We start from the raw sequence: 72089 nt of genomic DNA, 5'->3' as shown, positions 1-72089 counted from the left end.
ATTGCCACTCTTGGCCACCTGGGCACACTGCTGACTCATGTTCAGCTACTATCTACCAGTAGCCCCTGGTCCCCTTCTTCCTGGCTGCTCTCCAGCCACTCTGTCCTCAGCTTGTTCTGTATATAGGAATTTTATTTATAAAAAGAGACAGGTAGCAGATGATTAAGCTTTGAAGCAAGAAGTCTGGGGTTTCTTTGTATGTTACATAACTGTAGAGTTTATTATTAATAAAATACTATCTATCACAAAAATCCAGTCTTTGAGATGTATTTGGATTTTCATACATTTAGCAGCAGAGTAATGAATGAGAATATGCATTCGTCACAAGAATGAAACATCAAGAGTCAAAAGACATCTGTTTTAGAGTGCTCATAAACAATGGTAGAAGGGTAAGAAACAAGCAAAGAGAATTGGGAAAAAAAAACCCTAACAAACAAACAAACAAAAGAGATGGTGCTAAATAATGGTGGCTGTGATCTTGTGTATGTAACTGAAGCCTGGTGAGAAGACTCATGTAACTGGATGTCAATAGAGATTATGCAATCTATATGAAAGAAAAGTGGAAAGGTCTAATTATGGAGTATATAAAAAATATTTACAATCTCAGCAAACTACAGACTGGGAGTGATGAGTGCCAAGGTAAGTTTTATGAACTGGCATACAACAGCTGGAAGGGAAAAGAAGTGTCACTGTGTGATTGATTATAAAGATTATAAAGTTAGGAAGAAAAAGAAAACAAGGTCAGTTCCAACTATCTTCTGTGCTGAGAAACTCAACATATTTTTGACACTATAAAACAAACCTAAATGCAGATTTATCGGGAAATAAATACAGAAACCCATGAATGAAATATACTCATTTGTTCAAATGTCCATTTCCTGGAAATGCCTTTTTTTTCCCTTTTTTCCCTGGTGACTCATCTTTTCCAAATTCGATGGAAGACAGTGGACTTTATGCAATCTTAAACTTTATTTCAGTAGGAAGATAAAGCATTCCTAAACCACAGTTGTGATGGTTTGGGTGTTACCCACCCATCACTTAAGAAATCACCCAGACCAAACTCATCTGAGATGGAAATTAAAGAATGAAGCTTTATATTTACAGCTTAGCACAATATACAAGCAGCTATTTACAATAGATACAGCTATAGACAGAAATAGACAAGTTAAAAAGGTAATACAGAATCACAACAGCCCTCCCAGAAACCAGAGTCCCCAGGAGGAGCTCCCAACCACCCTTCCACCTCCTTTCCATCCCTCTACCTTATCCCAGAATTTGCCTTACATTCAAGGTGAGTTTGGAGAATTGGCCAGGGGGATTAGGAAGCAGAAGGATTATTTACACAGACAGCAGGTTAGGAGAGAAGGAAGGCAGCCAGAGCCAGTGTGCAACTCTGTTATCTGTGTTTGCATTCTTGCTTTTATACATCTCAGCAAGCCTATGAGTGCAGTAGCCTGTAATCTAATTCCTCTCACTATAATATCCCAGCTAGGCTCAAACTAACACAACAACCCTATCCTTTGATAAATGGCTAAATATTTTTCTTCATGGTCTTGTAACAGAAAAAAAAAAAAAAAGCAAATTTTGCAATTATTGTATGCTCTATCTTTCATAGAATCACAGAATCATAGAATCAACCTGAGTGCCTGAGCCAGTCTTTTCTTGAACACCCCCAGGGACAGCAACTCCACCACCTCCCTTTATGAAAGCTCATACCAGCTGTCATACTCTGAACAATTGTGACCTTGTATTGTATGGTCATTAAAACGCTGTAACTTTGATGAAATAATTTAGATAACATACATAATAATGTCTCACAAAAATAGATTATGATTGAAACAGAAAAGCAGTAAGAAAGTGTTTCAGTATACACAGTGAATAATGATACTACAAACAAAAAGATTTGAGTAAAAATCTTTTTAAAAAAATCAGGTATGCTGATGTTGTCTAAAGCTTTGCAAGTAAAGTGTGCTAGTTTGAGCCTAGCTGGGATATTATAGTGAGAGTAATTAGGTGATAGGCTGTGAAAAGGAGACAATGGTGATGTCTGCTGCACTCATAGGCTTGCTGAGATGTATAAAAGCAAGAGCATAAATATAGATAACAGAGTTGCTCTCTGGCTCTGGCTGCCTCCCTTCTCTCCTTAACCTGCTGTCTGTGTGACTAATCCTTCTGCTTCCTAATCCCCCTGGCCAATTCTCCAAGCTCATCTTGAATGTAAGGCAAAGTCTGGGATAAGGTAGAGGGGTGGAAAGGAGGTAGAAAGGTGGCTGGGAGCCCCTCCTGGGGACTCTGGTTTCTGGGAGGGCTGTTGTGATTCTGTATTACCTTTTTAACTTATCTATTCCTGTCTATAGCTGTATCTATTGTAAATAGCTGCTTGTATATTGTGCTAAGCTGTAAATATAAAGCTTCATTCTTTAATTTCCATCTCAGATGAGTTTGGTCTGGGTCATTTCCTAAGTGGGGGAGGGGGGGGGGGGGAGGGGGCAGATAACACCCAATCCATTACATAATGTAAGGCTCATTTCTTTAAGATAAAGGAGTAGGTTGGTTGTTGTTGTTTTTTTTTTTTTTCCCCTACAGCACATTTCAAAACAAAGCAAAATAGCAGTTTCCATACAACTTCTGTCATGCCTAGAATTGTGCACACAATTGCCACATCTGAAACACTAATCTGTTTCAGAACTCCTTTGAATGTCATTTCAAGCAAAGTAATGGGTTTTGACAATGTAGTTCAAGTAAGTATTTTTATGGCAAAGAAGTAATAATGAAAAAAAAACAAACAAACCTCTTAGAACAGTCTAAGAAATCTTGCTGTATTTAATTGACAATATTTTGTAAGAAGAAAATAAAAAACCTATATAAACAATTTTAAATCATTAAGATGCTACTAATACAATGCACAATGGAAGATTATGGCAGCATTCAGCAGTTAAGCTTTCCATAAGCATTAAAAAAATTCACCTAATCTTAGAATCATAGAATCAACCAGGTTGGAAGAGACCTCCAAGATCACCCAGTCCAACCCAACACCCAGCACTGGCCAATCACCTAGACCATGGCTCTAAGTGCCTCATCTAGTATTTTTTTGAACACCTTCAGAGACAGCAAGTTCACCACCTCCCTGGGCAGCCCATTCCAATGCCAACCACTCTCTCTGCAGAGAACTCCTTCTTAACATCCAGCCTACACCTCCCCTGACACAGCTTGAGACTGTGTCCCCTTGTTTTATCGGCGATTGTCTGGCAGAAGAGACCAACCTCCACCTGGCTACAGCCTCCCTTCAGATAGTTGCAGACAGCAATGAGGTCACCCCTGAGCCTCCTCTTCTCCAGACTAAACACCCCCAGCTCCCTCAGCTTCTCCTCACAGGGCTGTGTTCCAGGCCTCTCATCAGCTTTGTCATCCTTCTATGGACACATTCCAGTATCTCAACATCTCTCTTGAATTGAGGAGTCCAGAACTGGACACAGCACTCAAAGTGTTGCCTGACCAGTGCTGAGTACAGGGGAAGAATAACCTCTCTTGTCCTACTGGCCACACTGTTCCTGATCCAGGCCAGGATGCCATTGGCTCTCTTGGCCACCTGGGCACACTGCTGGCTCATGTTCAGCTACGATCTACCAGTACCCCCAGGCCCCTTTCTTCCTGGTTGTTTTCCAGCCACTCTGTCCCCAGTCTTTAAACAATTTGTTGCTAGGCATGGTTGACTTTTCCAGGTTAAAATCTTGTGAAAGCAGTAGATCATAGGCTGTGCTTGATGATCTCAAAGGTCTTTTTCCAGTCTCAATTATTCTGTGATTCTGTAATTATTCTTTGAATACTCTTGTGTTTTTTCCAATTGATGAATCTGTCATCCAGTTGTCCACTAACTTAATTTGTAATTTTTTTTCTTACTATCTTTCATTCTATCTCCAGTCCAGTCATAAATTACAAACAAAAATGAAACCCTTCTTTTTCACTTTCTACACAATAGATAACTATATACTGTGTGTTTTTTGACCTGCATACTCTTTATCTTTTTTTCCTCCTAACATTTTGCAAATAATTGGGATAAGGGAGACAAATTATTTATTTAAGAATTAGTATATCTGAATAATTTATTGTTTTCAGTGGTGAGAATGAAAAAGATTTCTTCTTGGTATAAGGACAAGGGACTTCTGAATTGAACCCAGAACCAAGCTTGAAACAATTGACTGTACCTATTTCAAGCCAATTTACCAATTGCTAAGTGGGGACAGAACTAGGAGGAATGGAACAAAGCTGGAGTGGGAGATTCAGACTGGATGCAAGGAGGAAGTTGTTCAGCATGAGAGTGGTGAAAACCTGGAATGGGTTGCCCAGAGAGGAGGTTGAGGCCCCATCCCTGGAGGTGTTTAAGGCCAGGATAGATGAGGCTGTGGCCAGCCTGATCTAGGGTAAGGTGTCGCTACCCGTGGCAGAGGGGTTGGAACTCGATGAGTCTTGTGGTCCCTTCCAACCCCGACTGATTCTGTGATTCTGTGACTCTATGATTCGGTTCTACCAATCAGACTATACCTTGACTGATGCAAAAACACTAACATAAAAATTTTGTAGATGTGAGGACCACAAAAGCAATCATTTAAATCTTCTACTCTATTCCTATTTAGCCAGATTATTTGTCCTTTTATGCATGGTGATTCTCTGATAGGCTAGAAGTACCATATAGTTGAAGTTACAAACCACAGAGGCTCTGCACTCAGTTTTGTACTTACATCCTTTTCTTGTCTTTAGCTATCACATAAAACATGTTCCCTTTTCCTTTCCTAAATATTTGCAATAATATGGCTCCATTTTTCTGACTTCTGTTAGTCATCAGTTACCCTGTTAATATTTCTGCCAAGAATTTCCTTTCAAAACAGACCTTTAAGAAACATTAATTTCCTCTACTAAAGCAATCCTCACTTGTCACTTTAGACTCTGGCTGCCCACAATGGCTCCCTGCCATCTGTTTGCAGTGAGAGAGACAGAATTTAATAATTCAGAGGATGGACAACAAACACTCTGATAATTTTCCCCTGGTTGTAGTCAACTTCAGAAACTATTTTGTGTCCATAGAAATGATGTGATCATTCAATGAGTAAGAAAGTTTCACTTGTCACTCAAATAATCTAACAGCAATAAAATGAACTGAACAGCAGCTTTTCCAGATTTATTTTAATATCAAAAGCCCTATTAATTCTGTCAGGATATCGCTAATCAAACATAATCAAACTTCACATAACTCACAAGAGGCCCAATGATATGTTGTGGTTGTGGTCAAACATACAAAGATTTCAAATGGTGAAGGTTTTCAGAAAATGAGGGGAAAATATGATTCATAGAGAATCATAGAATCAGTCAGGGTTGGAAGGGACCACAAGGATCACCTAGTTCCAACGTCCCTGCCATGGCCAGGGGCACCCTACCCTAGATCAGTCTGGCCACAGCCTCATCCAGCCTGGCCTTAAATACATCCAGAAACGGGGCTTCAACCATCTCCCTGGGCAACCCATTCCCGGCTCATGATGAACAACTTCCTCCGATGTTGGAAAACACGTTCGGTGGAGCGCTATGGGAAGATGACTCTTTGTTCACCAATATGGTTAGATGGTCAAATCCACTTTATTTCCGTGATACAATGACCTATATGCATTCCAGCAAGAGGCGTGCTCCACCAAGATTGGTTACAGTCAGAGGGTCCAGAGTTACATGTAAGGCATCAATAGGTCAGCATACCATAACAATCTGAGGGTCAGCCTCTGGGGCTGGCTAAACTCTGCCCATGCAGCTGCACTCCACCCCCTGCAGCTGCATGTGGGGGGAAGCTACCCTGTGCCTGCTATCTAAACTCCCAAGATGGAGTCAAGGACATTCCCAGCACGGGTTGCTCATTGTTTATCAATTGTGTGCTCTGCTAACAAGAATTTCTCCAACACTCCTCACGTCCAGTCTGAATCTCCCCACCTCCAGCCTTGCTCCATTCCCCCTAGTCCTGTCACTCCCTCGTAGCCTAAATAGTCTCTCCCCAGCTTTTTTGTAGGCCTCCCTCAGATACTGGAATGCCACAATGAGGTCACCTCAAAGCCTCCTCTTCTGCAGATTGAACAGCCCCAACTCTTTCAGTCTGTCCTCACAGCAGAGCTGCTCCAGCCCTCTGAGCATCCTCGTGGCCCTTTGCTGGACACACGCCAGCAAGTCCACATCCCTCTTGTAAAGAAGGCTCCAGAATCGGATGCAGCGTTCCAGGTGGGGTCTGACCAGAGCAGAGTAGAGGGGGAGAATTACCTCCCTTGACCTGCTGGACACATTTCTCCTGATGCAGCCCAGGCTCTCATTGATCCTCCGGACTGCAAATGCACACTGCTGGGTCATGTCAAGCCTCACTTCAAACAGTTGCCCAAAGATGTTCAAAAGTCTAGTCACTGATTCAAAGGTCCTTTTGATCTGTTAGGGTGAGTAGCACATTTAACATGCATTTAAAATTTATCTTGCAGTTACATTTCCTCCAAAAAGAATCCAATTCATATTTACCAAAACTTATCCATAAATAAAACATGAAAGTGGGGTTTATTACAAAACTGGAACTAAACATTCAAACATACCCCTGAGCTTCTGCTAAAATCATAATCTATAACTCTTCTTGCATGACTCTATTTCCCCCTGCTGCATCCAGAGTGACTATGCAGAGTGTGGCTGTTTAAGCTAGATTTCTAGCTCAGACATAGGGGAGAGGTGAACATTCTAGGGATAGGCCATAGAATGGCAACAATGGATAAGTTAATATAATTTCACTGGAGCATCAAGAGCTTCATGTCTGGAAGCACATCTTGGACCTTCCTCTTGCTGCTTCCGCCACTTCAGCTGCACCCGCTGCTGTCTTCCCCCGCTGCTCTTTTGACTGCTGCTGCTTTCACTGCTTTGTTGCACTTGACCCCTTCCCTATCTTTACTTTTCTCTAGTAGTTTATTTCTCTGTATACCGTTATATTTAAATTATTAGAAATATGATTTAATTTTCCCCTGACTTTCAAAAAAAAATCTATGTTGGAATGAGTTTATTCTACCGGGGGAGAGTTCCACCCTAACCCAGGACATCAGAGATATCATACCTAATACCCTCCTTAGTTCTTACAACTCCTGTCTTCTGTCTCAGCAACTCTCTTCTGTCTCATCTCCTTCACTATGAAATTTCAACTGTAGATGGTAGTGATTAAATTGCAACTTACAATGTTCTGTTATGGTTTATGATATCATTAGAACTCCTCAGCAGACCTGATTGATTACTTAGCATTGCTAACTATTTTTTTCATGGTGATACCTCTGAAAATAAATCAAGTCCATTTCGATAGTTGCTACAGGATAGAGACTTACATTGCATTTTATGAGTTAATGCATGCCTCATTGTGCTAGTTTAAGTCTACCGGGGATATTTTAGTGAGAGGAATTAGATTATAGGCTATGTAAAGGAAACAATGGTGATGTCCTCTGCACTCATAGGCTTGCTGAGATGTATAAATATAGATAACAGAGTTGCTCTCTGGCTCTTTTTGCATGCCCTTCTCTCCCTAACCTGCTGTCTGTGTGACTAATCCTTATGCTTCCTAACCCCCCTGGCCGATTCTCCAAACTCACCTTGAACGTAAGGCAAAGTCTGGGATAAGGTAGAGGGGTAGAAGGTAAGTGGAAGGGTAGTTGGGAGCCCCTCCTGGGGACTCTGGTTTCTGGGAGGGCTGTTGTGTTTCAGTATTACCTTTTTAACTTGTCTATTCCTGTCTATAGCTGTATCTATTGTAAATAGCTGCTTGTATATTGTGCTAAGCTGCAAATATAAAGCTCCATTCTCTAATTTCCATCTTGGTTGAGTCTAGTCTGGGTGGGGTGATTTCCTTAAGTGTGTGTGGGATGGGTAACACCCAAACCACCACACTTATCATGCCTTCATTTTATTGCATGAATTATTTTAGTTCACATTTCTTTTCTGTTAAAGAATAAATTGCAATAATTGAGCTCAGGGTTGCCTGAGCTACAAATCTTTCTGAAATTAGTAAAATTAAATTTAAAAAAAGGAGAATTCATCATGCTGCTAATTAATAAAGATAGATTTATCTTAAAGTTAATTAATTGTCTGAATGATCTTAAAAATAAGATTATCCTAAATTAATCTGACATACCTGAGTTTAGAATCTGTTATATGAATTTAAAGTGAAAATATATTTATCAGTTAGTTTCAGAATGCAAGATGCGAGAAAAACATTTTACCAGTGTTCTCCTAAGTACTCTATTCATTTTAGCTGAAGTACCCTTGGAGTGTGAAAAGTGATGACCTGGAATGTAAGTATTTGAGTTATGTAGAGTAAGTATATATAAGACTGAACTGAACTGAACTGAACTGAAGCCTCTTCATGTTAATTCTCTCTGTTGCTATAAACCAAGAGAGATGTTGAGATACTGAAACGTGTCCAGAGAAGGGCAATGAAGCTGGTGAGAGTCCTGGAACACAGCCCTCTGAGGAGAGTCTGAGGGAGCTGAGGGTGTGCAGCCTGGAGAAGAGGAGGCTCAGGAGTGATCTTATTGCTGTCTACAACTATCTGAAAGGAGGCTGTAGCCAGGTGTGAGTTGGTCTCTTCTGACAGGCAATCAGGAACAGAACAAGAGGACACAGTCTCAAGTTGTGGTGTGGGAGGTGTAGGCTGGATGTTAGGAGGGAGTTCTCTGCAGAGAGAGTGATTGGCATTTGTGATGGTTTGGGGGTTACCCCGCCCCTCCCACACTTTGTATTTGCCCCAGCTAACTCAGACGGCCTCTGGGAATATAGATGAAGCAATTTATTTACAGCTAGCAGAATTTACAAGCAGCTATTTACAATATATACAGTTATATACAATTATATACAGAAATATACAAAGGATAAACAATACAGAAGCACAACTCCCCTCCCAGAAACCTGAGTCCCCAGGAGGGGCTCTCAAACCACCCCAACACCTCCCCCGGCCCCTCTCAACCTTACCCCAGTTCTCAGGAAGAATAGAGGTGCAGCCAAGAGGTTAGGGAGCAGGGTTAGTAGGAGCAGGGTTAATGAGATGTGACCAGGTCTAAGGCAAAAGCAAGAGTGAGAAACAAAATGGAGAAAAAGTCTTTCTTCTTCCCAGAGTTCTCAGTGTGACTGTGAGAGAAGTAGACACAATTGTTTTTCATTTCACTGCCCGTTATCTAGTTCTGTTACCAAAACATTCTAGCTTGCTTCAAACTAGCACAATCCACCCCTTGTCTACTTCGCTCAGAGTATCGCTGAGAATTATCCAATCTAATCTAAACCAATATTTACACTAAAACAATATATACAATTCAGTTCACACTTCAATCAGATGTAGGTGATTCAAAAGCTCAGAACAGGGACTCCCAGGTGATGTTGGGTTCGTGCTCACATACTGTAGATTCTATCGTAGATTCTCTCAGTGTTGGGCGCCGATGTTACCTAGAACAGAAAACTCCTAACAGCTTGAATTTAAACTCTCTCAGCTAAAGTTAGATTTCTCTGTGGAATACACTGGATTTCACCATTCTCCTGCATTACCCAGTATGTATGACCAGGACCTTCAGCAGAAACCACCCCTCGGACAGGTTTCCCTTCGCCCGAAGGAGAAAATACCCAAACAGTTTTCCCTAACAGATTCTTTTCACGTACAACAGGAACTTTATCACCGTCTACTGTTTGGACCAAATCTGATTGTGCAGGTCCTGCTCTGTTTACTGAACCTCTACTATTTACCAACCAGGTAGCTTCTGCTAAATGTTTGTCCCAGTTTTTTAGAGTTCCACCCCCCATGGCTTTTAGGGTGGTTTTCAGCAAACCATTGTAGCGCTCAATCTTCCCTGAAGCTGGTGCATAGTAGGGTATGTGATAGATCCATTCAATACCATGCTCTTTGGCCCAGTTTTTCACTAGATTGTTCTTGAAATGAGTACCATTGTCTGACTCAATTCTCTCTGGAGTTCCATGTCTCCACAAGATTTGTCTCTCCAAACCAACAATGGTGTTACGTGCAGTAGCATGTGGAACTGGATAGGTTTCCAACCATCCAGTGCTGGCTTCTACCATCGTCAGCACATACTGCTTGCCAGAACGTGATCTAGGTAAAGTGATGTAGTCAATCTGCCAGGCTTCACCATACTTGTACTTTGACCATCTCTCACCATACCATAAGGGCTTGATTCGCTTAGCCTGCTTAATAGCAGCACAAATGTCACAGTCATAGATGACTTGGGTGATAGCGTCCATGGACAAGTCAATTGACCTATCACGAGCCCATCGGTATGTTCCATCTCTGCCTTGATGTCCAGATGAGTCATGGGCCCACCGAGCTAAGAACAGCTCACCTCGGTGTTTCCAATCAAGGTCAATGTCAAGTTCAGAGTTGGTATCAACTTGAGCAATCTTAGCAGCTTGGTCTGCCTTCTGGTTATGTTGATGTTCCTCAGTTGCTCTGCTCTTAGGCATGTGTGCATCTACGTGCCGCACCTTCACTGGAGTTTTCTCCAGCCGTGCATCAATGTCCTGCCATAGATCAGCACACCAAATAGGCTTTCCTTTCCTCTGCCAACCATGCTTCTTCCAGTCCTTTAGCCAACCCCATAGAGCATTGGCTACCATCCACGAGTCGGTGTAGAGGTAAAGGATAGGCCAATTCTCACGTTCAGCCACATCAAGAGCAAGTTGAACAGCTTTTACCTCAGCGAACTGACTGGATTCTCCTTCTCCATCTTTCGTTTCGGTAACTCTCCTGGTTGGACTCCAAACTGCTGACTTCCATATTCGCTTGTTCCCAACAAGACGACAGGAACCATCTGTGAACAAAGCATAGTTCTTTTCCTGATCAGAGAGATCACCATAGGGAGGAGCTTCCTCAGCACGAGTTATTTTCTCCTCTGGAGGTTTGGAACAGTCTGTGCCTTCTGGCCAGTTGGTGATCACCTCCACCAGACCAGGTCGGTCAAGATTACCCATTCGTGCTCGTTGGGTTATCAAAGCCATCCATTTAGACCAGGTTGCATCTGTGGCATGATGTGGTGATGAACCTTTGCCCTTGAACATCCAGTTAAGAACTGGCAGTCTAGGAGCTAAAAGCAATTGGGACTCAGTTCCAATCACTTCAGAAGCTGCTTTCACTCCCTCATAGGCTGCTAGTATCTCTTTCTCTGTTGCAGTATAATTTGTCTCTGAACCTCTGTAGCAACGTCCCCAGAAACCAAGTGGACGACCACGTGTCTCATTTGGAGCTCTCTGCCAAAGACTCCAAGTTGGACCATCGTCACTGGCAGCCGTGTACAGAATGTTTTTAATGTCCGGACCAGATCTCACAGGTCCTAAGCCCACTGCATGGACTACTTCTCGCTTGATCTGATCAAAGGCTGCTTGTTGTTCAGGTCCCCACTCGAAATTGTTTTTCTTACGAGTCACATCATGCAGAGGTTTGACAATCTGACTGAAACCAGGAATGTGTAGTCTCCAAAATCCCACCACACCAAGAAAAGAAAGTGTGTCCTTCTTACTGGTGGGAACAGCCATGGTAGAGACTTTGTTGATCACATCCTGAGGAATGTAACGGCGACCATCCTGCCACCGCACTCCCAGAAACTGAATTTCTCTGGCAGGTCCTTTGACCTTGTCTCTCTTAATGGCAAAACCTGCTTGCAACAGAATGTCAATGATTTTGTTACCTTTCTCGAAGACTTCCTCAGCAGTTTGGCCCCACACAATGATGTCGTCGATGTACTGGATGTGCTCTGGAGCTTTACCTTTCTCCAGTGCATTGTGGATGACTGAGTGACAGATGGTTGAGCTGTGTTTCCACCCCTGAGGCAAACGGTTGAACTGGTACTGGATTCCTCTCCAGGTGAATGCAAACTGAGGCCTGCACTCCTTTGCTATGAGAATAGAGAAGAAAGCATTAGCAATGTCTATGGTTGCATACCATTTAGCCTCCTTCGATTCCAGCTCGTACTGGAGTTCCAGCATGTCCGGCACAGCTGCACTCATGGGTGGCGTCACCTCGTTGAGGGCACGAAAGTCAACTGTCAGTCTCCAGTCGCCCGTAGGTTTGCGCACAGGCCAGATGGGACTGTTGAAAGGTGAATGAGCTTTCTCGATGACAGCCTGACTCTCCAATTGACGAATCAGCTGATGAATGGGCAACAAAGAGTCACGGTTAGTTCTGTACTGCCTATGATGAACAGTTTGGGTTGCAATTGGCACTTCCAGGTCCTCTATGTCATGATGTCCCACAACTGCAGATTCATCAGAAAGTTCAGGTCTAATGGACAATTTCAATTTATCATCCTCAATCTCTACAGATGCTATTCCAAAAGCCCATTTGTGACCCTTAGGATCTTTGAAACAACCTTGTCTCAAAAAGTCAATTCCCAAAATGCAAGGCGCATCAGGACCAGTTACAATAGTATGTGTCTTCCACTCTTTACCAGTTAAACTGATCTCAGCTTGTACCTTAGTTAACTCTTGAGATCCACCAGTGATTCCAAAGATAGATATGGACTCTGTCCCTTTACAATTAGATGGCAATAAAGTACACTGAGCACCTGTGTCAACTAAAGCCCTGTATTTCCGAACTCTTGAACTGCCAGGCCACCTAATGAATACATTCCAATAGATTCGGTTCTCTCCACTATCCCTTTCCTCCTCCTGGCTGGAGGCAGGGCACCCCTAATGCTGAACATGGCATGTAGGGTGTACACAATGATTGGTGGTGTTGCGAGAGGAATTGCAACTGTTGGAGCAATTGCAGTTGCTCTCAGGAGCTGAAGAAGTGACAGCTTGCTTCAAACTAGCACAGCATTGGAATGGGCTGCCCACGGAGGTGGTGGAGTAACTGTCCCTGGAGGTGTTCAAGCAAAGCCTGGCTGAGGCACTTAGTGCCATGGTCTAGTTGATTGGCCAGGGCTGGGTGCTAGGTTGGACTGGATGTCATGGAGGTCTCTTCCAACCTGGTTGATTCTATGATTCTAAGTGGCATACTTTGAAATACTTATTTGCTGTGAGTTTATATTTTAAGACTTTTATTCTAACTTCTTACATTGACATCCTTACATTGTAAAATGTATATTAAAGAAGCCCCTGTCAGGGCCTAGAGTGCACTCCTTTTACTCTGGGCTCACTCTCAATGGCAGCTCAGCCCCATGCAGCAACTTGCTCACTCCACTACAGTGGAGTTGAGAAGAAGAGGAAGGGCAAGTGCAATAAATCCCATGGGCTGAAACAAAGAAAATTTGATAGGTAAAGCAAAAGCCACACAGACAAGTAAAGCAAAATAAGTTTTCGACCAGCAGGCAAGTGTTTGCCATTTCCAGGAAAACAGGGCTCCATCATTTAGAACAGTTACTCAGGCAGACAAACTTTGTAACTCTGAACATCCTCTTTTCCTCCTTATTTCTCCTTGTTTTATTGCTGAGTATGACTTCATATGGCGTGGAGTAATCTTTTGGTTAGTTGGGATCAACTGTCCCAGCTGTGCCCCTTCCCAGCTTCTTGCATACTTCTAGCTTGCTCACTGATGGGACAATCTCAGGAGCAGAAAAGGCCTTGACACTGTGTAAGCACTCCTCAGCAATATCTAAAGCACAGAGGTCAACTCCATCACAGCCTGTCACAGCACAACTGACCAGCCTCAAGGCCACCTTACTGAAAAGCTGGTTTAAGTAGCTTAGACGGCTTTGTGAAGAAAAAAAATTGAAAGAAACCTGAAGAAGGCCCTGAGCTGTTCTGATAGAATGCCTCTGCAAGAGTTCTCTGTTCTTTCACGTGGAAGCTGCATTTAAGCAGAGGCTGTCATGTTTGATACTAATGTGAACCGCATTGCAATGATGCTGCTGTTATAACTATGCCTGACCATGTTCCTGGCCTGGAACAGCAAACTGAATAACAGATTGACCAGCCTGACCTCAGACATACTTATCAGGTTACAGCTGGACTATCTGATCCAGATGGGTCCATGACTCATTTTGAGTTGATCTCTTCAAGCAGGTGGCCTGGCAGTTGGATCATCTCCCTTTAGACTGGTATACCATTTAAAAACATTTCCATGGGCTAAGTGTCTTTGATGAGTGTATATTTTGTGTATCCTTGAGCATTTTCCCTGCATGTTTCATTCCATCTTTCCAGAAAGAACATTCCTTAAAGATTAAGGTTAAAGTCTTACTGGTTGTCTAGTAGCAATTTAATTCTCTTGGCAGGAGTACAGAGTAATTTTGATTACAATAAATCCACTTTTGGGTGTCACTGCTGCTGTTTGTATTGTGGGTGTCTCTGTGACATGGCTCCATTCTCCTGGCCTGAGTGCTGTGAGATGGTGCACTTTTCCTGCTGGTCATGCTACCATCCTCAGCTTCCCTGCCTTTCCTGCTCCCTGACACTCCCATACTGACAGCAAATGATGAATGTGGCAGTCAGCAGACAGCTGAACGTACCAAAGCTCTGAAAAACTTGCTGTCAAGAGGTGACAGATAATATACATAACAGAATAATTGTTGTAAAATATTAGGTGAACATTTGGAGAATGAAAAATAATTTTGCAGAATGAAAGAGGTGTGTGTGAGGGGGGCAGATGGACAGACAGATCAATTGCTGTGCTAGTGTGAGCCTATCTGGGATATTTTGGTGAGAAGAGTTAGATTAGAGGCTGGGAAAAGAAAACAATGGTGATGTTCTACTTCCTCATAGGCTTGCTGAGATGTGCAAGAACAAGAACACAAACATAGATAAGGGAGTCTCCCTCTGGGCTTTGGGCTGCACTTTTCTCTCTAACTTGCTGCTTGACTAATCCTTCTGCTTCCTAACCCCCCCTTGCTGACCCTCCAAACTCACCTTGAACATAAGGCAAAGTATGGACTAATGTAGAAGAGTGGAAAGAAGGTGAAAGGGTGGTTTGGAGTCTCTCCTGGGGACTTTGGTTTCTGGGTGGGCTGTTGTGTTTCTGTATTACCTTTTAAACTTGTCTATTTCTATATGTATTGTAAATACCTGCTTGTATATTCTGCTGAGCTGTAAATATAGCTTCATTCTTCCAATTCTCGGACCAACTGAGTCTAGTCTGGGTGATTTTCTTAAGTGTGTGGAGGAGTGGCTAAACCTAGAATACATATGCATGACATATCCTGAACACCTACCTGAATACCCCCCCCCCCCGCCACACACACACTTCTTCTTGGGTGGAAGAAGCACAGGAGAGTAGACAAAAGCCTTGGCACCTCTCAGTCTATGAAAGACTCCATATCTGGCCTTGTTTTGCAGCCTGATTTGGTAAACACAGGTCATGGATGCTGGGCATGTGCATCTCCTTGCTTTGTTGAAATAATGCAGGGTAGGCTCTAGGAGTGTTTTTGTCTGTTGCTATTGGTCAAAGATGCTTGTCAAAATGCTTAAAACCTAGCAAACTTTCTTGATTGGTGTTGCTACTTTTGTTTTGTTAGCTACCCATTTGCCTTGCATGCATTGTGTGCCACAACACTGCACTGGGTGTAGCTGGGGACTTGTCTCCTTTACAACCAGCAGCCCTGACCCTGCCTGGCTCCCGCACTAAGCCGTGGGACTGAAACAGTTCGCCTCACGCAGGGATACAGCTCTCCACCTGAGCTCAGCTGAACCCAAGTCCATTTGACTCTGGCTGAGTCTAGGCAACAATATAGCAAAGGCCTAGCAGTGAGTTGCAGCATCAGGACCTGCCAGCCCGAGAGCTGGAGCAGCTCTGCTATGAGGACAGACTGAAAGAGTTGGGGCTGTTCAGTCTGCAGAAGAGGAGGCTCCCAGGTGACCTTCTTGTGGCCTTCCAGGGGGCCCACAAAAAAGCTGAGGAGGGACTTCTCAGGATATCAGGAAGTGACAGGACTAGGGGGAATGGAGCAAAACTGGAGGTGGGGAGAGTCAGAGTGGAGGTGAGGAGGAAGTTGTTCATCAGGAGAGTGGTGAGAGGCTGGATTGGGTTGCCCAGGGAGGTGGTTGAGGCCCCATGGCTGGAGGTGTTTAAGGCCAGGCTGGATGAGGCTGTGTCCAGGCTGCTCTAGGGTAGGGTGTCCCTGGCCATGGCAGGGAGGTTGGAACTAGATGATTGTTATGTCCCTTCCAAACCTGACTGATTCTGTGATTCTAACCCGATGCCATCAAGCTGCCATTAAGCTGCGGCTGAGTTTGAGCCATTCAGGCTCTGCTAAGCTCAATGGGCAGATGCTTCCTGAAGCAGGGCAAGCAGTTCCAGACCCTCAGCTCAGTTTGGGAGATGGGCAGTTTCAGTGTCCTCTGTTTGTGGGAAAGAGGCAGGTTCTCAGCTACACATGGTGTAAAAGCATGCAAATCAGGGGCAGGTAACGAGCAAAACCCCAAGCAAATGATCAAAAAAGGGAAAAGGCAAGCTAACTTAAGAATTTTTGTCAAGAGAGTGTTTATCCAATAGCAATAGATAAAATGCCCCAAGTAGCCAATCCTGGGTCATTCATGCCAAAAACAGAAGATGCATGTGTTCAATATCTGTGTTCACAGGCAAAAACGTGAATTGTGTTTATCATAACACAAAGCAGTCTCCAAAACAAGTCCAAACATGGTGTTGCCATTCAGACTCACTGGATCCATGGCTTTTGTATTCTTTCCTGCCTTGTCCCAGCCCAGGAAAGAAGGAGAGAGGAGGGGGTAAGGTGGGTACATGTGTGTGTTTGGAACGTGTCCTGGATGTGTGTTTTGAGTGCAATTTTGGACCTTCACCACACATGGTCCTAGGTACAGGGCTTTAGAATGTCCCTGCCTGAGCAGGCAGTTGGACAAGATGACTTTTAGAGATCCCTTCCAAAATCAACCATTCTGCAACTCTGTTATCAAGAGTGTTTTAAAAATTGAAAAGTAGGCCAAGATTCATATTCAGACTTGTTCACTGTCCTAGAACAGTTTTCCAGTGGCTGGAGTCTTGTTAGCTCAAACATACTATTTATTTAGCATTTGGAATGGGAGGGGATTGGGTGTTAGTGGTTAATTAAAACATAACCTAGTGTAACATAAATAAAATTGGCATTTGAAGCAGGTCAACTTTTTGGGTCTCCTATAGAAGGTTAAACAGTCACTTATTGACCTTTAGGTTTTTTTCACAATTATGTGTAAGTTGAAAAAGGTAATCACTTTAACAATGGGAACAAGAATTCAGGGTTTCCTAACTGTTTCCATTTCATTCAGCTGTTGACATTTTCCATGGTCACATCAGAATCTCTGGATTATGCTTGAGAAAGGCCTCTTTCCCTCCCCTGCCCCTTCTCAATACAATAGCACATAACCAGAAACAGCTAGAAAATGTTTTTGCACAGGGTTCATGAACTACTACTTTCAGCAAATGACCTTGGAATCTGAAAACATCATCCAGCCAAGCAAGCAATATTGGATTTATGTCAGAAGAGTAAAATGTTTAAAGACAAATAATATAGGATCACAGGCAATTCCAGCGTAGTATGTGGGGACAGTTTGGCAGCTCTTAGATTTACAGCACCAGTGTTCTATCTGCATGGGCATAAACCAGTCATGTTGTTCTGCTGCAGGTGTCATAATGATTTTACAGGGCATTTAAAAAGGAATATGCAACGAGGACACATTTCCCCTAAGGAAAGCCATAAAAAAAGAACAAAGCATTTTTTTGGAAGAAAAAATAAAGGGCATTTAGACTGTCAGAACACATTTCATTTCTCTCTATTTCATTTTCTTTATTGTACTATATAATCACTGTTTGTTGAAGGATTCTGGCCTTTTTCTTTGAATACTCTTGCCAAATGCAATGTTATATACACTTATTATTTTTCAGAAGCTAAACTGCTTCTTAATGTCTGCATCATATGAATTTGTTTTGACTTGTGTATTCTAGTTTATAGTGTTATCAGTCAGGTAGATTTGAAGTCGTATCATTTCTTGGTGCAGTTTAAACTGTGTGATCATTAGACTGACATTAACTCTCATACTCATGTGGGCACAAAATAAACTAAACAAGCAACTTTTCAGTGGCCTATTCATAGTATAAATAGCAAATGTATAAATGGTAGCATTTAAACATTGAAAAAGAGGATAGTGCAAATCTAAGGTGTTAAAAGAAAACAGGTCACATACATTTGGCCTAGTTTCATATTGACCAACGGCATAGTAGATGGATGACCTAAAAGAAACTAATTCTGAAGTACTTAGATGTATTAGGATTGCATATAGGTAACACTGATAGTAATAGAGAGACAAGAAATTATATTGAAAGCATAACCTGCTGTACTGGGGAAGACAAAACCAGAAGCTCTTTGGGATTGCTGTCTTTTCCTTTCACTGAGATTCTGCCATGTCAGAAATAAAAGTCACTGTCCCTGGAGGTGTTCAAGAAAAGACTGGATGAGGCATTTAGTGCCATGGTCTAGTTGACTGGATAGGGCTGGGTGATAGGTTGGACTGGATGACCTTGGAGGTCTCTTCCAACCTAGTTGATTCTATGATCCTATGATAAACACAGAAAAGGGAACTCTGTTACTAATGTAGTTTAAATAATCCAAAACTTTACTTATTCACTTAGAAATACTTTTATTTTTTAAAGGCTCTTTTCTACCATCTACTTAATTTCCATTCATATCTGACCCACATCTTTTGGGTAGTTTATGCTTCTTTTTTTTTTCTGTAGTGTGTAGAGTCACAATATAGCTGAATGTTTCAAAGTACTTTGGATTTAAGTTACAGGTCTGGATTGAAATTTCTCATAGGAAGGTCATGGATTGAGTGGAACCTGCTGCTGTTATTCATACCATGCTGCAGTCATACCCACCTCAAAGAGTGGAAGAGCTAACTGGCGAAAGTGTTATTGGACTTGAAGTTCAGATTACAACATGGGAGGCTTCCTGTTCCTGGAGAAGATGCTCCAGGGAGACCATACTGCAAGCTTTATGTTCTTAAACAAGACCTGTAAGAAGGATGGGAATAATATTTTTAGCAGGACTTGTAACAACAGGACAAGGAGTAATGGTTTTAAACTAAAAGAGGAGAGATTTGGACTAGAGAGAAGGAAGAGATTTTTACTATGAGCGTGGTGAAACACTGGCACAGTTTGCCCAGATTGGTGGTAGAAGCTCCATTCCTGGAAACATTCAAGGTTAGCTTGGATAGGGCTCTGAGCAACCTAATCTAATTGCAGTTGCCCCTACTTACTGCAGGGAAGTTGGACTAGATGACCTTTAAAGGTCTATTCCAACCCATAAGTCTATGACTCTATTACTCTATGATTATTAGAGTAATTAGATTATAGGGTAAGGTAATAACACATTGTGCTTGCAATATCTTTTGTTATATAAAACTCTCAACATCTTTGTCTCAATCCTGAGTTGTGTGTGTTACTCTCCCTCACTTTCATGTTGGGGGAGCAGGCAGGTTAGCCTATGCACTAAACCATTAGAAGGAATGCTTGACTTACTACCAAAAAAGAAAATGCATACTGTTCCGAACCAGAATCCAAAAAGGTATACCACATAATTAATAAGGAGATATTGATATTAGCCTACTGTCGAAAACACAGAAATCAAATGTACTACTCTCCCCACCTCTTTTTTTTTTTTGAGGGGGGCATTTTACTCAGACAAAGAAACATACCTGAATGTTCTTTTTTTTTGGAGGTACTGGGATTTTTTGCTTGATTATTTTTTCCCATTTAAACTTCTTAATGACAAATTCAGAATTAGAGCAGGTCCCATTTTTATGCATGGTGTTGAAGAAGTACATGCACAGAAGAGTTTCTGAGAATGTATCAGGTTAGGCTATAGCATAGCATTAAACAAATTTAAAGCTATAAGCAAATGACCAGAATTAGCCTGCACAGTGTCACGAAGGTCCAACCAAGTATGCACCAGGCAATTCGTCTTGCTATTACTTACACCTGAGGTGCAAATGTGAATGCTCTTGATGATTCAGCAGCCCTTAATAGAAGTCCTGTGTATTGTGTCACTCTCAAGGGAACTAACTGCACAATCAATGGAAGAGAAAAATGGAAAAGAACTGGGTCATTTGACTGTTAAAAACAAGCTAATGGACTTTTGCTTAGCACACCTAAAGTTGTTATTAGGCAAGTTTATCACACGCAGTGGAAAACAACAGAGGACTTGTCAGTAGACACCATTGTGCTCACTTGGTGTTGGAATATGCATATACATTCACTTATAGTCTTTTCTGCTCCAGAGAAGAATCTCATTTTCTGGAGGCTTATCAAGAAAATACACTAACTGTGCTTTTCAGATCCACATCCAACTCAAAGCAAATGAGTGCAAGCTGATAACTGAGTGTCCCAGTCCAGAGGGGTCCTGGGTATGGGGGGCTCTGATTCTCGGGTACAGAATTAAGACACAAACATTGTCAAACACATAAGCTGGTTTTATTGCACACACACACAAAGTTAGGGAGGGATGAGGAGAGGGAAAGAGAAAGAGAGATGGGGGAGGAAAGAGACAGAAAAGAAAGCAATACCCTCACGCAGAGAGAAGAAAGGTCACCCCGGAGTCTTTTGGCATCCCAAAAGCCCATTTGCATAGAGTGGGTGGGGAGTGCTCCATCTGCAGGTTGGAGCTTCTCTCCTTTCCCCTGCCTGCTTCATTGAATATGCATTTTTTTCTGAGAATCACTTAGAATTTTCCAGGTGTGATTTGCTTAGCCAGGCCCTCTGTCCTGTTGTGTTGGGTATGCTGGGTGTAGTAGGGGGTTTCCAGAATTGAGCCTCCCTTGTCCAGATGGTTTCTCCAAAATGATTGCTGCTGTTGATAAATCAGGAGCTGCTAGATTATGGTCAGCTCAGAATCAGCATCACCTGTCTCAACAGGAAGCCTTCACCTTCTATGTGTGTTAGGTGACAGGAGCTCAGTTCCAGGTGTGGTGGTCCAGAGTGGTGGTATTTCAGTCCGTGCAAACTAAGCAGACAGGTAGGTGGTCCCATGTTAGCATGCACAAGCTCACTCTGCATTTCTTGGCTGGTTTCTTGTCCAGTTGTTGCATATTGGGGAGCTCCTGGGGCTGTGAGCTCATGCAAGAGGGGATTTTCAGGACAGTGAGTAGAAACAGGATGCTCACTTAGCACTTCTCAGATACTTAGCTCAAAACAATTTTTTCTAAGATGTTGGGACATGTTGCAACTTCTGCAATCTCTTCTCAAATACTTTTAGAATTACTTGTTTCAATGAAGTCAAGTCATAAAACCTGAAATAAGATGTCTAAGCATCAGTCTGAGAAAGAAAATTATGCTGATGGAAGTTCTCAGTGTTCCTCAATTGCCTTTATAAAATAAGTGAGACAAATCTGGGAAAATAGGCAGCTGAATTGAATATGAAATGAATAAATGCATTATAGACTTGTTTTTTCCTTTAAATTTCCTGTCTGATATTGTTTATTTTTGTTTTGGTGTTTGTTTTTTTTTTTAATGAACTTAATTTTATTCATTATTTTAATAGAATATTTAGAAATTGAAAGATTCCTGGTATCTGAATATCTCTTTGCTGATATGTTTTCCTGTTTGGTGCTAGAAGAGATATTAGTAGAACAAGCACACAACAGCATGGTGGGATAAATTTATACATATTGGAAAATACTGCCTTTCAGCATCTACATCAGAAAGAAGTATCAAACAAAATAAGCAGATTTTGTTTGGTTGAACTGGAGTTAATTCTCCTTAAGTCATCTTTCTAGTGCTGTGTTTTGTAGTGCTGAGGCTGATAAGACAATAGTGTTTTGGCTTAACGCTGAACAAACATCCAGGCTGTGCTTTTCCAACATATCTATACCCCAAGAGGGCACTGACTGATGGGCAAGATTTCAGGATGGGACACAGTGGAGCCAGCTGACCCAAACTGGCCAAAGGCATATTCCATGCCAGGTGACATCATCTCAGATATAAGAACTAAGTGAAAGAGGAAGGAGGGGTATTGGTCAATGGCATCTGTCCTTCAGAGTAACCATTACACATAGAGCTTTGCTTCTGAAGACTCACTGTTGTCTGATGAGAAGTAGAGAATAACACCTCTCTTTGCCTTTGCTTTCCGTGCACAACTTTTGCTTGTTGTTGTTGTTCTAATTATTCTATCTTATTCCTGGCTTCTATCTTATTCCTGGCTTTTGTTATACTTTTCTCTCTCTCCTGTCCACATAGGAAGGCCAGTAATAAAGTGTCTTTGGTGGGCATTTGGACTCCAGACAGGGCCAAACCACCACAATAAAATATGACAGAATGTAAGATTGCCTTATAAATTTTCTCGTATCTCTGTCTGAAATTGAAACTGAAGGAATCTCACATTTATATTGGGGTTTAGAAACTATTTCTTTGCACTGTTTCCTCCTAGAATGCACTAGAGAGGAATCTAACATAATTCATTTTGGAGTGATAACAAAAAAACCAAAACCCAAACATGAAACCTGGTGTAACATGAAACAACTAATGTATTTTTGCATTTGATGCCTGCTTACAGGTCAGATATGCAATGTTTACAAGAGATGAAGCAAAGAAAATAAGAAAGCATTTCTGTGACATTCCACATTTTGCTGATACTCAATTAATATGAAGTAGTTTGATATGCTACAGTTAAAAATTTGAATTCTGAAACCCATTCTAAGCTATTTCATTAAGAAAGTTTGCACTTCACATAAGATGGAAATGAAAACAGATATTTATCAGCAATGTGGTGGGTTAGGAACTTCCCCTCCCAGCACTATTGAAATTTGCCAGACTAGCTCAGATGTTTTGGGAGTAAGAAGAAGCTATATTTATAGCCAGGCAAAATTTACAAGCATCTATACACAATATATTTACAAGTATTTACAATTATATACAAATTAGAAATAATACAGAAATCCAAACTCCCTCCTGGACAAAGAAAACTGCCCAGAAAGGCTTAAAGCTGCCCTTTCTTTCTCCCTCTACTTTCCCAGACAGACAAACAAAGCAACCAGCAAAAATCTTATGTTGTTATGGGTTAGACAAGATTAGTGGGAGATATTAAGAGCAGAGTGAGAGGGAAGCAAATAGATCTGGCATTGCAGATCAAAGTGGGACAATTGTTTACTTTTTGGCTTTTTATCCCTCTCATCAAACCAATGAATAATACAGACTTCATCATTATTTTCTTTTTGTAACTAATGATCTAATTTCTCTCTTAAAATATTCTGATTAGCCTCAAACTAGCACAAGCAAGTTTGTAGCTGACACCAAGCTGAATGATGCTGTTAGTATGCCATCCAGAGATGTTGATGGGTCATCCAGGAGGATCTGGACAAGCTGGAGAGGTGAGTCCAGATGAATCTCATGATGTTCAACAAGACTAAGTGCAGTGTCCTGCCAGAGCGCAAATAGCTTTCTGAGCTGTATCAAAAGAAAAGCAATCAGCAGATCAAGAGAAGCGATTCTGCTGCTCTACTCCTCTCTGGTAAGACCTCACCTGGAGTACTGCATCCAGATCTGGAGGCCTCAACAAAGGAAGGACACAGGTCCAGTGAAGGGGCACAAAAATGGTCAGTGGACTGGAGCACCCCTCCTATGAGGACAGGCTGAGGGAGATAGAGTTGTTTAGCCTGGAGAAAAGAAGGCTGCTTCCAGTGCCTGAATGGGGTCTATGACAAGACTGTAGAGGGGCTGTTTACAAAAGCCTGTAGTGACAGGACAAGGGGCAATGGTTTGAAACTAGAGAAGAGTAGATTTAGATTGGATGTTAGGAACAAGTTCTTTATCATGAGGGTGGTGAAACATTGGAACAGGTTTCTCAGGGATGTAGTTGAGTGCCCATCTCTGGAAATATTCAAAGTCAAGCTTGACAATGCTCTGAACAACCTGATCTAATGGAGGATGTCTCTGCTCACTGCAAGGGGATTGGATAAAAAGTGCCTTCCAGACCAAACCATTCTGTGATTCTGTGATTCTATGATTTAAATCTAAGGTATAATCTTTTAATCTCTGTAGGTTTACCTTTATAAGTTTTTACATATTGATACCACAGGACCTAAACATCTGAAATACAATTACTCAGCATGCTCAGAAATTGAGTGTTCAGATGAGAGTCACTGGATCAACATTATTAAAGTGTTCATGTATTCAAAATACTGCCCAAATAATTTTAATGTTGAAGTCATCATAAACCAGAAAACTTCTAAATACGAATGTAAACTTATACAGAGGTATATCTATTGCTAAGATCCTAAGGTTTCCTTTCCAAAGAATTTATTTTCATTTTCAAAACTTATGTTGTCTCAAACATCCAAATAGAAATAAGATTAATACATGAAAAAATATACAAACGTGGTTTTCAAAAGTAACTAGGAATGAAGAAGACTCATCTCGAAAGAATGAAAATGATCCTTATGAAAAAGGCTGAACATCTCTCCCCATGTGAATAACATTCCTTGAGGAGCTCTCAGATGAAGCAACACATGAAGAGCATAGGGATCTAGTTATGTTATGCAAAGAGAATATCAGAAAGGCAAAAGTCCAGCTAGAACTCGATCTGGCCACTGTTATAAGAGGTAATAAAATGGATTTTTGCTAATACATTAGCAACAAAAAGAACCAAGGAGAATCTCCACCCTCTACTGGGTGCAGGTGATGGGAATGACAAAGGGACATCAATCAAAACCTAGCAGTCAATACCTACTAAACCAGATATTGCCTTTATTAACAATGCTGAATGTGAAAGGGTAGCCCTCCCAGTTCACATAAGCAAAGCTGACCTCCATATGCTTTATAAGCACTTACAGTAATACATATTCATTAAACTTCTGGGAAATTGTTTACATATGCATGAAATAATTTAAATAGATAAAGTCTTTTTACTTGTTCTCTGCTGTCGCTTTCTGACCTTCCAAGAATATTACAGTCTCTTGTTGATGTTCTGGCCAACTTCTCAGTATGTGAATCTTTACGGCTTTAGCCCCTTTGTTCTCTCAGCTGTGTCTTATTTTCTTCACTTTAGCCAGCAAAAGGCCTCACCATTATTTATGTCTAGAAGTCCAGAGGCTAATCTCTCTTAACTACTGGGAAAATTTCTAACTGTAAGAAAAACAATTAGTAAGTGTCCCTGTTTCGGGGAGAATATTGCCACCAGGGATGAGGAGAAAGCTGAGGTACTTAATGCCTTCTTTGCCTCAGTCTCTAATAATCAGAACGTTTATCATCAGGGTATTAAGCCCCGCTGAGCTAGAAGAAAGAAAACAGAATAAACTTCAGCAAGGCCTTTGACACTGTCCCCCACAGCAAACTGCTGGCTAAGCTGTCAGCCCGCGGCTTGGATGGTAACACTCTGTGCTGGATTAGGAACTGGCTGGAGGGCCGGACCCAGAGAGTGGTGGTGAATGGTGCCACATCCAGCTGGCGGCCAGTCACTAGTGGTGTCCCTCAGGGATCAGTGCTGGGCCCCATCCTCTTTAACATCTTCATAGATGATCTGGATGAGGGCATCGAGTCAGTCATCAGCAAGTTTGCAGATGACACTAAGCTGGGGGCAGATGTGACTGAGCTGGAGGGCAGAAGGGCTCTGCAGCGGGACCTTGACCGCCTGGACAGATGGGCAGAGGCCAATGGGATGGGGTTCAATAGCTCAAAGTGCAGAGTGCTGCACTTTGGCCACAACAACCCCATGCAGAGATACAGGCTGGGGTCGGAGTGGCTGGAGAGCAGCCAGACAGAGAGGGATCTGGGGGTACTGATTGATACCCGCCTGAACATGAGCCAGCAGTGTGCCCAGGTGGCCAAGAGAGCCAGTGGCATCCTGGCCTGCATCAGGAATGGTGTGGTCAGCAGGAGCAGGGAGGTCATTCTGCCCCTGTACTCTGCACTGGTCAGACCACACCTCGAGTACTGCGTTCAGTTCTGGGCCCCCCCAGTTTAGGAAGGACACTGAGATGCTTGAGCGTGTCCAGAGAAGGGCGACGAGGCTGGTGAGAGGCCTCGAGCACAAGCCCTACGAGGAGAGGCTTAGGGAGCTGGGGTTGTTTAGCCTGGAGAAGAGGAGGCTCAGGGGAGACCTTATTGCTGTCTACAACTACCTGAAGGGTGGTTGTGGCCAGGAGGAGGTTGCTCTCTTCTCTCAGGTGGCCAGCTCCAGAACAAGAGGACACAGCCTCAGGCTGCGCCAGGGGAAATTTCGGCTCGAGGTGAGGAGAAAGTTCTTCACTGAGAGAGTCATTGGGCACTGGAATGGGCTGCCCGGGGAGGTGGTGGAGTCGTCGTCCCTGGGGCAGTTCAAGGCAAGGTTGGATGTGGCACTTGGTGCCATGGTCTAGCCTTGGGCACTGTGGTAAAGGGTTGGACTTGATGATCTGTGAGGTCTCTTCCAACCTTGGTGATACTGTGATACTGTGATACTGTGAAAAAGCAGTTAACAACATGCTATGTCATCTGGACATTCACAAGTCTATGGGGCCAGATAGGATCCACCCAAGAGTGCTGAAGAAGTTGGCAGAGGAGCTTGCCAAAACACTCTTCATCACCTATGAGCAGTTCTGACTTACAGGGTAGGTCACAGACAACTGGAGGCTGGTTAGTGTGATCCTCATCTACAAGAAGTATTGGAAGGAGGATCCAGGTAACTACAGGCTTGTAAGCCTGACTTCACTACCAAGAAAGATTATAGAGTGGTTCATCCCAAGTACACTCGCAGAATGTGATGGACAACCAGGGGATCAGGCCCAGCCAGCATGGATTCACCAAAGGCAGGTCCTGCCTGACCAAGCTGATGACCTGACGACCTGCCTAGTGGATGAGGGAAAGGCTGTGGACATTATCTACCTAGACTTCAGTAAAGTCTTTGATGCTGTCTCCCACAGCACTCTGCTACAGAAGCTAGTGGCTTATGATTTAGACATATGTAGTCTTCAGTGGGTTAAAAACTGGCTAGATGGCTGAGCCCAGAGAGCTGTGGTGAATGGAGTTGAATCTATGCGGTGGCCAGTCACAAGCACTAATCCTCAGGGTTCAGTTTTGAGGCCAGTCTTGTTTAATATATTTATCTATGATCTGGGTAAGGGGATCGCATGCGCCCTCAGTATGACTGTAGATAACCTTAAACTGAGCAGTAATGTTGATCTGCTTGAGGGTAGGAAGGTTCTGCAGAAGGATCTAGACAGACTGGATCAACGGTCTGAAACCATCTATATGAGGTTTAACAAGGCCAAATGACATTGTCTGTATGCAACACTATGGGTTTGGGGCAGAGTGACCGGGTGAGTCATCAACCCTGTATGTGTTTAATAGTCTTTTGGATGTGGTGCTTAGGGATGTGGTTTTGGGTGAACTTTGTAGGGTTATTGGTTGGACTTGGTGATCCGGAGGGTCTTTTCCAACTTGAATATTTCTGTGATTCTGTGAAAGAGTCAACAAGGCTGATGAAGCTTTACTCACAGCTGGTGAGTGGGTAAACTAGAAAAGGTGCCCCACTGGACCCGTTTGTAAACAGAGATAGCTGATATGATGGTTGGAGGTCACCTTGGGCACAGTGACCATGAAATGATGGGCTTTTAGATTCTTGAGAAAGTACAGAACAGAGGTCAGCAAACCTACTACCTTGGACTTGTAGACAGCAAATTTTGGCCTATTGAGGAGCCTGACTGACAGAATTCCTTGAAGGACAATGCAGTAGAGGAAGGCTGGACACTCTTCAGGAAGGGAATCCTAGAGAGAAAGGAGCGAGCTGTCCTTACATGTCGAAAAATGACTTGGTGAGGAATAATAACTGTCCAGGCTAAGCAGAGAAGTTTGTCTGCAACTCAGGAGTAAAAGGTGAGTCTTTGGAAGAAGGGGTAGGAAGCTCAGGAGGGCCGCAGCAATGTTTTGAGGTTACACAGAGAGATAATTAGAAGGACCTAAACCCAACTACAATGCTGAAATCCTGCTACTGCCATGAAAGACAGTAAAAACTGTTTCTGTAAATGCATTAGCAGCAAAAGAAGGACTAAGGAGAATATCCATTCTTTATTGGATGCAGAGGATGGTAATCCAATAGTAACAAAGGTTAAGGAAAAGTCCGAAGCATTTACCACCTGCTTTGCCTCAATCTGTAATAATCAAACTAGTTGTTCTCTAGGTATTCAACCCCTTGAGGTACAAGACAAGGACAGAGAGCTGAATGAAGCCCGCATGGTACAAAGTGAAATGGTTAGTGACCTACTACACCATTTAGGCACACACATCTATGGAGCTGGATGGGACCTACATAAATGTACTGAGGGAATTGGAGAAAATAATAATAAAAAAAAAAAAAAGTTAAGATGACCAGACTCAAAGGTGTGGTCCACAGAGATATAGCCAGTTGGCAGCCAATCACAAGTGGTCTTTGCCAGGGCTCAGTACTGGGTCTAGTTCAATCACCTGAATGAGGGGATTGAGTGCACCCTCAGTAAGTCTGACAATGACAGTGAAATGAGGAGGATGTTGATCTGCTTAAGAGTAGGGAAGCTTTACACAGGGCTTTGGGCAGGCTAAGTTGATGGGCTGAATCCAACAGAATGAAGGTCCATAAGACAAAATGCCAGGTCCTGTGTTTGAATCATAACAATATCATGCAGTTCTACAACTTTAGGAAAGAGTGGCTGGAAAGATGCCTGGCAGAAAAGGAACTGAAACGCTGATTGACAGCCAGATGAATATGAGCCAGCAGCATTCTCAGCAGGTAGCCAAGAAGGAAAATAGGAACCTGGCTTGTAACAGCAATAATGTGTTCAGCAAGATTAGGGAAGTGAGGCTGCACCTCCAATACTGTGTTAATTTTTGGACCACTCACTGCAAGAAGGACATTGATGTTCTAGAATTGGTCCAGAGAAGGACACTGCAGCTGTAGGAAGGTCTAGAACAAAAGTCTTCCAAGAAGTGGCTAAGAGAAGAGAGGTTCTTCGGCCTGGCGAAAAGGAGGTTCAGGTGAGACCTTATTGCTCTCTACAACTATCTAAAAGGAGTTGATCTGTTCTGCCAAGTAAACAGCAAAAATGGACAAGAGGAAATGAAGGCAAGTTGTACCAGGGGAGGATTGTTGGATATTAGGAAAAAAAATCATCATCAGAAGGGTTGTAAAGCATTGGAACAGGATGCCCAGGGAAGTGGTGGAGTTACCATCCCTGCAGGTATTTGAAAGATGCATAGATGTGGTACTGAGGGATGTGGATTAGTAGTGAGTTGGTGGCAGTAGGTTGGACTCGATAGTTACAAAGGTATTTTTCCAACCAAAATTATTCTGCAAATCTATGGTTCTATTAATGTCTCTTCTATTAGTGATTTGCTTCTTTTTATGCAGAGAACATCTTTATAATTATGAAATAAATTAATCCAAATAATGATTCTGTGACCTTCTCACACAAACTGTTATTTCAAATGATCATTTTTCATTTGTTCCAAGAGGCAATAATTGTGTTAATATTTCTGTGAGATTTCCGTTTTGCATGCTTCTATGGAAGGAAGCAGCAGAGAACAGCTGTTTGAGTGCATGTTTCTGTGGAAGGAGACAGTGTGGAACAGCTGTTCATGTAAAACCTCAAATCTTGTTTTGCTTGATTAAGGCAGCATCATATCAGTGATATTAATAGTTCAAAGAGTAAGAAACTAATGACCGTGACAACCTGCTGTAGTAGCTGAATTTCTTATGGCAGATTTGTATGTGATTTTTCATTGTAATAATGTTCTTGGATTTCTGAAACATGGAGGTACTTTAATAAGAGAAACACTACCAAGAATTCCTTCATTTTATGCAGGAAATATATATTGTATCCCTGACACCTCCCACAAGAAACTAAATTAATCATAGAATCATAGAATCAACCACGTTGGAAGAGACCTCCAAGATCATCCAGTCCAACCCAGCATCCAGCCCTGGCCAATCAACTAGACCATGGCACTAAGTGCCTCAGCCAGTCTTTTCTTGAACATCTCCAGGGACAGTGATTCCACCACCTCCCTGGGCAGCCCATTCCAATGCCAATCACTCTCTCTGTGGAGAACACCCTCCTAACACCCAGCCTGCACCTCCCACACCACAACTTGAGACTGTGTCCCCTTGTTCTGTTGCTGGTTGCCTGGCTGATGACACCAACCCCACCTGGCTACAGCCTCCCTTCAGGTAGTTGCAGACAGCAATGAGGTCTCCCCTGAGCCTCCTCTTCTCCAGGCTAAACACCCCCAGCTCCCTCAGCCTCTCCTCACAGGGTTTGTGTTCCAGGCCTCTCACCAGCTTGATCACCTTTCTCTGGACATGCTCCAGCACCTCAACATCTTTCTTGAATTGAGGGGCCCAGAACTGGACACAGTACTCAAGGTGTGGCCTGACCAGTGCTGAGTACAGGGGCAGAATAACCTCCCTCATCCTACTGGCCACACTGTTCCTGATGCAGGCCAGGATGCTATTGGCTCTCTTGGCCACCTGGGCACACTGCTGGCTCATCTTCAGCCTACTATCTACCTGTACCCCCAGGACTCTTTCTGCCTGGCTGCTCTCCAGCTACTCTGTCCCCAGTCTGTAGCACTGCTTGGGGTTGTTGTGGCCAAAGTGCAGAACCCCACACTTAGCCTTGTTCAATCTCTTCCCATTGGCCTCTGCCCACCCATCCAGCCTGCCTAGGTCCCTCTACAGGGCTCTCCTACCTTCCAACATATCCACACCTGCTCCTAGCTTGGTGTCATCTGCAAACTTGCTGATGCAGGACTCAATCTCCTAGTCCAGATCATCAATAAAGATGTTCAACAGGACAAAGGCATTAAAAAAAAATATTTCAGTAGGTTACAAAATATATGATCCCAAAATAGTGCTGTACTGCTGCTAGTTGGCCCTGATCTTCAGACTCATAACCATGAGCAAGTGGCGAAACACAACTTTATCAGACTTACAGAACAAAACATTTATTACATAAAAGGACAATATAGAGAAGTAAGTACTGGTTTCTTCTCCTAAGTAATTAGTGACAAAACAAGAAGGAAAGGCCTCAAGTTGCACCAGGGTAGGTTTAGGGTAGACTTTAGGAAAAAAAATTTCACTGAAAGAGTAGTCAAGCATTGCAACAGGCTGTACAGTGAGGTGGTGGAGTCATTATCCTTGGATGTGTTTAAAGGTTGTTTAGATGTGGCGCTTAGTGTGAACTTGGTAGATAATGGTTGGACCTCAAGAGAGGCTGTATCTCAGGAGAGATGTTGAGATACTGGAACGTGTCCAGAGAAGGGCAATAAAGCTGGCAAGGGGCTTGGAACACAGCCCTGTTAGTAGAGGCTGAGGGAGCTGGGATTGTTTAGCCTGGAGAAGAGGAGGCTCAGGGGTGGCCTCATTGCTGTCTACAACTACCTGAAGGGAGGCTGTAGCCAGGTGGGGCTGGTCTCTTCTCCCAGACAACCAGCATCAGAACAAGGGGACACAGTCTGAAGTTCTGCCAGGGCAGGTCCAGTCTGGATGTTATGAGGAAGTTGTTGCCAGAGAGAGTGATTGGCACTGGAATGGGCTGCCCAGGGAGGTGGTGGAGTTGCCATCCCTGGTTGCTACCACTATAAAGTTATTAGAATTCCTGGTGCAACTGTACAATATGCTTATCCAGCTGTTTTAAGCAATGTGATTGTTAGCAGATCACACCACTTGTCTGTCCTTCAAAGTGGGGCAGAAGCAAAGTGCAATCAATAAACTATTAGGCATAGCTGGATACAGCAAATCTCTATTATGACATCTGGAAGGATGAAGTATAAAAGAAAGAGAACACAAGATATTTTTTCATAGATGCTTCTGCCCTTAATATGGCTATTTCTCTACAAATTTAGAAGTTTTAAAATGTTATACTAAATCCATAAGTGCAGTGAAAACACATAAAACTATATAATTCTGTACTGAATTCTTTTTTTTTTCTTTTCAAACAAGCAAACAAAAAAATTACAATGACTTTCAAGTATTCTAAGATTTAATATTATTGGAGAAATAAAGGTCTCTTCTGCCAGGCAACCAGCCACAGAACAAGGGGACACAGTCTCAAGTTGTGCAATCAGGGGAGGTCTAGGCTGGGTGTTAGGAGGGAGTTCTTCCCAGAGAGAATGATTGGCATTGGAATGGGCTGCCCACGGAGGTGGTGGAGTCGCCATCCCTGAAGGTGTTTGAGAAACGACTGGTTGGTCCACTTAGTGCCATGGTCTAGTTGATTGGCCAGGGATGGGTGCTAGGTTGGACTGGATGATCATGGAGGTCTCTTCCAACCTGGCTGATTCTATGATTCTTTTAATTAGTATTTTGCTTCATTGTTTAGATTGTTCCAATTCCCATGTGGAGTCACCGTCCCTGGAGATGTTCAAGAAAAGACTGGATGGGACATTTAGTGCCATGGTCTAGTTGATTGGACAGGGCTGGCTGATAGGTTGGACTGAATGATCTTGGAGGTCTCTTCCAATCTGGTTGATTCTATGATTCTATGAAATGAATATGATAGTTATAGTTGAGATCATATTGAAAATTGATATATTCAGTCTATCTGCCACTTAACACAAGATTAGACTTACTCTAGATAGTTTAATAACCAGTTTCAGTCACCCAGGATCATGAACCAGGCACAGTATTGACTGCATGACTTGTTTTTTTCACAGAATGTGTTTTTTATCCTGTCCTTGCCAGCACATTGAAAGATTTCATGTAAAGAATTTGACAGGTTCTCTGTCTTAAAGAGAATTTATTATAAGCAGGACCACAGATAATTATAAGTGGAAATGAAACATTTATTGATTTCCCAACATGATAAATAATTTGTGTGTTTAAAAATAGTAGAGAAATGGGATTATATTTTAAACAAACTTCCTGTAATAACCTCTGTAAATATGAAGACATTTGCTCATCTCTGGAGAACAAAGTGGGCTCTGTGTTTGTATCTTTTACTTCAGAAATTTATCACAACTGAATTGGGAAACTTCAAAAACATATTTTAGAACAGTAAACTAGAACTGGGTCATTTTTTTTTTCTTTTACTGTGAGGCATCAAAGAAGGTACTGCATAGAATAATGTCAATAGTCCAAAACCAAAAGTGTAGATGAAGCACTTATATTTGCTGCTACTAACCTGTAAATTACTGCTTATTATTTTTAAATAAAACACTGAATTAACCAGATAAATGTTGCAATTTGTGTTTTGATTTGTCTACTGTTGCAGAGGCATGATTCTTCTAGGTTTGATATTATCCAACTGTTAACTGTGGAAGTCTTTCCATAACTTTACATAACTGATGTCATTTACCTGGTCCTAAGCAAAGCTTTTCACACTGTCCTGCATCATATCCTGGTTTCCAAGCTGGTGACACATGGGTTGGATGGGTTGATCACTAGATGGAAACAGATCTGGCTTGATGATCACACCCAAAGAGTGGCTGTCAATGGCTCCATGACCAAGAGGTGGTCTGTGAAAAGTAGTCAAGCGGAGTCCCTCAGGGATCAGTCCTGTGACCAGTCTTGCTCAACATCTTTGTCAGTGCCATGGACAGAAGCACTGAGTGCAGCCTCAGAAAGTTCGCTGATGACACCAAGCTGTGTGGTGCAGCAGACAGGCTGGAGAGCAGGGATGCCATCCAGAGGAACCTGGACAGGCTGGAGAGGTGGGCACAAGCCAACCTCATGAGGTTCAACAAGACTAAGAGCAGCGTCCTGCATCTGGGTTGGGGCAATTCCAGACACAAATAGAGGCTGGGCAGTGAGGGGCTGGAGAGCAGCCCTGAGGAGAGGGATTTAGGGATGCTGTTGGACGAGAAGCTCAGCATGAGTCAGCAGTGTGCACTTGCAGCCCAGAGGGCCAACCAGATCTTGGGCTGCATCAGGAGAAGTGTGGCCAGCAGGTCGAGGGAGGTGATTTTCCCCTTCTACTGTGCTCTGGCGAGACTCCACCCAGGGTACTGCATCCAGTTATGGAGCCTTCTTTACAAGAAAGATGTGGACATGCTGGAGCGTGTCCAGAGAAGGGCCACGAGGATGCTCAGAGGGCTGCAGCACCTCTCCTATGAAGACAGACTGAAAGAGTTGGGGCCTGTTCAGTCTGCAGATGAGGATGCTCTGATGTGACCTTCTTGTGGCCTTCCAGCATCTGAAAGGCGCCTATAAAAAAGCTGGGAGGGACTTTTTAGGCTATCAGGGTGTGACAGGACTAGGGAGGATGAAGCAAAGCTGGAGGTGGGGAGATTCAGACTGGACATGAGGAGGAAGTTGTTGAGCATGAGAGTGGTGAGAGGCTGGACTGGGTTGCCCAGGGAGGTGGTTGAGGCCCCATTCTTGGAGGTGTTTAAGGCCAGGCTGGATGAGGCCCTGGTCAGCTTGATCTAGGGTAGGATGTCCCCACCCATGGCAGTGGGGTTGGAACTAGATGATCCTTGTGGTTCTTTCCAACCCTGACTGATTCTATGATTCTATGAACTTTTATTCACATAATGTTAATACGTTGCTGGGTGATGATATTAGATTAACAGATAGTGCTAGATGAAAGTATGACTCAGGAGTTTTTCAAGTTTGTGTTAGGTCACAGTACACAGAACTAGAGGCAAATATTAATTCCGGTGCCTCCGATGTATAATGTGAATTAGATTTTTTTTTAATAATTTCAGACTGGCTTTTTAGGCAATTTTTAATATGGGGCAGATTGTGAACTCCTTGCCCTTTAATTGCCCTGGAACCCTTCAGAGGAGATTTGAGTCATAAGTATTACTCTGAATTTGTCTTTGAGGAACTGCTTGGTGGATTTCTGACATTTATTTAATACTGTACTTGTCAAATGTCATGTGTGAGCTGGCTCCCACACAGACTCATTTGGGACAGCTCACTCTTAGTTAAACAAATCTCAAACTAGCTGAAGAAAAAGAACAAATAAAAGCAGTCTGGGTACAGCATAAGCAAACACATTCCTCGCAGACTTTCCCTTCAGTAGCTTTGCTGTTCTTCTTTAACACCTTCACTTCCATTCAGGCAACCCTATGTTTGTCTGGCATAGCCCATGCCTTTTCTTAACTTCCATGCCAAAATCTAAATATTCCTTCACTTATTTCATGGTTTCTCCCTTGAAAATCTCTTATGATCTTAATTTTTCTAATGCTTTGACTATTATACTTTGCATGTTTGTTAGGGAGGAGTTTGAATCTGGGTTAGGAGTGAATTGTAGTGAGGCCGATGTAAAAATTACTAATTAGTTTATCAAAGATGTAAAGAAAGTTTCCCCAAACTTATTAACAATTAAGAGACACAGACTCTGTTATGCAGTTGGTAAAACTAGTTTTGCAGCATGTACCTATGCAGTCAAATTGAACTGAAATGATTTAGGAAAGGTTTTTGTAGAAAGTATTTTTAACTGGCGAGTCTCGCTGCGCAAACTGCCACTTCGAGGTTAAGCATAAACTCTCACAAACTCGAGTAAAGAGAGTTAGGTTACTCACTGGTTAAGAGCCTCAATTTTTGCGATCCAAAAGCATCAACGGGAAAAACATAGTCACGGACACCTGGTGGCCTTCCACGTGGTGGTGGTGCGATGTGGCCTTGCCGCTTGTTTAGTTCGGACTGAGCACATCATCTGAGAAGGCCCAGGGACATGACACAAGTCCTCCGCGGCTCTCAGGGAGTCATCGGAGTGGTCAGCCACCTGGGTAAAAGGGGATCCAGGGTTTTTGGCTGGAGCAGTCCGTTCGAGTGCTGTGTATGAGCAATGAGTCAGACCTAGGGCCGGAGGGTCGGGCTGGCACGGTGGGCCGGCAGGCTCCTGGTGTAAAAGCTCGTTGCTAGGCATTGCTATGTCATTACCCACACTCGGGCTCGGCTGAGCTCAAGTGGGCAGCTGTATCCCAGCCTAAGGGCAAGCGGTTTTGAGTCCCTCAGCTCGATCAGGCAAGGTCAGGGCTGCCGGTGGTAGGCAAGTCCTAAATTATGCCTGATGCAAAGTGTGGTGGCACACAGAGGCACGTAAAGCAAACGGGTAGAGAACAAACAAAAGAAGCAGCAGCAAACAAGCAGTTTGCTAGGGGTTTTAACCATTTTGACGAGCGTCTTTGACCAACAGCAACAGGTAAAACCACCCCCAGAACCAACCCTGAATTACTTCTCCAAAAAAGGAAGCCGCACAGGCCTAGAGTCCCTGACCTGTGTTTATCACAAAGCAAAGCAAGCTGCAAAACAAGGCCAAATATGGCATCTGTGATAGACTGAGAGGCACCAAAGCTTTTGTCTGCTTTCCTGCTTCTTCCACCTGGGAAGAAGAAGCAGGAGGGGGGCCGAGGTGGGTATTCAGGCAGGTGTTTAGGGCATGTGATGGGTATGTGTTCTAGGTATAATTTGGACCTTCCACCACAATGTTGTCACCAGAAGAGCAAAGACACTTGAAAGGATTAGCAGTAGGCTGTATGCTGCTTCTCAAAACCCTGATCTTTAGATAAATAAGTAGTGTTCTGGCCTCAGCTGGGCAAGCACTATAAATTGGTAGTTTCCAAGTTTACAAGCACTTTGAACAGACATCTTAATGTAACATAGAGTAATATATAGACCTAAAATTCTCATCTCAATCTTTGAGAGAGAAAAAATAAGGATCTTTCCAAGTGTGCACTTGGATTTTGTCTGTGAAATTTCTTCAGTTCAACTTTTGCTCCGATATAGTAACCATATCATAGTGATTATAAAGTTTCCCATTGCAAATGCAGGTAGGCTGTTGAACTGTGTGTAAAAAAATATCTAGTTAACTAAAACCAGATCCAACAACTGAGGTAAACTACAAATATAAAATGTTAAATAAATTATAAGATAAGCAATGAAGTTATGTGCTCAGCCACTGAATTTTATCTTCTTGTGACACACTATAAGAGGGCAGAGTTGCTTTGTGTGTGATCAGAAGTTACAACAAGCCTATAATCATTAGGGTAGTAAGGATAAGCTCCGAGGGAAGCAGGGCTTGCAGGTATTTGTATGAGCAGTAGGGAAAGATTGTATTCCAAAATAAAGGAGCAGTTTGGTTCTCCATCTTCAGAACTCCATTGCAGGTATAACTAGCAAAACATGCACTTCTTACCCCTTAAGATTTTGTTGTATTTCAGTGCATTGTCAAGAAAGACTAACAAATTATTCATTAACATTTGCAAATTACTATACTAACTTTGTTTCTCATTCTCTTGTAAGAAGACTGATGTACTACAGAAAAATCTGCTTCCACATCCTAAAGCCTAATTTATACCTTTGTTTTGTGATGAGGGGTAAAAATGGTACAGTTCCATTCCAGGAACACTCTAGGGGAATACAGGTAGTCTGTATAATTTTATGATTTTTTTCTAGATACCATTTCCACTTTTATTATTACACATCCATAAATATAAAGATGAAATGCATCTTTAAGCAAGCTCAGGAGGTGTGGGATGGAAGAAGGGTGGATTAGGAACTGGTTACAAGATAGATTTCAAAGAGTGGTGATCAATGGTGTCAAGTCCAGCTGGAGAGCTGTAACCAGTGGGGTGCCCCAGAGATCAGTGCTGGGTCCAGTCCTGTTCAACATCTTCATCAATGATATTGATGAGGGGACAGACAGAGTCTGCTCAGCAAGTTTGCCGATGACACCAAACCGGGAGGCTTGGCTGAACCAGCTGAAGGCTGTGTAGCCATCCAGAGAGACCTGCACAGACTGGAGAGCTGGGCACAGAGGAATCAGCTGAAGTTCAACAAGGACAAGTGCAGAGTCCTGCACCTGGGAAGGAATAATAAACTGTACCAGTACAGGTTAGGAGGTGATCTGCTGGAGATCAGCTCTGTGGAGAGGGACCTGGTGGTCCTGATGGATAACAAGTTAGCCATGGCACAGCAATGTGCCCTTGTGGCCAAGAAGGCCAACGGGATCTTGGGGTACATTAGGAAGAATGTGTCCAGCAGATCAAGGGAGGTTCTCCTTCCCCTCTACTATGCCCTGGTGAGACCTCATCTTGAATAGTGTGTTCAGTTTTGGGCTCACCAGTTTGAGAGGGACAGGGATCTGCTGGAGACAGTCCAGTAGAGGGCTATGAGGATGGTTAGGGGACTGGAGGGCATGGCTTTTGAGAGAGGCTGAGGGGCCTGGGGCTTTTTATTCTGGAGAAGAGGAGACTGAAAGGGGATTTAATCAATGTTTATAAACATCTGAGAACTGGCCAGGAGCAGGGGAACAGGCTCTGTTCACTGGGATAGTGTCATGGAGGGGATTTCTCTATTCCTCCTCTGTTAGGGGGAAGTGAGAAATTAATTTGAGGTGGTTTTGATTTTTTATAAAATTATTTATTAAAATTAATATTTACAAATTTGTACCACCCCCAACCACTATGAAATCCAGGTTCATATTGCAAAGTTATGAAAATAGCTTGGGATATATTTACAGGGATTGATAATTAAATGAAAATATCAAATTATTAACAACTATAGACAGAGAGAAATTCCCTTAGGCTTAATGCCTCTTAACAACTCTAGTGTTTGCCCATCAAGGGCTGAAACTGTGTGTACTCTTCAGATAGAGATAACTTATATTACAAAGGGAGCAGGATTACAAAGCTGGCAGGATTCCCAGGTGCAGGAGAAGGATTTGTCCGTGTAGCTTCTGACATGGTCTCACAGCTACCAGGCTGCGTTTGCAGGTTTGCAGACAGTCTGAGGGTCTGCTGGGCCTGGATCTTTCCAGACCTACAGTATAGCTGATAAGCAGTATATGCCGGGCAAGCAGGGTCTATGCCGTGCTGCAGGGAGATGAGCTCCGTAGATAAATCAAGATAGCTCTAGGCTTAGGCAGGGGGCTCTCGGCTCCCCATATATCTATGGTGCAGGCATGAATGTGCTCTGCTTCTCAAAGGGTTCGCAGATAGCTTGATTGCGCCTTGAGATCAATGCATGAGGTCTGAGCCTCTGTAATGCTTGCAAGTGAGTAAGGCTTGATCCTATGTCTAGGCCATGCAAGCAGGTCAGGGCAGCAGGGTGCTGCTGTGGATCAGAGCTGAGTCTGAATGCTCTAAGCTTCTGAACTTCTAAACAGTTTGGATGATCTGACCATGTGGTGCTGCTATACACCCCCCTTTATAGACTCTGGGTGGAGATTCGTGGTTCACTGGACATCTGAAGTGACCAATCAGGTTGGCCGTAAGCCAAACCTTACCCCAATAGGCAGTAGAAACATGCCTAGACCTCCCAATAGGAGATTACCTGGGCGGACCCCACGGTACACGGACTGGGCGTGTATGTGATACACAATCTATTTACTGCCTCGTGGGTCCTGGCAGAACAACATGTCCAGGCATGTAGAGGCATAGAGAAGCCTCTGTTTTGGGGCTGCTGCCCCTCCATCACAGATAGGACAAGAAACAATGGGTTAAGTTGCAGCACAAGAGGTTCCACCTCAACACAAGTGGAAACTTCTTTACTGTAAGGGTCACAGAGCGCTGGAACAGGCTCTCCAGAGAGGTTGTGGAGTCTCCTTCCCTGGAGACTTTCAAGGCCTGTCTGGATGTGTTTCTTTGTGATCTGTGCTAGATTGTGTAATCCTGCTCTGGCAGGGGTGTTGGACTCAATGACCTGCTTGGGTCCCTTCCAAACCCTAATATCCTGTGAGCCTGTGAGCCTGTGATCTTTAATAAAGTAGTGATCTTACATACCAAGCATACATTCTGTTTCATTCATTATATGTTCTTATCTTCACTAGGAAATACTTAATCTTCTAAAAATACTTATATTGAACCAGGACAGTGTTATTGTCTAGATCTCCCACTTTAATAGTTTGTATCCATACTTAGGAAGCCTTAATCAATCAAATACTTTGTGTAAGCACATTCCTGACAAGTTCATGTGTCCTTTAAATGTATCTGTTTCAGTTTACCCAAAATGTGCTTGATTATGTCATAATGAAGCCAGAATAGGATTATATTATCAGGAGACTCTGTTTACTTAAAATTCACTGTTTTTTAACAAATGCTTATATTTTTTTGTCTATCACAGAAGTTAAAACAACTCCTTCAGAAAGAAATAAATAAAATTGTGCACAGATTTAGGTTTTTTTTCAAGTTCCTTAGTATCAGATTTCTTATTCGCAAATGTTGGAGAGCTCTAAATTCCCCTAAAGTTTCTTTAGAAAAGCACAAGAGAATTTCCTTTCATCTTCTGGATTACTATTTATACAGAGATATGCGTTACTGCTTCTCAGATTACTCCCTCTGAATAACTGATAAGTGCCTTACCAAACCCATGACACCTCACCTCCTTTTTGGTGAGCAAATGCTGCTTCTGAATCAATCAATCAATCTATCTATCTATCTATCTAATCTATCTATCCATCCATCCATCTATGTATCTATCTATCTGTCTGTCCTTCTATATATCCATCTATTTATCTGTCCATCCGTTTATGTATCTATGCATCTATCCATGTATGTATGTATTTATCTATCCATCCATCTATGCATCTATCTATGTATCTATGTGTCTATCTATCTATCTATCTATCTATCTATCTATCTATCTATCTATCTATGTGTCTATATCTATCTATCTATCTATCTATCTATCTATCTATCTATCTATCTATCTATCTATTTATCTATTTACCTCACCCCAAGGAACCTCTCAAACCATTGTGGCTAAGTCATCTTCTTTTTGAGCACGCTTGAAAGGGAGGTTTCCCCTCTTTTGAGTGGGTGCACGGTTTGAGTCATCTTTCTTAAAATGTCTGTTTGTGAAAATTGTTGTATATCTGACATAAAAAGTTTGCTTTTGTCCATCAGAGTGTTGGGCAATTTTTGATTGGAATATATACATATTTGGGGTAGCTATTGCTGTCTGGTTTGTGGCTGTTTCTATGACAAATCTTTCTATGACAAATCAGATCTTATCTGGTTATGTCAATTTTGAAGTTTCTCTTGAGATGTTGTAGGAAATAGTACAATATCTTAATCCAACAAAATGCAATGTGACAAGATTTTTCCTTGGGAATGGCTACCCCAGAACGTGATGTTCATTGCCTCTTTTTGTGTGTTTATATTCTATCTGCTGTACCTCACACTCTGTAAAAGGGAGACTTTTCCTTCATTTTGAAAGTAATAGTACTCAAAGGTCATAGAATCACAGAATCAACCAGGTTGGAAGAGACCTCTAAGATCATCCAGTCCAAAGAGCACCTAGCCCTGTCCAATAAAATAGACCGTGGCACTAAGTGCCTCAGCCAGTATTCTTTTGAACACCTCCAAGGACGGTGACTCCACCACCTCCCTGAGCAGACCATTCCAATGCAAATCACTCTCTCTGTCAAGAACTTCCTCCTAACATCCAGACTAGACCTCTCCCACCACAACTTGAGACTGTGCTCCCTTGTTCTGTTGCTTTTTGCCTGGGAGAAGAGACCAATCCCACCTGGTTACAGCCTCCTTTCAGGTAGTTGTGGACAGCAATGAAGTCTGCCCTGAGCCTCCTCTTCCCTAGGCTAAACACCCGCAGCTCCCTCAGCTTCTCCAGCAGGCAGTACCTCAGAAATTGAAAAAGAAAAGAAAGCAAGGGAAGGGAAAGTTGAAAATTAGAATTACAATTTAATATCCATAAAACCATTCTTGAGCAAACAAGAATTTCTAACATGAATAAATTAAAATTTCAGATATAAAGAAACAGTGATACACAGCAGTCATTTTCCAGATGCACCTTGGAATGTTCAGTTTGTTAGCACCCAGTGAATAATTTTGCATTCTTCTTAATTAGCATGTTAATTTTTGCACTTGCAGCAATATTATGGGATTAAAAATGTGGAAATGTGAATGAGCAGAGCATCGCAATGCTTCTACTGTAATGATGACTTAAAAAGAATGGAAAGGCTGGAGGAGATGGCTTTAATAAGTCTACATAAATGTTAATGTTAAGGATCTTTAAAATGATGGGTGGATTAGGTTCTGTGACAGGGAGTGATGGATGGAAGAATCCATCCAGCTGATATATTGTACTTGGAACATTTGTGCAACTTTACCTACCAGATTAATAATAAATTGAGAATTATATGCCTAATTGTGAAATGTGGGCAGATAGATTTTTTTTACAAGAATTATTCATGGCTCACAAGGAAAAAATGATTTATATCCATCCCTTCAGTGTAATGTTATGTTGGAAGAAATGAGATTCGCATAAGTAGTTTCTTTCACTTTAAATTTCACTTACAGTCTAATAATGTATTTAATTTTAATAGTTGTTGAGTGAATATTCAAATCCTTTATGTAAACAGATTGAAGCATGTGTACAATCTATGTTCAACAACAGTATCTATAGTCACTTATGTTATAGTTGGACACAGATTTTCAGCTTTTTTTAACACTTCTATACGCCAGGAATTTTCAACACAGGTGAATAACAGGAGTGTCAGGAGGATGGACCAAGGCTTTTCTCAGAGATGCTCAATGATAGAACAAGAGGTATGTGCTAGTTTGAAGCTATCTGGAATATTTTGGTGAGAAGAATTAGATGATAGGCTGTGAAAAGGAAACAGTGGTGATGTCTACTGCACTCATAGGCTTGCTGAGATGTATAAAAACAAGAGCTTAAATATAGATAACAGAGTTGCTCTCTGGCTCTGGCTGCATGCCCTTCTCTCCCTAACCCGCTGTCTGCATATCTAATCTGTCTGCTTCCTAACGCCCCTGGCTGATTCTCCTAACTCATCTTGAATGTAAGGCAAACTCTAGCATATGGCAGAGGGGTGGAAAGGAGGTTGAAGGGTGGTTGGGAGCCCCTGCTGGGGACTCTGGTTTCTGGGAGGGCTGTTGTGTTTCTGTATTACCTTTTTAACTTGTCTATTTCTGTCTATAGCTGTATCTATTATAGATACCTGCTTGTATATTGTTCTGAGATGTAAATATAAAGCTTCATTCTTAATTTTCAGCTTGGCTGAGACTAGTCTGGGTGATTTTCTTAAGAGTGGGGGGGTGGGGAACACCCAAACCATCACAAGGTAGTGGGTGCAAATTGGAGCATGGAAAGTTCCATGTGAAGATAAGGAAAAACCTTTTCACTGTGAGGGTGACAAAATGCCGGAACAGGCTGTGGAGTCTCTGGAGGCATTCAAAATCTGCCTGGACACATTCCTGTGTGATCTATTCTAGCTGATCCTCCCCTGGCAGTGGGTTTGGACTACATGATCTTTTGAGGTCACTTCCAGCCCCTAATGTTCTGCAATTCTGTGATTCTGGGATTAGGATCATACTGACATCTTAGCAGCCTTTCTCCTATTTAAATGCTGCTGTTTGACCAGTTTGTTAATTATTTGAATGAAAACACTGTAGAGAAAATGTCTTGACATTTAGATACTTTGACATTTTTCGTCAATATTAATACAGCTATAAAACAGTCATCCTTGATGCCATTTAATGATGAAGTAATGCTTATAATTACAAAAGTTGCAAAAGTTGTTTAATCTGTTTCAGATACTAAAGGTTAAGCTTTTTTTTTTTTTTTGTGTAATTCTCTATTGTGATTAATTTAATTCTGCAGAGAAGTGAAACCTCTTGTGATGGTTTGGGTGCTCCCCACCCCCCCACTCTTAAGAAAATCACCCAGACTAGATCAGCCAAGTTGGAAATTAAAGAATGAAGCTTTGTATTTACAGCTTAGCACAAGATACAAGGAGATATTTGCAATATATACAGCTATATACAGAATTAGATAAGTTTAAAAGGTACAGGCTGGGGTCGAAGTGGCTGGAGAGCAGACAAACAGAGGGATCTGGGGATGCTGATTGATACCCACCTGAACATGAGCCAGCAGTGTGCCCAGGTGGCCAAGAGAGCCAGTGGCATCCTGGTCTGCATCAGGAATGGTGTGGTCAGCAGGAGCAGGGAGGTAATTCTGCCCCTGTACTCTGCACTGGTTAGACCACACCTTGAGTACTGCGTTCAGTTCTGGGCCCCCCAGTTTAGGAAGGACACTGAGATGCTTGAGCATGTCCAGAGAAGGGCGACGAGGCTGGGGAGCGACCTCGAGCACAAGCCCTACGAGGAGAGGCTGAGGGAGCTGGGGTTGTTTAGCCTGGAGAAGAGGAGGCTCAGGGGTGACCTTATTGCTGTCTACGACTACCTGAAGGGTGGTTGTGGCCAGGAGGAGGTTGCTCTCTTCTCTCAGGTGGCCAGCGCCAGAACGAGGGGACACAGCCTCAAGCTACGCCAGGGGAGATTTAGGCTGGAGGTGAGGAGAAAGTTCTTCACTGAGAGAGTCATTGGACACTGGAATGGGCTGCCTGGGGAGGTGGTGGAGTCGCTGTCCCTGGAGCTGTTCAAGGCAAGATTGCACATGGCACTTGGTGCCATGGTCTAGCCTTGAGAATGGTGGTAAAGGGTTGGACTTGATGATCTGTGAGGTCTCTTCCAACCTTGGTGGTACTGTGATACTGTGATACTGTGATACTGTGATACTGTAATACAGAAACACAACAGCCCTCCAGAAACCAGAGTCCCCAGGAGGGGCTCCCAACACCCTTCCTCTTCCTTTCCACCCCTTTACCTTACCCCAAAATTTCCCTTACATTCAAGGTGAGTATGGAGAATAAGCCAGGGGGGTTAGGAAGCAGAGAGATTAGTTAGGCAGACAGCAGGTTAGAGAGAGAGAAGGGCATGCAGCCAGAGCCAGAGAGCAACTCTGTTATACTGAAATATCCCAGCTAGGCTCAAACTAGCACACTTCTCAGAAAATAAATAAAGTTTAAATAACAGTTACCCTGATAGACATATTGCCTCCTGGTAATATCATTCAAGGAATGAAAAAAAATTTCTACATTAAATGTTCTGTAACTATTGCTCCGAAATCCATAAAAAAACTCTGCTTTCAAATCATGTTAAGATGAAAATATGCACTTCAATAATTTAAAAAAGCATCATTTGTGATTAATTAAATGTGTATAGGAATAAGGATCTCTACTGGATAGGCATATGTCCTTTTCTAGCAAGGATTTCAGTAATTACTGCATGGTTTGGAGATAAAATGACAATACTTTTTGCTTGTAAAAATGGTATAATTTGAAAGTAAACATCTAAGATGCAAAAAGATTTTGTATTTGTGTAATACAAACACAATTTGAAAACAAGGAATTCTTAACTGAACACATCATGCTTTTCTGCACTACAACCTATCTATTTATACACATGATGGGGGCCTATAAAAATACTGAGGAGGGACTTTTCAGGATATCAGGGAGTGACAGGACTCGGGAGAATGGAGGAAAACTGGAGGTGGGTAGGTTCAGACAGGATGTGAAGAGGAAGTTGTTCAGCATGAGAGTGGTGAGAGGCTGGAATGGGTTGCCCAGGGAGGTGATTGAGGCCCCATCCCTGATAGTGTTTAAGGCCAGGCTGGATGAGGCTGTGGCCAGCCTGCTCTAGGCTAGGGTGTCCCTGCCCATGGCAGGGCATGTGGAACTAGATGATCCTTGTGGTCCCTTCCAACCCTGACTGATTCTATGATTCTATGATTAATAGAATGTACCTATAGCAACTTGGGAAGTAATGAATGTGGCTTGAAGGACTTGAGTATGGTATATGTCAAGTGTTTAATATATGAACCAATTATTATCTTTCCATCTCCTCCCGTATCTGTCTATTAGTTTTGTCAATTCAAAGTATACAGGGAAACATTTAGGATAACTAGGACTAAAAGCAAACACACTATTATAACACCATTACTTGAACTTACAACTTTTCAATGAAAAATATTTACATTGGTAATATTATTACCAATATAAGTGATATTGATATAATTGGTATTGATATAGTCGAGTTCTTCTGAAATAGCTCAACATGGAATTAAATGACAAAGTTTATTAAACAGTTTCTGTCTGTCATAACCTCTTCTACTAACATTATATAAAGAATTATTAATGTCACTGAAGACCTGAAATAGTTTGAATCATAGAATCAACCAGGTTGGAAGAGACCTCCAAGATCATCCAGTCCTACCTAGCATCCAGCCCTAGCCAATCAACTAGACCATGGCACTAAATGCCCCATCGAGGCTTTTCTTGAACACCTCCAGGGATGGCAACTCCACCATCTTTCTGGGCAGCGCATTCCAATGCCAATCACTCTCCCTGTCAAGAAATTCCTCCTAACATCCAGCCTAGACCTCCCTGGGCACAACTTGAAATAATGAGAACAAATAATAAGCTTTTAATCTGAATATTTTATCTTCCACTGGTGAACTGACTTTTATGTGGGGCTTTTTGGGGGGTTTTGTATGTGTAATGTTTTTCATCTGCCTTTGAGTAAAAGGAAAAAAAAAAGAAAAAAATAATGTGTTGGGAAATACGTTGTTCTGGCAATCCATAAAACATTGTTTATCTTGTTTGTTTTCCCATAATCAATCAATTTTAATCCTGATTGAAAAGAAGAGATGTCTGAAGTCATAGACAATCATTCTGTTAATACTAACAAATTTTGATTGGGCTCTTTATTTCTGAAAAATAACACTAGAAGTGTTTTATTGGTTTTTGTTTGTCCTTTAGCAAGTACTTTAATAAATGTAAATTTCAATAGTGCAGTGAAACGTATCCTAGATGAATATGTCAACAGCATCGTCTCACTGTAATAGTGATATAACATTATCCTATGTTATACCCTTGGGATTATGCTGTTATTTCAAATTTAATTACAAAATTAACACACATTTCACATGCTTATGGTTTTCAAACTATTACAAATCATTACACTTTACCTGAGTAACAGGAAAAAAAACATTATTGCTGAACTTATTCATCACTGTTGGCACTACTTTTGTAAAGTATACATTCTGAATCTTCTTAATATTAGGAAATAAGTCATTCCTTTGTATGCAGATGCAATTGAAAAAATGTTTTGTTTTATAGTGTTTATTGGATAAAATAGGTTCTTACCTATGCAAGGAAACTTGGTTTATGGAAGAAAAAGAATTATGCTGTGTTTGTAGCATTTCATGGAACCATAGAATTGTAGAATTAATCAGGTTGGAAGAGACTTCCAAGATCATCCAGTCCAACCTAGCATCCAGCCCTGGCCAATCAATTAGACCATGGCACGAAGTGCCTCAGCCAGGCTTTGCTTGAACACCTCCAGGGACAGCAACTCCACCGCCTCCTTGGGCAGCCCATTCCAATGCCAATCACTCTCTCTGTCAACAACTTCCTCCTAACATCCAGCCTACACCTCCCCTGGCACAGCTTGAGACTGTGCCCATATGTTCTGCTGCTGTTTGCCTGGCAGAACAGCCCAACCCCACCTGGCTACAGCCTCCCTTCAGGTAGTTGTAGACAGCAATGAGGTCTGCCCTGAGCCTCCTCTTCTCCAGGATGCACACCCCCAGCTCCCTCAGCCTCTCCTCACAGGGCTGTGTCCCAGGCCTCTCACCAGCTTCGTCAACCTTCTCTGGACACGTTCCAGTATCTCAACATCTCTCTTGAATTGAGGAGTCCAGAACTGGACACAGTACTTATATCTTACTGTAATTAATTTATACCATTTAAATCAGTTTGCCCAGAGAGGTTGTGGGTGCTTCCTCCCTGGAGGTGTTTAAGGCCATTTTGGATGAGGCCTTGAGCAACCTGCTCTAGTGGGAGGTGTTGCTGCCTACCGTGGGGGGTTGGAGCTGAATGATCCTTGAGGTCCCTTCCAACCTAGACCATTCTCTGATTCTAAAAAGCAGTTGTGACTAAGCTCAGATGAGTACTTTTAGCATGAACTGTTTTATTATGGGGTTATATTATTCACTAAAGTTTCAGAAACACTCTATTAAAAGAAGTAAAATTCTAAAAATTCCTTTTTAGTTGTCTCTATGCCCATAATACTGAAGGAATATGATGAAAATGTGGATCTTGGTCATTTCTGAACACTGAGTTTATACATATTTATGTATTACAGATGAGTTTCTTCATATTACTGCTTACTTCTGGAGCCTGTATAAGGTTTTATTAACAACAGTGTGAGAAATAATATTTCAGTAGGCTTTCATGGGGGTCTGCATTATTTTCAGGTAGCTCTTTTAAGCAGTCCTGTTTAATAACCTTCTATTGGCAAAGAAAACATTTTTAGTAGAACTGCAAGGTTATAAAGCATGAGGTAATTTAATTAACAGAATATTAACTCTGAAGTTTTATAGAAACTGTAATAACTTTAGTTGATGCTACACATTCTGTTCTTAGATTATATTTACATAATAGCCCTAATTTATCTTATCTTATTGAGCCTCTGGTAACTCTGAGTATTAACTAGACTTATAGCTGCTTAATTTAAAACTGATTTTCTTTTTTTTTAACACCATGAGATATTCATCTAATCTTAGTAACTGCCTAATTCTAGTTAACTTCCTGAAGTTAGACATTAGGGGGATAGCATCTGATCTTAAACCAGACTCGTAAATGGACACAGAACCTGTGATTTAGCTCCTGGTGCTCACATAGCACATCAGAGCTTCAGAAAATAAAGATTTAGCCAGAAGAAATGTTGTAGGTTTACTTCGGATCGAACATCCTACAGTTTGACCTTGAGGAAAAATTATAGACACTTGACTAGACTAAAGGCAAAGAAAGTCTGTATCTAACAAGATCTCTCTGAGTGTATTTATTTCATGATATCACTAAAGTAATTATAGCTTTATATTTGGAGAGGTTATATAGAGGACTGCAACCTTTCACTTAACTTACCGCAGACTTTAAATGTGTATATATATATATCACAGGATCACAGGATGTTAGGGGTTGGAAGGGACCCAAGGAGATCATCGAGTTCAGCCCCTCTGCCAGAGCAGGTTTTATGTATATAAAAAGGGGGTTATATACATTAAGAAACACTAAGTGAAGAGGGCAACATTTTTCCAAATAAAGTTTTCATGCTTATCATAGAATCATAGAAGCTACCAGTTTGGAAGAGACCTCCAAGATCATCCAGTCCAACCTATCACCCAGCCCTGTCCAATCAACTAGACCATGGCACTAAGTGCCTCAGCCAGGCTTTTTTTAATTATTTTTTACACTACCAGTGATGCAAAATAAGGGAATATTTCAAACATTTATTGATATTTGTAGCTTCTCACTGGATTTAAAGTGACTGTAAGTGTCAATTTATAAGTGGGAAATAAGAAATGTAAGCTAACACTTCCTGAGATGGAAATGGAATTATGCATGCAAATTCTACAGAAGAATTTGAATAATAGCCTTGTCCTATTTTATAAGAATGACAAGAGATGTCTCTCACTCCTAGCCCTTCTTTTAGAACTATATATTCGACACTGGTTGATTAAGGAGAGCAGAAAGCAGAGAGTTTCTGCTCCATTGTTTGGCTGTTCAAGTTAGCAGTCTAACTGCATTCAATAGGTTTCTCAACTAAAGTTTTTTTTCGAAGATGTTTTCATCTTGTTACCAGAACCAGCTAACAGAGATATTTTTGGATCTGTATGTCCAGGGATACCCCAAATTCCTCTCTTCTCCCTCTCATTCTGTGAATTATTGTGGGGAATTAACATGGCCAAGTCAGGAATTATTTAAAAAATTGAATTATTTTATTTTATGGAACCCTACCCCCAAACTATATACAAAATTAGTTTAGTTTATTAACAGATTCAGTTTGCTTGGGAATATCTTCCAAAAAACAAAGGATATTATAGATAAACTTAGGTATTTAGGAAGTCAGGAAATGGAAAAGGCTAAGCTATAAACACAGCTTTACCCCACTAGCAATCAGGCTGAGCGGAAGATTAAGGGAACAGCAGGTCTTACTCACAAAGGTGAGATAGGCATTCAGCAATGGTCCCTTACTGAATTCATCTGCAGGAGCAGCCTTCTGATGCTGCAGGCAATATCCAATCATACAGATCCATGCAGCAGAAGCCCTTAGGAGAGTAACAGAGCCACCAAATTTGGAAATGTCTCTAGCACTTCTTCCCAAGCGGGATGGTCGTGGAACAGTGCTGCCTTCATGGCATCAGGGGAAAGCCAAAACTTCTAGGGTCCCTCAGTCCAGGAGGCAGCCAGGAAGTTGGCTACTGATAGGGTCTGAGAGAGGGCAGTCCAGATGCTGCTGGCTCTCTCTCAAAGGACCCCAGGGCTTGCCAAGCCTTCCAGTTTGCACAACAGGGTGCAAAAGTGGGGAGAACTGTCAAAAAGTAGGGAAGGGATAAAACCAAGAGCCATACAAAAGGTAGGAGACATCCAAAAGCAGGAGCGGTCCAGTCATGACAGGAACCTGTCTTTTGCAGTGGCAGGAAACTCTCAAGGTAGGAACGCTTACTCTATTTGTCCTTTTCTAGACCAAGTGTCCATTTACCATTTATACTGGACACAAAAACCCAGCCAACCACCAGCCTGATTCCACTTTGGGCTTCCACACAGGTCAGCCCATGTGCAGAAAGACACCCTTTGCTGCCCCCCTGCAAGCCTGCAGGGCAGGGGGCGGGGAAGCAGTTTTCACACCTTCTTCTCCCATTCAAACCCACGGAGTGAGAAGAGAGGAATTTGGGGCAACCCTGGACAGACTGTAAAAATGAGACATAGCAAAAAAGTGTACCTTTGTAATAGTGTCTTTACCAGACACTATTAAAAAGGTATTTTTTTTCAGTATCTGAAAAATGTCTTTATTCTAAAAGCAGACAATGAAACATTTTGAATAATAGAGGGCATATTAGAAAACCAATATTCATATGATAGACCCCAGATAAGTACAATATTTACACCTAGCATTCTTTTTGGTGTTTCATTTGTGTATGTTTATTTTGTTTTATTTTTTACATTTCCTTGGAGTAGTCCAAGGCTTTATTTCATCAGTAATAAAGTCTTTTGACTCCAAATGTCATCTGGGAAGCAAGATTTCTGAAAAGTGAGCATAGCAGCTGTTGCCTGGTAGGGAGGAAAATCAATGGTTTGACATTTGGCAGCTGCATATTTGTATACAGTTTAATAGCTGAAAGGCAGGATACAAAAAAACTGCAGGTTGCTCACCTCCTGGGTCCAGCACACTTAGATTTTATAAGTTATTGCAGCTTAATCAAAAAGGAGTTCTTTGTTTTCATAACAATACATTTTAAAAGGTGTCTTTTTTTTCCTTAGTTCAGACAAGAATTGTAGGTTTTAACATTATAAAGTTTAACTGTATGTCAGATATATAAACAGTGTGTAGACATGTGTATACATATATACTTACTTCTGACTTCATTGGGAATACAATTCCTGTTTAAATAAAAGAGACATGAAGAAGATGCACAAACTAATGTTTAATAACTGTAGGAAGAGAAACCTTGAAGGAAATCTTGGTGAAACCATGGTCTCTACTGTGATTTTGACAAAGATGGGGAGAAGATTATTTACTACCATAGCAAATGCTTAAGTACAAAAGCACTGAAGAAATATTTTCATTTATGTGAAGCATGCTGCTTCTAGTTGTTGATAAATTACATGTTCACGTTTAAATCAACTTTATTTTGTTACCAGAGTTGATAAACAGCAAAACAAAGCCTGAATGCAAAGTTTAACTTCATTGTTCAATGCCATAATTTTCCCTGGTACCAGTAGGTGGTACATTTTAATAATAGCACAGAAAATACATTGTCTACAGTCTCATACCATCATAGGAAAGTTCAAGGTCTTTATGAAATTGAAAGTGTATTTTTGTAACTAACATATGACACAAAAATTGACTGTGTTTGGTTTAAAAAATATATTAAAAGTGAAAGGAATGGTGCCTTTGTTACTGTCAAAGTTTTTTGCTGAAACTGTACAGCTTTATTTGAATTCCTGGATGAAGTAGATGAAGTTGATAATGGACCTGAAAAAAGGCCATGAAATAGAATCATAGAATCATAGACACAAACAGGTTGGAAGAGACCTCCAAGATCATCCAGTCCAACCTATCACCCATCCCTATCCACTCAACTAGACCGTGGCACTGAGTGCCTCAGCCAGACTTTTCTTGAACCTCTGCAGGGATGGTGACTCCATCACCTCCCTGGGCAGCCCATTCCAGTGTCAATCACTCTCTCTGCCAACAACTTCCTCCTAACATCCAGCCTAGACCTCCCCCACCACAACTTGAGACTGTGTCCCCTTGTTCTGTTGCTGGTTGCCTGGCAGAAGAGACCAACCCCCACCTGGCTACAGCCTCTCTTCAGGTATTTGTAGACAGCAATGAGGTCTGCCCTGAGCCTCCTCTTCTGCAGGCTGCACACCCCCAGCTCCCTCAGCCTCTCCTCACAGGGCTATGCTCCAGGCTTCTCACCAGCTTTGTTGCCCTTCTCTGGACATGTTCCAGTATCTCAACATGTCAAAAATAAGGAAACATTCATCTCCAAACCCGGGGCCTGCTGTGCCATGGACATCTTTGTTGATCCCCTAGGCCACCGCAGTTGGTCCAATTTAAATTGATGGATGAAGTAGATGAAATTGATAAGGCCCTGAAAAAGGGCTGTGAAATAATGTTAAATATTAAACCCAGGGAATTCTACAATGCATAGTAGATTCTACTATATTGTACTTGTTTTGATTAGTTTTCCCTTGTGAAGGACTAATATATATATCAATAATTTGATTCAATCATGTAATATGATTATGATTACTGTTACATTTTCCATTTTCTCAGATATTCTATAAGTATATTACAATTCTGAGATTGACTTTTGAAAATGATTTTTTAAATTGCTACTCAGGTGTCTGCAACTCATATGCGAAATGAAAATTAAAGCTCTGTCTGTGACAAAGAATCTTCATCTTCTCACTATTCATTTCTCAGGCTTCCTCAGCTGTCAAAAGTTATGAGTATCCTTAGCTTAGTGAACATTGCACTAATATTTTTCTGCAAGAGCAAAGAGAACTGGTTGTGAGAAAATGCAAGAGAAACTACGATGGCTTATTAGTTTTGAAATTAACTTGACATAAACTAATTGCAACCAAAAATTGACATAGAGACTTCCCACAAGTTCTAAATGGTGTACATAAAGTAGGTAGATGCTGAGTTGTATAAAGGATGAAAAAAGAAAAGTACATTTATGTGCTGGAGTGATGACAGCTATATAACTACCTAGAGACATGAGAGATAGAAGGATCATTCTTCTCTGTCATGAAGTAATCACCCACTATGAAGCAGGCACAGTCAAAATAGCAACATCACTTCCACTCAAAGCAAATTCTCCTCTGAGTTCTGCATACACTTTTAGTATTTGCACATCCTAATTTGCAACCTTTTTGTCATTGTCATTTCTCACATACTGAATTTTCAATACATTGCTCATACTTTCTCATTTAGACATTAAGCAGGTCAATATATTGCTGCTCTTATACATCACATAGAATTGCTTTCTGGGAATGTTTTAGTTGTCCATCATTTATAGTAAGCTGTGAAATTTATATGTGCAGAAGATTGACATTTTTCTCCTGAAAAAAAGCCCTGTCTTAGATTTTTCTGTAGCTGTATGCAAATGTCACACTTTTAAATTGCAGATGAACATGTTTACTGTTTTATCTGAAGCTTCAGCTCCAGCACAAGATAATTATATAGCAGTCTTTGCCTCTGTGTGCAAAAATCAAAATACAGACCAAAACAAAGCAGCATATAAGCAACCCTTCACAATATGAAAGCAGTGGAAGGGTAAGATCCTTCATTCAAATGCAACGCCTTTAGTTAGTTAAGCCAAAGAATAATTTTGAGTGATAAGTGAATATTTGAAGGTAACATTTTTTTCCCCTGGTATTTTTATTCTTTTCCCTATTTCGAATCTGTATTTCCTCACCTGTATTTCACAAGGTGCCTCATTGGCACTCACTAGCTTTCAGGCAACCTAAAATTTATCTCAGAAACATACAAAATAATTTCCACTTGGATCTGAATAACAATAGGATTTTAACCTTAGCAGGAGTCATACTGCAATGCCAAGAAAACTCCCTTTATAATGAGGCAATCTTTAAAAATTACAGTTATGTGACGAAGACTGAAATGGTAAAAGCTTTTCAGCTTCCTCTACAGCCTGATGATAGGACCACACCACAGCAAATACCCACACTGCAGCCTGAGGAGGACCCACACTGGAGCACCTTAAAAGTATGAGGAGGAAAGAGTAGCAGAGAGGAGCTGTTATGAACTGACCACAGCTCCCATTTCACATCATGTTGTTATTGTGGAGGCAGGGAATTAACGTGGCCAAGTCAGGAATATATATAAAAATAGAATTATTTTATTTTCCTGAAAGCCTGCCCCCAAAACTATACACAGAAATTAATTTAGTTTAATTAGCAGACTCAGTGTCATTGAGAAGATTTTACAAGGATACTATAGATAAATGTGACTATTTTAGAAGTCAGGAAATGGAAAAGGCTAAGCTATAAACACAGATTTCCCACTATCAGGCTTAGCAGAAAATTATACAACTCACAGGTGAGTTAGGCTGTCTGAGAGAAAGGGTGGTGCAGATGCTTGCCAGATCTCTCTCAAAAGACATCTGAGTCTCGTTAGGCCTGTTAAGCTTGCACAGAGGGTGTTTATGATGGGGAGCTGTCCTAGGCAGGGACTGTCCAGTCCCTCAGGAGCTTGTCCTTTGCATCTGCAGCAACTATCCAGGCAGGGGAGAAGTCTAAGGCAGGAACCCCAAGGTGGGAAGTATCCCAATATTTATCCCTTTCCTAGACAAAGAGTCGATTTACCACTTCCTAGGCACGAAGACCACAGCCAATCATCAGCCCATTTCCATCATGGACATATGCATGGGTCACCCTTCATGCCAGAAAGACCCTTTGCTCCCCCTGTTTCAAGCCTGCAGGGCAGGGGGACAGGATTTTCATGCCTTTCCTCTCCCGTTCAAACCATGAAGGGAAAGGAATTTTGGGGTATCCAGGACTCCAGGACAGTTGGGAAAAAAAGTGGGGATAGTTTGGCAAGAAGGTAGTGTTTTTACCTTTGCTTCTCACCATCCAACTCTAATTTAATTTGCAATGGATTAAACTAATTTTTCCCATGATGGTAGTCAGTAAGCAATCTCCCTCTTGTTATCTTGAGCCTTTTAGCTTAATTTATTCCCCACATTCTAGTGAACAGGATGAATGAGAGTGTAACTGGTCAATGTCTGGCAGCTAGTCAAGGTCAACCCATCATATTTAGTCATTCAGCCCATACTTGAAATGAGTTTTCATACATTTTCTGAGATTCTGGAAATCTGAGTTTATGATTTTTAAAATGCTTTGAATACAAAGTTTGAAAAGACATACATTCCTAAATAGTATTAAAGATCACCCTGAATTCTTCCTAGTTAATGCTTCAGAAAAGCTGATACCTCATTTATCCAGGTTGTATCTGCCAAACGTGTGGAAACAAGCAGAGTGATATAAGGCATCTAAAACAGCACTAGATGCCTATGTTTGTGCTACTGTCTGGTATTTGGATTGGAATTCAGGTCTACAAGTAATGACCATTTATTAGACTCCTTGAATATCTCATCATTACAGTCAGTGCAACCAGTTACAGTAGGGTAAAAAAAAACAGCTAAACTAGTTTGGTCGCTGCCCTCTCTCTTCCCATTGTAGGATCCAGGAGCTGAGTCGAGGAAGCAGACAGAGCAGACAAAACAGACGGTGGGGGTTGACTCCAGTAAGCCTGCCCTAAGGGGTAGTGTGGTGGGTTGAGATCCCCCCCCTATTGAAATTTAACAGACCAGTTCAGACGGCTTGGAAGTGAGATAAAGCTATATTTACAGCTGTGAGAGTCTGATCCTCTCTCTTGTTAATCAACAAAGATAAAGATTGCATCGTCCCTCCTTAATCAACGAAGATTGCATCATCTCTCCTTAATCTTGTTACTTCTGGGACTCAGACTCGGTGCTTGGCCCAAAAGCTCAGAGATGCAAATCAACAGACAATACCTTTGAAACTCCTAGACCTCACCCTGGCTGGACTGCCCAGGAAGCCTCCACCTTATCTCAGCTGCCCCCAAGGGCTGTGTATGCAGGGTGTGGACAGGTGTAGCCGAGAGAGGGCGGAGGCCCTCCCCCCGGCGACGCCGGACCCCTGCGAATGTGTGAGAATGCACAGGAAGATGCCCTGGGGGGGCTGCAGCTGGACACTGAGCAGAAAACTGTATAAAAAGGCAGGAGAAAGGCCTGCCAAAGTGTGGCATCCCCACCAGACCAAGTGTGGTATCCCCACCAGTGGTATTCCCACCGCACCACCAGTGGCATCACCAGCAGACAGAGAGTGGCACCTCCATCGGACCACCAGTGACATCTCCACCGGACCACCGAGGGCAGACCATCACCAGACCACCAGAACTGCACACCGCCTGAAGAACCTCTGACAAAGATCATCCCTGGGCCACGCACCCGTCTCTCTCTCACCCCTTCATCTGCGACGGAGGGTAATATGATCACAGCCTTTTCCCCTTCCCTGCTCCTTCTTTTCTTCTCCATCGATCTCTTTATCTTTCTCTCTCCCCCTTCTCCCCTCTCTCCCTCCGTTTTGCCCAACCTTATCCTTTAATAAACAGTTTCATGGTGATACATGGTCTCGTTTGCACCTTAATTTCGCAACACGGAATCCATAAGAACTGGTCTAGCTCCGCCGGACGGAGATACTGTTAATCTCTGCTCCTGCGGACCTTGACATTTTTTGGCGTCACGGACAGGATTCTGTGTAGTGAAAGTATCATCGGAAACTGTTGCATTTCTGAGAACCCCAAAGTGTGCACGAGTGTGTCTGAGATGTACTCTGAGAGCAAAGTGAATGCTTGTGGAGCAGAGCGTGGAGATTCTTCAAATGTCTAAATGTGTCTGCGTTCCCGGGAAAGAATATTTTGGGGTACAAGTGTTGATTTTATAGTGTGACCTTCCCGAGAATTCTTAGTACCCTGCGGTAAATAGGAAATATTGTGTAAAGTGTGTCCTCTTGGGGAGAGCTACCTCCACAAGAAGTCTAGTAAAATTGAGAATATTGGTAAAGTGTGTCCCCTTGGGGAAAGGTTCACAAGAAGTCTAGGAGACTTGTGAATATTGTGTAAAGTGTGTTCTGGGGGAAAGAATTTCCCCCGAGAAGTCTCTCTGTTGGTGAAGCGTGTCCTCTCGGGGAGACTGTGGCTGTCCTCTCCGAGAAGCTAGATCTCTGCGTTCCCGGGAAAGAATATTTTAGGGTACAAGTGTTGATTTTATAGTGTGGCCTTCCCGAGAATTCTTAGTACCCTGCGGTGAATAGGATTGTGTAAACTGTGTCCTGGGGGAAAGAATTTCCCCCCGAGAAGTCTAGTGAACCCAAACGGAACAGCTTCTCTGTTGGTAAAGTGTGTCCTCTCGGGGTGACTGTGGCTGTCCTCTCCGAGAAGCTAGATCTTGGTGTGATCTCCCTGGAGGAATTTATTGTGTGTTTTTCTAGGGAACAGTGTTTGTGAGTGAGCTTTCTCTGAGCAGTTTTTGTAGGGAAGGTTTTGAGGTATAAGGTCTTTGTGTTGTTGTGACCTCCCCGTGGAGCTCTTACCTTAAAGGCCATGGCCACGGTGGAGAGGCTTTTCTGTTTGTTGGAAGCTCACGGTGCCCGCCCGTCCGTGGAAGGGCTGGGCTGGGCCCGTGAGAACTGGAGTAACTGTCAGAGTGTGGCGGATCGGATTGTGGCCCTGCAGAAGGAGGCACGGGCCAAGTCGGGAAAGGGCAAAGCCTTCATCTGTGCAGTTTTGGGTGCGTGTTTGGCCGCTTCAATAGATGAAAAGCAAAGCCAAAACGGACGAGAGAATAAAATCGTTTCCTCCTTGCAGGAGCTGGTAGATTCCCTGCAAGGGCATATTGTAACTTTAAAGAACGAAGTGGCAGATCTTAAGGATAGATTAAAAACAGAACAGAAGTGGCAAAAGTGGTTTTTGAAGGAGGAAGAGTTAAAGCAGACAGAGCCTGCCTGCATATACCCCCAGGCAGAACTGGCAGCAGCAGAGGAAGCTGCGGCTCACATGCGTCCTCTCATTAAAACTGAGATGCTGTATGAGGATGAGGATGGCACCCCTGCCATCACAACCAAAGAGATACCCTTTTCTTCCACTGAGCTGGCCAAACTGCGTAAAGAGTTTACACGTTCGGCTGGAGAGTCTGAGGTGGAATATGTATGGCGTGTTTCTAAAACTGGAGGTGATCAAATTAGGTTGACAGAGGCTGAAGCTACAGGCTATTGGGGTGCTAATGTGTTCCTAACTACGGGAAATAGGAGTGGTCCCTGGAGCCTTACTCAGCGAGCAGCTTTCTGGGCTGGGGGCTTTGATTCAAAGGAGAGAGGAGAGCCTCTAGTTCTGAGGGGAGGCATGAATCAGATAATGGAAAATGTGCAGAAGGCAGCTTGTTTGCAAATGGTCTATGATAGAGAACTGAAACATCATTTTGAATCGCCCCTTTCTCTCTTGGTGGACCCAAAGCGAATGACTCCTTTGGTCAGGGGACTTCCTGACTCCCTTAAGATGAAGGGCATCCAGCTTCAAAAGGAGATAGCTGACACCCCACTTACCTCCCGAATACAAGCTACTCTGAGGGAGAACTTAACACCCGGGAGGAACCAGACAGATTGCAGACAATGGACGTGGGAGGAGGTGGCTAGAGAGCTATTAGATTATGTCAGGCAGTATGGGGTGCCTGAGGAAGTTCATAAGCCTGAGCCTAGAGGCTTGAGGCATGTGAAAATTAATCACCCACTGCCAAGTGCAGACCCCCGGAGCCAGATGCTTCGAATCCCCAAACGACACTCGACTGGGGGAAGAGAGCACCTGAACACTAGACAGTATTGGTGGGGGCTTGGCCGAAAGAAAGGTATCCCAAAAGAAGTGATTGATGGGTTATCTTCAGTGCAGTTGGAAATCGTTGTAAAAAACTGGCCAGAGTCTAGCCAGAAACTCGAACCCACTGCACCCCCCTTGATAGACTTATCTGATGTGGGGAAAGGCGTGCCCCCTTCTCAGCCTCAGAGGAGCTGAGAGCCTCACCCCTCTGTGGTGAGTGGGGGAGGTGACGCCTAGAGATCTGTGAGCTCACCAATCAATTGCAAATTGTACAGGGTTTGGGAGGTGGATTTGGTTTGTGCTTAGCTTGGCTTCAAGCTGAAACAATCAAAGGCACTTACCGGCCCATTCAAAGCAATTAGCTTCACCTGGGCAGGCTCAGGGAGCCTCACGTTGGGTGGGGGTGCCTTGCACTGATACCTTATCAGTATCTGAGGGAGTTGACTAAAGATTCCTTGAGATATTGTCAGAAGGATTTGTTTTGTTGCCATACTAATGACTTCTCAAGTTTTGCAGGCTACAAGTTCTCCCCGCAGCATCACAACAACAGAGGACTGCCCTTTCCTCACAGCCTGGCAGTGTCATCAGATACACGGGGAAGCTTTACCTAAGCTTCAATGGACTCCCACCTGAAGGATTGACGGGGTGGGGGGTTATGGAACTAATGTATTCTGTTCTGTTCTGTTAAATGATTCAGCATTGTTCTTTTGCCTGATACACGGGGAAGCTTTACTTAAGCTTCAATGGACTCCCAACTGAAGGACTGACGGGGTGGGGGGATATGGAATTAATGTATTCTGTCCTGGTTTGTAAAGCAATTCAGCATTGTTCTTTTGTTCAAAATATGTCTTTGGTGTATTGTCTTAGTGAGAAATCATTTGGGTGCTTGGTATTTTAGTATGAAGAGTCGTGCACATCCTGAGGGGAGATGGAACAATGTCCTTTTCCCTAACACATTGGCAGGGACAAATTCTATAAAAGGGTTACCACCTAATTGGACTGGGGTATGCTATATTGGACTGATTCACCCACGTTTTTTCTTACTCCCAGGTGGAGAAGGAAAGGGTCTGGGAATCAAAGTATATGATAATTTGGGAAGAAAGAGAAGGTCCATCTCCACTCATTTGGCACAAGGTAGTGGTCAAAAGTGGGGAAAAAGGTGACTGGACCTCCCCAACAGACTTTTAAATACTATGGTCCTGCTACCTGGAAACTCTGTGAATGGTTCTTGATTATCTCTTAGCAGAAGAAGGAGGGGTTGTGGAAAATTAAATTATTCCAACCGTTGTCTACAGATTGATGACAATGGGAAAGTAGTGAGACAAATATCTTCTGGGATTCGAAAATTAGCTCATGTACCTGTCCAGACCTGGGAAGGATGGAATATGGACTGGCTCTCCTGGCTTCCAGGGGGACCTTGGGTTAAACAGATGTTGTTTTATTTGTTATGTGTTTTGGCAGTGTTACTTTTCTTGCCATGTATCATTCCCTGTTTTATACAACTGATTCAACATGTAGTATCCAATATGCAATTTGTATCCACTGATGGTGTGAGACACGTTCGGGCCATTACCCGATCAAAACCCATGTCTATTGTGAAAATTGTATAAAACTTCCCCATTTTTCCCCTAAACCTTTCCTTTTCCTTTCTCTCTCTCCCCCCCCCCCATCCTTTTTCCCTCTTTTATCTTTGTTGACGGGGTGATGTGAGAGTCTGATCCTCTCTCTTGTTAATCAACAAAGATAAAGATTGCATCGTCCCTCCTTAATCAACGAAGATTGCATCATCTCTCCTTAATCTTGTTACTTCTGGGACTCAGACTCGGTGCTTGGCCCAAAAGCTCAGAGATGCAAATCAACAGACAATACCTTTGAAACTCCTAGACCTCACCCTGGCTGGACTGCCCAGGAAGCCTCCACCTTATCTCAGCTGCCCCCAAGGGCTGTGTATGCAGGGTGTGGACAGGTGTAGCCGAGAGAGGGCGGAGGCCCTCCCCCCGGCGACGCCGGACCCCTGCGAATGTGTGAGAATGCACAGGAAGATGCCCTGGGGGGGCTGCAGCTGGACACTGAGCAGAAAACTGTATAAAAAGGCAGGAGAAAGGCCTGCCAAAGTGTGGCATCCCCACCAGACCAAGTGTGGTATCCCCACCAGTGGTATTCCCACCGCACCACCAGTGGCATCACCAGCAGACAGAGAGTGGCACCTCCATCGGACCACCAGTGACATCTCCACCGGACCACCGAGGGCAGACCATCACCAGACCACCAGAACTGCACACCGCCTGAAGAACCTCTGACAAAGATCATCCCTGGGCCACGCACCCATCTCTCTCTCACCCCTTCATCTGCGACGGAGGGTAATATGATCACAGCCTTTTCCCCTTCCCTGCTCCTTCTTTTCTTCTCCATCGATCTCTTTATCTTTCTCTCTCCCCCTTCTCCCCTCTCTCCCTCCGTTTTGCCCAACCTTATCCTTTAATAAACAGTTTCATGGTGATACATGGTCTCGTTTGCACCTTAATTTCGCAACACGGAATCCATAAGAACTGGTCTAGCTCCGCCGGATGGAGATACTGTTAATCTCTGCTCCTGCGGACCTTGACAACAGCAAAGCTGAATTTGCAAGCATATATGCACAAAATATTTACAATTGTATACAAATTAGAATTAATACAGAAATCCAAATTCCCTTCCAGACAAAGAAACTGCCCAGGAGGGGCTCAAGGCTTCTCTCTCCCTCTCTTTCTCAGAAAGATAAAAAGTCAGCAAAGCTTACTTGTTATCTGTTAGTGGAGAGATTAGAGAATACTGAAGGAGAAGTGAAAGGAGCAAGGGTTCTGAGGCAGAAGCAACAGAATTATTTACATTTTGGCATTTTATGCCTGTCAGCAAACCAATCGACCAGGTTGGAAGAGACCTCCAAGATCATCCAGTCCAACCTAGCACCCAGCCTGGCCAATAAAGTAGACCATGGCACTAAGTGCCCCATCCAGTGTTCTTGAACACCTTCAAGGGTGGTGATTCCACCAAATCCTATGCAAATCAATCTTTCTGTGGAGAACTCCCTCCTAACATCCAGCTGAGACCTCCCCCAGCACAACTTGAGACTGTGTCCCCTTGTTCTATTGCTGGTTGCCTGGCAGAAGAGACCAACTCCCACCTGGCTACAACCTCCCTTCAGGTAGTTGTAGACAGCAATGAGGTCACTCCTGAGCCTCCTCTGCTCCAGGCTAAACAACCCCAGCTCCCTCAGCCTCTCCTCACAGGGTTTGTGTTCCAGGCCTTTCACCAGCTTTGTCATCCTTCCCTGGACACGTTCCAGCATCCTCAATGTCTGTCTTGAATTGAGAGGCCCAGAACTGGACACAGTACTCAAGATGTGGCCTGACCAGTGTCGAGTACATATGGCTTACATGAGGCACAACACTTTGAATTCATTGACCAAAACTCCTGATGCTTGCTTCTATCAGACAGTTTTAATTGTCAAAATGTAATGGAGGAATTAATTATTTGAAAAAGCCCCCATTCTGTGGTGATTCTGCAGGGGTTCTTAGTGACTAAGGGATTCTGCAGCTCCCTCTGTCTAATTCTTCAGTGAATCCCTAGTACCTTCTCCCCCATTAGTGGCTCATTAACCGGATTCCTGCCTGCAGCAGCATGATTCACAGCATTGATAGCTTTTGTTCCACATCTGCCAGGTGTCTGCAACTGCCCAGCTTTACAGGGACTCAGTTTTCCTCTCCTAACCTCTGCTTTGGAATTATATTGTATTTTACCCTTGGGATTATAATTACCTTTTTTTGGAAGCATCTTTATACAGAAGAAGTCTCTTGGGAAATCTGAATGGCCTTTGTGGATAATATTTTGGGCTAGTTCTTTAAACTGTCCATAAGTTATAAGACTTAGCTAGTTTTGGGCTCACTCAGCAAGTGTGTTTGGTCCACCTTGTGACCAGAGCCACTATTGTCTTTTGCACATATTTAGCATTTTCCTGTTTTCTGCTTCCCTGTTTACAAAGTTCGGACTGCTTTAGATTGTTTAATTCTCTGTTTCTAAATACCCTTTGCATAAATACTTGCTGTTGACTAAGAATCTGAACAAAATTCATGTGGTCCAGGGATTTAAAAGTAATAAATAATAATATTAATAAAACTATTAAAGTTCATATTTAATAATTTTGCTATAAAAATCATCACACAACCTGAGCTAGTCAACTAAGTAGATAAATGACTTCATTGTCTGTCTTGACCATGATAAACAAATATTGTTAAACATAGTATTAAGGACTCTAATCAGTTACCTGCATCTAAGTAGTTTATGTAATATGAACTTCATTGGAATCATCGAGACATCTCTGCAGGGATGAAGATACAACACAGGAACTACAGGAAGCAAATTTTGTCCTGGCCCAGCACACAGAAATCAAGGATATATCTGGACAAATGCCTATACTTGCTTATCTTTAAACAAGTGAAACTCACAAGCAGATATCTACATTAGCGTGTTTACTATTGTAGTTCTGGCCAACAGTGGAGTCACAGCAAATCCCCTTTCTTCCAAAATATTTTCCTGGAATTAGAGGGAGAAAGATAGAGATCCAAGCCTAGTCTTGGCACTATCAAAAGGTGAATTGAAAACCCCATTAGTATACATTAAAATTATTTATTAGTGGATTAATAGACATGAAGATGTCTATGTCTGGGGTGCATCAAGAAAAGTGTGGCAAGGAGGTCTAGGGAGGTTCTACTCTGCCCTGCTGAGACCACACCTGGAATAATGTGTTCAATTTTGAACTCCCCAGCTCAAGAGACACAGGGACCTGCTGGAAAGAGTCCAGTGGAAAGCCACAAGGATGACTGGGAGACTTCAGCAGACTGGGGAACTTGAGCAGATCAGTGGTCTGCTTAACCTAGTGGCTGAACTGAAGGATGGAGTGGGAAGGCTAAGGGTTAGAAGGGAATGTGAAAGGGAGTTGGATTTATGGCACCAGGATCTGCAGACTCCCTTAGCAGAGAGAGGTGACCCGAGACACAAAGGAGAACGGACATAGATTGCCCTGTCAAAAGGAGCAAGGTAAAACCCTTCCACCTCCTGTCACTTCCTCAACTGCCCTTGCACAACAAATATAAGGCAGTAGAGATTGAGGGTGAGGTAGTGTTGAAGGCAAAAGCCCCCTCGCATCAGAATGCTTAACCAAAAGAGGAGGGTAATTGTTATTGGTGATTCCCTTCTGAAGGTAACAGAGGGCCTCATATACCAGCCAGACTTCTCCCACAGGAGAGGGAGCCAGGGTCCAGTATAGTCCTCCTGTAATCTGGAAGGAAGAAGTGAGTGACCTACTAAGTCACAAGTCCATGGGACCTGATGAGATCCATCTTAGGTTGGTGATAAAGCTGGCAGATGAGTTGGCTAAGGTGACATAATTTATCAACAGTCCTGGCTCACTGGAGAGGTCCCCAAAGACTGGAAGCTCCCAATGTGATGCCTATCCACAAGAAGGGCCAGAGGGAGGAACTGGGAAATTCCAGACCTGTCAGCCTGATCTCAGTGCCAGGCAAGGTCATGGAACAGGTCATCTTGAGTGTCATCAGAAAGCACTTACAAGATGGCCAAGGGATCAGGCCCAGCCAGCATGGGTTTGAGAAGGGGAGGTCCTGCCTGACCAAGCTGATCACCTTTTAGGATCAGGTTGCCTGCCTGGTGAAAGTGGGGCGGGGCAGGCTGCAGATGTAGTCTACCTGGACTGCAGCAAAGCCTTTGACACTGTCTGCCACAACAAGCTCCTGGCAAAGCTGGCAGCTTGTGGCTTGGACAGATTCACTCTGATATGCGTCAAAAACTGGATGGAAGGCCAGGTCCAGAGAGTGGTGATGAATGGTGCCACATCCAATTGGCAGATGTCACTAGTGGTATTCCCCAGGGATCAGTGCTGAGCCTAGTACTGTTCAAATCGTTATTGATGGTCTGGACCAGGAGATTGAGTCCTGCATCAGTAAGTTTGCAGATGACACCAAGCTAGGAGCAGGTATGGATCTGTTGGAGGGTAGGAGAGCCCTGCAGAGGGACCTTGCCAGGCTGGATGGGTGGGCAGAGGCCAATGGGATGAGATTTAACAAGGCCAAGTGTGGGGTTCTGCACTTTGGCCACAACAACCCGAAGCAGTGCTACAGGACAGAGTGGCTGGAGAGCAGCCAGGAAGAAAGGGACCTGGGGCTGCTGGTAGATAATAGGCTGAAGATGAGCCAGCAATGTGCCCAGGCGGCCAAGAGACCCCATAGCATCCTGGCCTGTATCGGGAACAGTGTGGCCAGTAGGACACGAGATTCTTCCCCTGTGCTCAACACTGGTCAGGCCACACCTTGAGTGCTGTGTACAGTTCTGGACTCCTCAATTCAAGAGAGATGTTGAGATACTGGAACGTGTCCAGAGAAGGTTGACGAAACTGGTGGGGGACCTGAAGCACAGCCCTGTGAGGAAAGGCTGAGGGAGATGGGGTTGTTTTAGCCTGGAGAAGAGGAGGCTCAGGGCTGACCTCATTGCTCTTTACAACTACCTGAAGGGAGGCTGTAGCCAGGTGGGGTTGGTCTCTTCTGCCAGGCAACCAGCAACAGAACAAAGGGACACAGTCTCAAATTGTGCCTGGAGAGGTATAGGCTGGATATTAGAAGGAAGTTGTTGGCAGAGAGGGTGATTGGCCTTGGAATGGGCTGCCCAGGAAGATGGTGGAGGCACCATCCCTGGAGGTGTTCAAGAAAAGCCTGGCTGAGGCACTTGATGCCATGGTCTGGTTGATTGGGCAGGGCTGTGTGCTAGGTTGGCCTGGATGATCTTGGAGGTCTCTTCCAACTTGGTTGATATTGTGATTCTATGATTCTATGGTTGAGCATTTCCCCTGTGAAGAGAGACTGAGAAACCTGAGGCTTTTTAGTCTGGAGAAGAGAAGACTGTGAGGAGATCTTATCAGTGGATACAAATATCTGAAGGGTGGGTATCAAGTGGATGGAGCCAATCTATTTTCAGTGTTCACCAGCAATAACACAAGGAGCAATGGCTACAAATTGGAACATAGAAGGTTTTACCTCAGCATGAGGAAACACTTATTTGCAGTGAGGGTGACAGAGCACTGGAACAGGTTGCCCAGAGAGATTGTGGAGTCCCCTTCTTTGGATAATTTCAAAGCCCTCCTGGATGCATTCCTGAGAGAAGTACCCTAGGTGATCCTGCCTTGGTAGGGAGGTTGGACCCAATGATCTCTGGAGGTCCCTTCCAACCTCTAAAGCTCTGTGATTCTGTGAAGATGTAATATTACCAGCGATGTTCTCTCGAGGCTATGCTAATTTCTTTATATGTCTTACTGACACTCAGGGTACAATACACTTTTTTTTTTAACTTAGGAAATAGCATAAGATGTATGTACCTCAAATAGATACCTAAGGACCATTTCACAGCTAATGAGGAGAAAGAATCACCTGTAAGGTACAATTTATTTTATTTTTATACAATCATTAAACATGGTGGATAAATCATACAAAAAAAAAAATCCCTATTTCTCTTCAGTAGCTCTAATAGAAGCCTAAGGATATCACCCATAGCTTACACATTTACATAACAGATTACTGAAATTAAGTGCAATGGATTACTCTAAAAATGACCATTATTATGGATTGATGGCAATCTGTATAGCTTAACCTTGAAATCTGAAATCTTTAGCCAGTGCATCAAATTGTATCTCTTTTGACTTTTGTTCAAATAATTCTAGGAAAACCCTTTGAAACACAACATCCATGTGATGTGTTTCATCAGTGCTTCAGCACAAATACATTTTCCTATACATATTGATGCTGAGAGGCAAGAAAGGTAAGCAAGGTGATAAAGCACAAAGGTGAAATTCAAATGATGATAACAACTGCAGCAAAAGGGCAGTGATTATCAGCTATATTAAAATTGCTGCCATCTCTAATGGATTCATAGGCAAAATGCTGATGTCATGAACAAAATAATGAATACAGGAAGAAGATTATCCTGTGATAATTCCTACACCAGTAATGCTATTCCATAGTTAAAAGTATGTACTTTCAGTTAGAGCAAGAAACCCACCCTTGAACTATTTATAATCACTGATAAGATCTCCTCTATCTTTTCTTCTCTGGGCTAAAAAGCCCAAATTTCCTTGAGCTTTCCTTCATAAGAGAAATTTTCTAGTCCCCTAACACAGCCCTTTGCTGTACAGTCTGAAGCAATTCCCTGTCCTCTTGAACTGTGAAGCCCAGATCTGGACACTACTCCAGATACTCCATCAGGGCAGAGTAGCAGGAGCAGATAACCTCCCTCAACCTTTTGCATTCCTATTATGTGCTTAGGCTATTGTGAAGATTTGCATCTTCAACTTTGTTGGATGTTATCCGGCATTTTTTAATCCTGAGATCATCTTGCAGTTAGTGTATTTATCACTGGCATGTTACAGTAGATTGTATCTATTGTTTTAATAAAGTAAACAATTTGATTGTTTTAACTCTCAAACCTGTATTAGTGCAAGTCCTTATTGGAGCACTGGAGAAAGAGAAGTAAATGTTAATTTTGTCAAATAGTTCTAGTAAGAGCTCTTAGACTATGAGACAAGCAGACACCAAGATCTTACCTGTAATGTAACAGCAAGAAACTGCTTTGGAAAACTGAACTTATTTCAAAGGGAATATGAAAAAAATGTGTGTGCTTTTTCTTCCCTCTAGGGTAGACTACATACACAATTTAATCTGTTTCTAGTTTTTGCAGTAATTAAGAATGTTCATGACGTGAGCCATTTTTACATTTTAAAATGACACTTTGCTGCTGGGGGACAACATGGACTCCATACAATTCAATATGAATCCCACCAGAGACATTTATTGTTGGTTAATACTCTGTTTATTTAATATTGAGCACAAACCACACACCTACACATTAGCACAATCTAGGTGAGTACAGCACAGTCTTTTACATGCATCACACCTTGTTTTTCTCCTTAGCCAGATGTCCCACTATCTTTCCTCCCCCATGGGAGGCACCCTGAAGCTGTGGGAATGAAGGTCAAATGCTTATACATGGCTTGCTATTATTCTGACTTACATTGCATTCCCACAATACTTCATTTTAAATGTGTGAATGCAGGTGATTGACTGCATCTGAAACACAGAGTTCAGTCTGGGAAAAATATTATAATAATTTTTAAAAATTAGAACATTCTTATAACTTAGAATCATAGAATCATAGGATCAACCAGATTGGAAGAGACCTTCAAGATAATCCAGTCCAACCTATCAACTAGCCCTGGCCAATGAATTGGACCATGGCACTAAGTGCCTCAGCCAGGCTCTTCTTAAACACCTCCAGGGATGGTGACTCCACCACCTCCCTGGGCAGCCCATTCCAATGCCAATCACTCTCTCCGCCAACAACTTCCTCCTAAATCCAGCCTAGATCTCCCCCAGCACAATTTGAGGCTGTGTCTCCTTGTTCTCTTGCTGGTTGTCTGGGAGGAGGGACCAGCCCCCACCTGGCTACAGCCTCCCTTCAGGTAGTTGTAGAGAGCAATGAGGTCAGCCCTGAACCTCCTCTTCTCCAGGATAAACACCCCCAGCTCTCTCAGCCTTTCCTCACAGGGCTGTGTTCCAGGCCTCTCACCAGCTTCGTCGCCCTTCCCTGAACACGTTCCAGTATCTCAACCTCTCTCTTGAATTGAGGAGCCCAGAACTGGACACAGCACTCAAGGTGTGGCCTGACCAGTGCTGAGTACAGGGGCAGAATAATCTCCCTTGTCCTACTGGCCACACTCTTCCTGATCTAGACCAGGATGCCATTGGCTTTCTTGGCCACCTGGGCACACTGCTGGCTCATGTTCAGCCTACAATCTACAAGTACGCCTTTAGATAGTCCATGAAAGAGGGAGCTAAGTATTGTTTCATGCACGGAACAAGATGTCTTTTTCTATACTGAATGCACTTCCAACATTTTCTCAATATTTAATGGAGAGATTCAGGTACTCCTGCAAGTTTTAGTCAGCTGGATATAGGTAACTATCAGAAAATTATTGCCATTCCTTGCCTTGACATTCCCTTCAGAATGTCTGAAGTGTTTCTAGCCACAGAATGTTAGATTTTCTTTCTCCCATGCAGTGACTGGTATAAGCTTCACAAGCATCTAAAATTTACTTGCTGTGACAATGGCAAAGTATATGAAATAATGTCAGCAAATGTGTTTGTGATTATGGATAGATGCCTACTAAATTATCCATTGTACATCATTGTTAATTGTAAAGCTAATGGGCTAGAAACTCGCAGCCCACTTTTGTTAGGGTTTTCACAATCAAGTCCAATTTAAAATAAAATGGAATTAGGTACTATGAATTCAAACTATTCCTAATAATTATATGATTTGAATGTTACCAAAATTTTTATTAAAAGCTCCAAATGTGTGATAATAAACTGCTTGCCTGCTGTAACCTAGCCTTTAAAAGCTCCAAATGTGTGATAATAAACTGCTTGCCTGCTGTAACCTAGACTTCTTGTGTTTCTTAACAACTGTCATAACCTCTGGGCCAACCATATCCTGGTCTGCATCAGGAGAAGTGTGGCCAGCAGATTGAGGGAGGTGATTCTCCCCCTCTGCTCTGCTCTACTGAGACCCCACCTGGAGTACTGCATCCAGTTCTGGAGCCCCCATTACAAGAGGGATGTGGATGTGCTGGAGCATGTCCAGAGAAGGGTCACTAGGATGCTCAGAGGGCTGGAGCAGCTCTGCTGTGAGGACAGACTGAAAGAGTTGGAGCTGTTGAGTCTGCAGAAGAGGAGGCTCCCAGGTGACCTTCTTGTGGCCTTCCAGGATCTGAAGGGGGCCTACAAAAAAGCTGGGAAGGGACTTTTTCAGAATATCAGGGAGTGAGAGGAGTAGGGGGAATGGAGCAAAGCTGGAGGTGGGGAGATTCAGAGTGGAGTTGAGGAGGAAGTTGTTCAGCATGAGAGTGGTGAGAGCCTGGAATGGGTTTCCCAATGGAGGTGGTTGAGGCCCCATCCCTGGAGGTATTTAAGGCCAGGGTGGATGAGTCTCTGGCCAGGCCGATCTATGGTAGGGTGTCCCTGGGCATGGCAGGGGGCTTGGAACTAGATGATCCTTGTGGTGCATTCCAACCCTGACTGATTTGAGGTGTCATTTTCCATGACTATGGGGGTGACAGAATGCTGGAACAGGCTGCCCGGGGGGGGCTCCTTCTTGGGAGATATTCAACACCAACCTGGACATATTTCTTTGTCATCTGGTGTAGGAGATCCTGCTCTGTCAGGGGAGTCGGACTGGATGGTCTTTTGAAGTCTTTTCCAGCCCCTGACATTCCATGATTCTGTGAAAAGATCAAGGTGAGTTTGACATTTTTTTTTTTTTTGAATTGGCAAAGCTGTTGCTGTCGTTTTTATTGCCCTTGTGTAGCCATAGGTTTTCTAAGAATGACTTTGTATTTTAAGACTATTTTTTGGCTAGGCAACAAAACAGGTAAGAGGTGATTTGTTAAAGAAATAAGCACTGGTGACCTCATAAAAATCTGTAATTGAGTTCCAATTTTTGTTTCACCTTCTTTATAAGTTTTCAAGGACAAGACTTATTAAATCAAAACTCAAGGGATCTGAAATGTCCAAACTTGGAGTAGTTGAAAAGTTTTTTGAGGTTATAATCAGGTAAATATGTGAGGATTCATAGGTTTTTCCTTTTCTTTGTGTGTGTGTGTGTGTTTGTGTAAGTAATCTAAACAGGACTCTATGCAGTTATATTTCAGAATTAAAAACATTATGGAAGAAGTAAACTCTTCCCCTGTGTACTGGAGTAGTGATGAGAGTTTAAATTCCATAGATCTCTTTCTGCCTTCAGGTCATAAAAATCAGGATATTCTGTTATTACAATCACACCTTATATGAAGAACTTTCAGGAAGGAACCAATTTGGCATCTCTAATTATAATCCAAAAATTGCACCATGAAATTGAAAATACAATGAGAGAACACTCAGGGGCTTTCTCTTCATTTTGGTGAAATGTATGTTTTCTTTTCTGCCTCCTGCTAATGCTTTAATAAAACTTTAAAACAAGCTACTCAAAGGGAAAGGAAGACTTTCAGAAATGCCCAAGACATTTGAAAGGTTTTCATGCCAAATACCACTTTAAATTTGCAGAAAAAATTTGCAGATTTTGAAGCACATCTGCTACAAAAACATTCATCTTTTCAAATGAGTACTCTGAACTGAAAAGAGAATCTCTGAAGTCATCATTTTTCTTAAGGAAGATTGTTAGGGTTTGGGCAGCTCTGAGTGATTTGAAATAAGAGAGTAAAAGGGATAACATTAGGTGTGATGGTTTGGATGTTCCCCGCTCACCTACACCTTGGAAATCACCTAGACTAGACTTAGCTGGCTCTGGAGATTGAATGAAGCTTATTATTTACAGCTTTGCACAATATACAAGCAGATATTTACAGTATATACAGAAATATATAAAGCAAAAAGATAATACAGAAACACAACAGCCCTCCCAGAAACCTGAGTCCCCAGGAGGGGCTTCCAACCACCCCTTCACCTTCCCCCTACCTCTCTAAACCTTACCCCAGGCACAAGGAAGAATGGAGGTTCGGCCAGGGGGTTAGGAAGCAAAGTGGATTAATTAAAGAAATGGAGTGTGAGGTTAGAAGAGAGATGCAGCTCCAAGATTGACAGCAGCAGAAGTGGTTATCTATGTTTTTATTTCCTGTCTTATACATCTCAGCAAGCCTATGAGGAAAATAGACATCAGGATTGTTTTCCTTTCAAAGCCTGCAATCTAGTTCTTCTCACCAAAACATTCCATCTTGCTTCAAACTATCACATTAGGACATAGAGATAAGGAGTTCAGCTTCAGGGAAAACAAGCTTGAAAAAGTTGGTGGAGAAGCTGCAAAGTTAGCTGTGGGAGGGGACTAGGGGGGACTGATCAGTCAGATTTGCTCCTAGGGCATGTGGACAGCCCATACTCTGTTGTGCAACCTATCAGAATTGTACATGTTGTGTCAGCTCTCTACATAAGCATTGCTTTTAGCTGCAATAAAGGTTTGACATATGCATCACATTGGTGTCTCAGCATTGTTTTGGTGCCTGCATGATCTAGGCAATCCTGGCAGAAAATCCTGATTTATTTTTCTTTTTTAGATATAAAACTTAAAATGAACATTCCTGCCTAAACCGGAAATCAGAACACATCCTTGAACATGATTTCAAAATTATAAAGTGAAGAAAAATAGGACAAAATTATATATCAACCTAAAAATGAATCATGTTCTTATCCTGGATATCCTTTAGTACTTGGAACTGACTTTAGAT

The 72089-nt window shown here is 42.6% G+C and overlaps 1 protein-coding gene across 1 annotated transcript; it reads left to right on the top strand.

The window, feature by feature from the left end:
* Positions 1-39151: 39151 nt before the first annotated feature.
* LOC135188559 (uncharacterized) lies at positions 39152-58915 on the top strand. The gene is made up of 2 exons (XM_064168064.1): positions 39152-39212; positions 57438-58915. The coding sequence occupies exons 1-2, from the start codon at positions 39152-39154 to the stop codon at positions 58913-58915; spliced, it is 1539 nt and encodes a 512-aa protein (XP_064024134.1).
* The last annotated feature ends 13174 nt before the right edge of the window (positions 58916-72089 follow it).

The sequence above is a fragment of the Pogoniulus pusillus genome, chromosome 3, assembly GCF_015220805.1.
Source record: "Pogoniulus pusillus isolate bPogPus1 chromosome 3, bPogPus1.pri, whole genome shotgun sequence".
Lineage (NCBI taxonomy): Eukaryota > Metazoa > Chordata > Aves > Piciformes > Lybiidae > Pogoniulus > Pogoniulus pusillus.
The sequence above is the reverse complement of the archived record's forward strand: the minus strand, read 5'-3'. Positions and strand labels throughout refer to the sequence as shown.

What these genes read in the sequence shown, in the direction of transcription:
- LOC135188559 (XM_064168064.1), top strand. Translation starts at nt 39,152, where the DNA reads ATGCCTAGACCTCCCAATAGGAGATTACCTGGGCGGACCCCACGGTAC. An exon ending in ACGGTACACGGACTGGGCGT is followed by an intron (nt 39,213 to 57,437) that starts GTATGTGATACA and finishes CTCCCCGTGGAG; the next exon opens with CTCTTACCTTAAAGGCCATG.